The sequence below is a fragment of the Pinus tabuliformis genome, chromosome 8 (genome assembly GCF_031772625.1).
Source record: "Pinus tabuliformis cultivar Carrire ecotype Pingquan chromosome 8, CPIR1, whole genome shotgun sequence".
NCBI classification, from domain to species: Eukaryota; Viridiplantae; Streptophyta; class Pinopsida; order Pinales; family Pinaceae; genus Pinus; species Pinus tabuliformis.
In genome coordinates this window covers 514,207,167-514,279,255 of record NC_142294.1, presented here as the reverse complement: position 1 = coordinate 514,279,255, position 72,089 = coordinate 514,207,167, and the positions used below count along the sequence as shown (strand labels likewise).

The 72,089-nt window shown below is 37.9% G+C and overlaps 3 protein-coding genes across 3 annotated transcripts; all 3 read left to right on the top strand.

Annotated features, from left to right (window-relative positions):
• Nucleotides 1-49,194: 49,194 nt before the first annotated feature.
• LOC149236383 (uncharacterized) lies at nt 49,195-51,194 on the top strand. The gene is made up of 3 exons (XM_089368881.1): nt 49,195-49,308; nt 49,959-50,292; nt 50,389-51,194. The coding sequence occupies exons 1-3, from the start codon at nt 49,195-49,197 to the stop codon at nt 50,421-50,423; spliced, it is 483 nt and encodes a 160-aa protein (XP_089225007.1). The 3' UTR covers nt 50,424-51,194.
• A 2,524-nt stretch (nt 51,195-53,718) lies between these two features.
• Nucleotides 53,719-56,623, top strand: LOC149236382 (uncharacterized). The gene is made up of 5 exons (XM_089461555.1): nt 53,719-54,597; nt 54,745-54,998; nt 55,030-55,241; nt 55,442-55,709; nt 56,177-56,623. The coding sequence occupies exons 1-5, from the start codon at nt 54,504-54,506 to the stop codon at nt 56,444-56,446; spliced, it is 1,098 nt and encodes a 365-aa protein (XP_089317681.1). The 5' UTR covers nt 53,719-54,503; the 3' UTR covers nt 56,447-56,623.
• Nucleotides 56,624-59,022: 2,399 nt separating this feature from the next.
• LOC149236381 (expansin-A2-like) lies at nt 59,023-60,480 on the top strand. The gene is made up of 3 exons (XM_089461554.1): nt 59,023-59,198; nt 59,352-59,670; nt 59,788-60,480. Exons 1-3 carry the CDS (start codon nt 59,069-59,071, stop codon nt 60,089-60,091), a joined length of 753 nt encoding a protein of 250 aa, XP_089317680.1. The 5' UTR covers nt 59,023-59,068; the 3' UTR covers nt 60,092-60,480.
• Nucleotides 60,481-72,089: the final 11,609 nt, after the last annotated feature.

The window sequence follows — 72,089 nt, the reverse complement described above, 5'->3', positions numbered from 1 at the left end:
CACAGAACGTGATGGGTTGAAAGGTTGCATCTATGTTCACGAGCCCAAATGGCGTTCTTCTATATGCGAACATACCCCACTTGGTACAAAATGTAGTTTTTAGTTGATCACATTCCACTACCAGAACTTGGTGATGTCATGAAAACTCGTTCAGTAAGGAAAACAACTCTATCCCAGATACTATCTGTAAAATATGCACCATAGATAGAACAGGGTAGTTGTATTTTTCCGAGGCACTATTCAGGTTTCGGAAATCAACACATAAGCAGATATCCCAGTACTTCTTACGTACATGAACAAGGTTGGAAACCCACGTGGAATGATGAACTCTATAAATGATATGTGCATCCAATAGCTTGGTCAACTCTTTTTGTATGAGGGGTTCAAGTGATGGATGTACTTTTCTCAGCTTTTGCTTAAATGACTTGACCCCTTCTTTAATTGGAATCACATGTTGGATTATTCACATGACATATGTTTTCAGATCATCATATGTCCACATGAAAACATCTTGGTAATTTTTGAACAAGCGGACAAAGGGTTTTTGCTCCTGATGTGTGCAACATGTACCGAGATTGACGAACTTTGGATCTTGTTATGTTCCCAAGTTTATCTATTTGTGCATTAAGGCGGAACTATGGGATTTGCTAATCCTTTGCCCTAGAAAGTAGTTCTACAAGTCATTGAGCTTTTCTAGAGATACCACACCCTTGGGGAAGATGTCTCCTTTCTTGTCATCAGTTGTGGCTTACAAAGACTGCTCGTGCTCATCTTCATCAATCGTTGTATCTTTGAAGATATCAACATTGGCCATGAAGTGAAGTATCTATTGATCGCCATCAAAAATGTGTAGATTGGTTATGTTATCAAGGATAGAAGGCTTATACAAATTTTCAACAGTAAATCTATCCCTAAGTGGTGACATCCTAGAAGTTGTGTTTGCTAAAGCATTGGAAGATGCATTATGCGTTCTTGGCACAAAAATGATATTGAATGCTTAGAAGTTAGATATTAGTGACCATACCTCTTGCTGGTAACTTTTGAGAAGAGTTGATAAACAGTGTATGGTGTTATGTACCTTCCGTATCATGATTTCGGACTCACCTACCACTTTGAGTGCAACAATGTTGAGGCTAATGGCCTTGTGCAAGCCCAACATGAGTGCTTTGTATTCAACAATGTTGTTCATGAACTCAAACTCCAAGTGACTTGAGATCAAATTTTTCCTGTGCTTTGGGTCAGTCAAGAAACACTCGGCTCCAAATCCATCCTATGTCTTTAATCTGTCAAAATACATGGTCCAAAACTCATTTGTACACGGATTGTTTTATGTGCTTGTACTACTACTACTGTTACTAGTGTTACAATGCACTGTACACATTTCATTTCCATCAGTTGGACAAGGAAGGAGACCCAACTACATGTCTAGTGGTGTTGGGGCTAACTGTGCGAGATAACACCCTAGTGGTGTTTCCAAGGGGTAGATGCCTAACATGATCTTCGCAATAGCCAACGGTTCATTCTCACCATTAATGGGAGTGATATTGTGTCTCATGTATCTCTTGGATAACACCCAAACCTGATTTCTTTTGCCCTAGTACAAAATTCACAAGTGTGACAAGTCTATAGAAAAGTACCCATTCAACTTTCTGGACCAGTCCCGACTAAGTAATAAGCCATATGCTTCCGGTATGTCCACAATGACAATGTTGATGCATTGGTGAACTCGGCCATCATGAGATAATCATATGATCACATCCTAAAGCTCACCAATGGTTGGTGTGCATGTCTGATCAAGTTGGATGATCTGCGTAGATGTCTTTCTCCATTGGGAATTACTCTTTTTGGCAATGGAGAGGCATGAGATTGGTTGATGTGCTAGAATCAACCAAACAGTTGTGAACATTGCAATTACATATTTCAAATGAAAGAAAGAATAGAGGGAAAACAGAGTTTACTTCTTCCATCTGGAGTGTGTTAAGCATAGTTGTGAGTGATCCGGGAGATGTGCTTGCTCCCTTGCTAGTGGAGGTTGCACTGTCTGCGGATGTTTGCCTGAGTTCGTGCAACATAATATCCCACTGAATTTGAATCTTAGCTAACTATAAAAAAGAGATGTTTGCGTGAGTTTTCTTCCTATCCTCCACAATGTTATAATTAAGAGTGAGTAGACTCATCGAGATGTTCGAGGTTGGACTCATGTTTGTACTATCTCGTGGAGTGTTCTACAGTTTGCTACTCATGGAGGTACTCTTGTTCACAACTGTCTTCCTAGGCTTGCTTTGTGTTTTTTTCTTTTGGATGGCTAGTGGACCAACCTTCCTCAAAATTTTAAGATTTTCTCGCATCTCCCCAATCATAGGGGGAGCCCCTTGACTTCTGAGATTTTATCGACCATTTTTATTTTGGGGCTACTTCTCGATGTTTGTTTTCTACGCTGATTGCAAGCACTGATACATGTTGATCACCTACCCAGTGCTGGGTGCCTCATCAGATGTAGCATCTTCATCATCGTCTATGTCTCTCGACTAGCACTGCACATTGTTTACTATGTTTAGTGCGTGGCTACATACTAAGTCTACAACTTGTTTCCATTCCGAACAAGTCCCTTTCGGGTGAATGTCGTCATGGAATGAGAAAAAATTGTCATTTTCATGCAGTTCCTTCTGGAACACTGAGTTGGAGCTCTCTTCAGTTTATTCAGGAAGCAGTTCTTTCCCGTTGACATGCTTCCTTTCTATTGTCTGGGAGGCTGGCTTCTCACAAATGTGTCGATCTTTCATTATTTCATCTTAGACACCTTTGTTGTTAAATTATTGACAAGGCGAGTAAGTGTTTCAATGTTACATGTTTCCTTGTCTTTACCCTTCTTCGTTGCAGCCCGGGGATTCCTGCTCGCATCTCTAGAGTCTTCGCAGGTTCATAATCCTTGATGACGCCAATCATGCGTAGCTATTTCTCCACAGTTATCACCTCTTCCCAATTTTATAGTAACATTGACTTCGTAGGATGCTTGATGAACTATGCAATATTGGTTGGCAGTGGAAACATATAGTAGTCTACAGTGATGGAGTGATGAGGTTTCTTGTCTACTTCAAACTTGTTCAATATGTTAAAAGACCTTTGATTGAAATATTTTACCTTTTCTTTCAACTCCATATTCAAACTACTAGCTCTTTAAGTAACATGGATGGGTTCTTTTCATCAGTAATTTTTTCTAAAAACATCGTTTTGAACATACCCCGGTTCTAGATGGAGTTGACAGGAAGGTTGTGATACCATACTACTGCACGAACATCAAAGGTACACGGAAACAATCCACATCCAACATCATCGTAACATACCTTCAGTGTCCCCATATGTAGGTAGAAGTTGTTCAAGTGGTCTTCTGCCTTCATTGTTCTATCAAGGTCATACTTTGTCGACATCCTCTCCGAATGCTTAGGGATCCTGTGCAAAGCACCCGGGAGAGCCAATTGTCCCTGAATCATTCATTCTAGGTTTTTGTTACCCATGTATTCTTCTTCTTCATCATCATCTTCCTCTTCCTCATAGTCTGATGGTTCCATCTCTGTCTCTGTTGGTTCGTCTCCACCTCCGCCTCCTCCTTTGGCTTCCCCTCCACGCCCTGTACCGAGTCTGAGCCCAAGAGCACAAGGGTGTTATGTTCTCCTTGTTGGAAGATTAGAGGATCCTCTCTGTTCTCAACAACTTCTTCCAGACCTTCGAGTGCAGCCAGAGCTACTTCTTCCACCTATGATACAACAACTCCTATAGGAGTGGTCTTTCGCTTCTTTGATGCGTATCGAAGATCTTGTATTCCTAGGATCAATCCCACTGCTTTGGAAAACTAACGGGTGATGGGATGGGCAGAGCAAAGGTTTTGATATGAAATTCTGTGTTCATGTTTGGGAGGTGAGGATTAACCAAATTCAGAGTTGTGCCTAGGTGAGAGGGAGCATGAGTTACATCCTTGATCAGATGATTGATGAGTGGGGGTGAGAGGAAATTGAACCATAAACAACTGAGAACCCTCTTTCTAGAGCTAGAGATGTTGATGGTATTAGACCCACCAACATTTAGGAGATCTCCTCGATATGAAGTCCCAACTAGACCTCACACTGTTTGGTGTAGGAGTCCCATCCGGTATCATGGCTAGGTTTCCATTGTCTTAAATGTTTTCCTTAGCTCTAGAAAAGCTGCTATGCAAATAATAAAATCGTTTGCACCTTCAAACTCTTGTTGAAATTTGGGTTCATTTGAGTATAAACTTGGAATGGTTCTGACAGCTTAAAAAAACAACCCCTAAGGAATCTAAAAGATTCCCTTTAGATTGTCTATAGAATATTTTGAAAGTGTTTCGGCAGAATATTCCCCTGGTATCATTCTTGAAATTCGGGCCTAGTCAAGCTTACCCTAGGTGCAATTTCAGTGGCATGGTTCCACACGTACTATTCCCAAGCTCTGTTCCACATTAATTCCCTCTGCTCTTCATTCCGTTGTCCCCTAGAATGAACATATAATGTTTAAATAAGGTGTCGACAACAGAATTACCAATGTATTGGGCCATGGAAAGTTGGTTGGCTCTTGATGTAATTGTGATACTTGTTGGGTCATGATCAGGGACAAATCCCATGGTTGCTTATTATCTTATACATAAAGTATGGTTGTCGTTCACCATTATAATTAACCCACCTATTGGGCCACCAAAATTAACATTCACTTTCACTCTATTTTTCAAATTTATCCTCATTTTTCCACCTCATTCCATCACATTATCATTACATAAACCCACATTATCATCACTTCATGAGTTTATATTTACATTTTTCAAAGTTATTAATTTTACGTATTTAGAGTGAATTTATGATTAACAGTTAGAGAAATGATCCAGATTTAAATAGGGACACAATAAATTGTAGAGATAATCATAAATACATATATGTAGCGGAAATAATAATTCATTTCATTCCTGTAAAATACTGAAATATGCTTACAAATAGTAATGGAAATAAACCAGCTAGGGCAATGGTAGCTTATCTCTGAGAAGAGATGTGGTGGCTCATGCCTATGAACTGTGTTACAATGAGGCTCGAAGGCTTATTTATTGTTGAGAAACAATGGAAAACCCTAAACATCCAAAAACCTAACCCTGGGAGATGAAAGGCCAAACTATGGGCCCCACTTGGGTAAATTGGTACATCAACTTCCTGGTGTCATAACTTTAGCATACAATCTTCGTTTGACGCGCAAAATATCTCGTTAGAAATATCTATCCGACGACTATAACTTTGGGAAGAGAAACATTGGGCTACAACCCATGTTTCTCCCAACTTTCCCAAAAAACGTTGTTTAGGGCCTCAAAACAGCTCCCGAAGTTTAGGACCCAAAAAACTACTAAAAATAGTAAATTATGCTACAATTAAGGAAACTGAAAAACTGAAAGAGATAGTTGTGGGGGTCCAAGCGGGATAGGTTGGTGGCCACCAACATCCACCTAGATCATTCCTCCCCCCTTAGGAAGCAATGGTCCCCATTGCATTGAGTTTGTCCATCTGCTGAACTTGGTCCCTGGTGAGCTATTCTGCAATCTTTGATATGTCCAGTATTGGTGGGAAGCATGGTAGAGGGTGGTCCACACTGAACACTCGGTGCAAGCGAAGGAGTGGGGCAATGTTGTGCTCCAAAGCATTGTTCCCAACAACCTTGGTACTAGTGTAAGGACCATGTCATTTCTTGTACTTCTCATTTTTCATAATGGAGCGGTGATATATGGGCCCGTTGGGTATAGGTGCTCTAGGAGTCAGATCGAATGAATTCTTGAACTGATAGTGCAATGGTGTCCTTGTGGGTGAGGAGAAGATGTTCTTGTCTGATTTCATGTCCGTATCCATCTGCTGCTACTACTGTGTGGAGGATGCCTTCCCGGGGGTTATGGATTTGACGATGATCTTCCTCTTACTTTGGGAGTGAACCAGATATAAAATGAATTTCCTAGTCTGGGAGATGAGCTTGTTGCCTTTCTTAGCAGTGATCAAGGAGGTGGCAGTAGGTGGGGCTACCTTTGGTATCATGTATAATGAATTACCCAAATAAATAATGACAGCACGAGGTCTTGACTCATACACAACATGTCGCCTCCACAAGTATGGTTGGCCTAATAATAGATCACAAACATCAAGAGGTGCAACATCACACAATACCTCATATGTGAAGGGATTGATGTTGTAGGGAAGGAGGCACTGTTGGTGGACTCAGAGATCTCGTCCTTGATGAAACCACCCAATACTGTACATTTGCGAGTGTGGTTTAGTCGATAGGCCCAACCGCTTCGTGACCTTTACTAAAATGAGGTTCTTCTGGCTCCCACTGTCAACAATGAATTGTAGCAGGGAGCCCTTCACCCACATTTGTGAGAGGAAAATACGCTCCCCCTCCTGTGGATCTTCAGGCTCATTCTTCTTGATCTTGGCAGTGGCAACAGTCGCGCTAGGCTCTGCATTAATGATCTGCTTCCCTTTGCCATTCCCCTTGTTGGGTTCTCACTCAGGGTCAGAATATGTATATGATTCTGAAGCCTTCAACTCAATCACCAGCAACTGCTTGGTCCGACACTCACTTGTGTTGTGAGTGGGGCTCTTATGGAACTCACATCACTTTCCTGTGTCCTTATTTGACTTCGTGGTGTTGTTATTTTCTTGTGGCTTCGACGGGTTGTCTTGGGTTTCCCCATCTTGGTTTTGTCCTTATTTTTGCAGTTTGGGGAAGCCTTTCCCTTGCTTCGGATTCACAGATCCAAAGTCTTGCTTCTTCTTTATCAACTTTTACTTGATCTTAATGGTGTATCAGTATGTCGTGCTGAGCGAAGAGATGTTCAAGAACTCCATCTCTTCATGGATGTACCTGTGTAGGCAGTCATAGTATTTAAGTACCAAATGCAGCTCAGAATCCTTAATATCCAACTATGTACAAAGGCTATGAAAAATGTTTGTGAACTCCAGCACATCTTGGTCCCATCTCTGTCGCAGAGTGGTCCACTTTATGAATTTTTCCTCATAGCTTTTGACAGTGTAGTATTGCTCCTTGATGGCATCCCGCAATGAATTCCAAGTGGGTGTGGCTAAAAATAGTGATTCCGTACTTTCATCCTTCTACTCGCAATAGGTTTCCCACCTGTCCTTGATTTGGGGGCTTGCTTTGAGAAGAGCGAAAATAATATTTTCCCGACTGGAAAAATCATGAACAGAAAAATAATCTTCTAGCAAATTTAACCATTTAATTACGTCATTTGCATCTATTTGACCCTTAGATATCGGGATTTCAAAACTAACTTGTACGTTAAATGGTGTGGGGTTTCTAGAGTAGCTGTTGGAAGCTGATGCATCGCCCCTGGGTAGCCGTTGAAGGATCTGGGCAAAACTGTCCATCATTGCATTGCTTTATCGCTCGAGGGCTTCTTCGTGTAATATTTTGATAGGATCTCCTGCCCCCTCATATTTTTTTTCATCTTCCATACGAGGCTGTTGGGATTTGAGAGGTTGTTCTTGCAAAGGTTCAACCAGTTCAAGCCCTAACTCCTTATATCATGACCACGTTGGGGACATGCAAAGAAAAACAGAGTAAAAGTAGACCCCTCTAATACCACTGATCCGCATTTAATCAGGAACACAATAAATTGCAAAGATACTCATAAATACAGATATGCAACAGAAATAATACTTCAATTAATTACTGTAAAATACTGAAATCTGCTTACGAATAGAAATGGAAATAAACCAGCTAGGGCAATGGTAGCTTATCTTTGAGAAGAGATGTGGTGGTTACATGCCTTTGAATTGTGTTACAATGAGGCTCGAAGGCCTATTTGTTATTGAAAAACAATGGAAAACCCTAAACATCCAAAAACCTAACCCTAGGAGATGAAACACCAAACTGTGGGCCCCATTTGGGTAAATTGGTACGTCAACTTCTCGAGGCTGTAACTTTGGCATACGATCTTAGTTTGACATGCACAATAACTCACTAGAGAGATCTATCCGAGGACTATAACTTTGGGAGGAGAAATATAGGTCCATGACCCATGTTGCTCCCAACGTTCCCAAAAAATGTCGTTTAGGGCCTCAAAATGGCTCCGGAAGTTCACAACCCGAAAAACTGCTAAAAATAGTAAATTGTGCTACAATTAAGGAAACTGAAAAACTGAAAGAGATAGTTGTGGGGGTCCAAGTGGGATAGGTGGGTGGCCACCAACATCCACCTGGATCAAGAAATAACATGTATCTTCTTATACCTAAAAGTGGCTTGAGTTTGATGACATGTGTAGATCATTTGGAAGCTTCCAAGGCACCCTTATGTGGCCTCCCAAGATCAAATTCGAATTTCAATTCAAGAGGTGGACCATATTTCAAGGATAAAGATCGTGGAGATCTTGATGTGTCATGGGATTTGTATCTAGTATTTAGGGATAAGTTGAGACAGGTATGGATCTAGTACATATTTAAGGGATCTACATTTATTGAGTAGATATCCCAAATTCATGTATAAATAAGAGGAGCATCCTTCAAAGGAAAAGAATAGTTATCAGTGATTCATTAGCATCAGATTTATGATTGGTCATTCAACATGAATAATATCATTTTTGGGACACCAGGTCTATAGGAATAAAACACATGCTGATAGCTATCTACATGCTGACTCATACCATCATCCATGCCAAAAATCTAGCGTCTTAAACACTATGGTTGTTAGGGCTCTCATAATTTCTGACCCTGATCACCTAAATGAAGAAATTGAACACTTAGCATCTATCTTCAAAAACCTAGGATACAAAGGGTTTAGTATTAGGAAAGCTATAAGAAGAGCTCAAGATAAGGTCCTCTCTAAGGGTCCTCTGGAAAATAGGAATGAAAATTGTGGGAAAGTATACCTTCCATTCATCCAAGGGATTACAGATAATATTGCAAAAATTTTAAGAAAGAAGAACATAAACACTCGGTTTACAACATGTGGAACAATAAGACAAATGATGAGGTCAATCAAGGATAACATAGATCATCAACAACTCAAGGGTGTGTACAAGATTGATTCCTCTTGTGGCAAGAGTTATATTGGGGAAACAGGACGGTTTGTGAAATAAAACCTAAAGAGCAGGGAGATGATATAAAGAATGGGAGATCCCGTACATCAGCCCTTGCAAAACACTCATCCAAAACCAAACATCATGTGTGTTTAGAAGACGCTAAAATAATTGCAAGAGAGGATCATTATCAAAAGAGAAAAATCAAAGAGGCCATCGAAATTATGAAATTTCCTCAGAACCTCAACGGGGACAATGGGAGTGAGATTAGTGGAACTAACTTCCCCTGATTAGACAAATAAATCCCTCCAAACCTTTAGAAGCATAGTATCATGGGTTCCCCAAAATCAATAAAATTATTTAATTAAATAATTAATTTTAATTAAATTAATTAAATTAAATTAATCAATTAAATTAATTTTAATTAAATTAATTAATTTAATTTAATTTAATCAATTAAAATTAATAATTAATTGAAAATTGAAAATTAATTAATAATAACCAAAATCAACATTTGATAAAAGAAAATTATTAAATTTATTAAATTTATAAAATAATTAAATTAATTAATTAATTGATTAATTAATCAAATAAATTAAAATAATTTACTTATTTATCAATTAGACACTTAGGGTTAAATAAAATTAACATGGGAGATAAATTGAAAAAATAGAAATAATAAATTATAAAAAAAGAAATTATGAAACAATTAAATTAAATTAAATTAATTAATCAATTAAATTTAAGTTAATTAATTGAATCAGTTAAATAATTAAATAGTATTTCTTTATTAAATATTTAGGATTAATTAACCTAACAAAAGAAATTAAATTATTTTTAGACACTTAGGTTAAATAAAAATAATTAAATTACCCGGATGCGGGTGCTTCCTCCAGGTTACAATGACTTGCCGCACTGAACCGACAGCTGGCTTCATCGCTGGCAGCAGGGCGTACTGTTTGGTACAGGAGGCAGTTATGATTTATAGGCTCAAGGTGGTAGCATTAAGTATGGAGCTCTCTCGAAATTGGTTAGTGTTAAACCCAAGCATGGCAACCAGGATGGCGCATGGGCTCTGGGTACTGCAACCGAGTCACAGCATTTATGGTCCAGCGATCTTTAATACCATGCCGGGTCTGCCTTGGAGCATAGTCATTTGTGTTTGGAACGGGAGACGTCGGAAGGTTCACAGAGCTCCCTCTGTTCTGGTTCATTGGCACTCCATTTGCCTTCAGCCTTTTTCTGCGCCCGCTTGTAAAATGCGAAGGCGTGGCATTCCTCGGCGGGGTAGCAACTATGGTAATAGGGGGGGTCGTGCTCATCCTGCACCCCCGATAGTCAATCCTATTTCTTCAATTCCGCCATCTCCTCTGTCACTTGATTCTGAGAGGGCTCGTCCGAATAGTTCGTTTCAGACTTCTAGTTTTTCTTTTCAGAGTGAGGTCAACAAGCCTATTATTACTGTCAATTTCACTATTTCGGTTGCTGAAGTAAAAGGCAGTCCCTCCAGCTCTGTTCCCTCTGAGAATGAACCTTCTCAAGATGAAGGCATACTGCTTGGGGATTTAGCCGGGCAAGTTTATCGCGCGGACCGTCAGCACGTTGATCCTGACCGTCAGCATGATGCTCCTGAACAAACTCGGCCTATGAATCCAGTTCAGGAAGGCGCTCAGCATCAGAGTCTGAACTCAACTCCAGCTCAGGTTAATGCTCCTCCTTGTGGTCCCTCTCGTAGACACTCTAGTTTCCTGCACTTGATCACCCATCCCAACAGTGACCCAGTCCTGGATGAAGAAGACTATGTCACCTGGGTAGCATCCCCCAGTCCGGAAAGGGAGGAAGTGCCACCGTCCCTGAATCATGCCGGTTCGGCTGAGTAATTTCTGGTCAGGTGGCCATCCTTCTCTTATTTTTTGTCTTTTTGCTCTTACGACCCTAGATAGGAAGTTAAAAGTTGATGACTGGTTCACTCTGTCATTTGATTTTGTCAATATCGAAGATTTTTTGCTTTGGGTTGTTATAGTAGGTCCAGATATCCATAAGCATGCTACATCTTGTCTGCAGGACCTCTATGTATTTTTGTCTGAAAGGATCTATTGCAAAATCCATGCTTTTACAGATGAGGATTCGCTGAGGCCTCCTCTCGAATTGTAACCTCTATGTACATATTTTTACTTTTTGAATAGAATTAGCTTTTACCGAGAAAAAAAAAATTAAAATAAAAATAATTAAATTAATTAAAACAATAAAACTAACCTATAATCAATGGAATAATTAATATTAATAAAAATCTACATCTCTATTAATTAAATACTTAAGGTTCATAGCTTAATCAACTAATTAAGTAATTTCGTAATAAATAAAATTAATTTTAATTAAGATAAAATAAAATAAATTAAAATAAAACTAATTATAAAAATAATAAAATTACATTACATTATAAAAATAAACTTACAATTAGTATCTATTAAGGATTATGAATTTATTTATTTATTTACTTATTTAACATATAATTAAAATCTAGCCCCAAGGGTTAGCTCAGTTGGTCAAAATCAGTGCCTCACCGTCAGGAGGTCAAAGGGTTGATTCTCCCCAAAGCCCTTGGGGTTAGGCCCAGCTAGTGGGCTGCAGGGCTAGATTTCCTTCAAGGTCGAACAACCCAGATTTTTCTGTGGACATAGCACCACCCATTGACCAGGGTGTCCGTGAACCGCAACAAAAAAAAAAAACATATAATTAAAACCAAATAATTAAAACAATTAAAATAATTAAAGCTAGAATAATCAATATTAAAATAATTAAACTAAAATTATTATAATAAATTAAAAATAAAAATAAAAGAATTCATATATGTAAGGGTCGACTTCTATAAAAAATTATCAATTTCTAGGTTTATATATACTCTGGTCGGAAGATTCTTCTCTCAAGGAACTATCATTCATATTCTATCAATTTTGGTCCTGATGATGGACCCCCTTTGGGGTTTGAAACGTCGACAGAATGAACATAATACTGTGGATAATTCGGATCATGCTACTCCAAATATCATTTTCTCCAAATCATGAGTTATGAGTGTTGTTTGATTCTTAAGGTGTGATAGTTGTTCATGTGTGCTCATTGATGAATGGAAGTATCCCCATGCCAAGATAAGTACACTTTGTTCTAGAATAATGTTCATAGTTGTGAATATACTAGTTTTAATTCTAGATGTTCATCTTATTTCTTTACTGTATATATTTATAGATAAGTTCAGTATGAATTCATGTGATGGCCATGTTTTGTTGTGTGGAGATTGATTTCCTTTAGGTAGCAAGTTTTTATGTGAGAAGGACAACCAAGAACTCCTAAGTTAGGAGCCTCTTCTCGATGAGCTAGACTGAACTGAAACAATATTTACTTTCTTATATGTTTTTCTAGATTACATTTATGTGAAGATTCATTTCCTTTCAGTAGCTAGTTTTTATGTGAGAAGGACAACCAGGTCCTCTTAAGTTACGAGACTCTTCTCCATAAGCTAAAAACTGAACTGAAAACAATATTTACTTGCTTTCATTTATATTCTTTCTTTCTTGATTTCTTAGATGTTTGACAATGTTATTATGGAAGGATTGTAGAAGGAAAACCAGGACTCTTGAGCAAGATACTCTTCTCTATCTTCTAAAGTAAACTAATTCCATTAATGAAACATTTTTATGCTTTCATAAAATAGATCTAATAATTTTCTTTTCAAAATAGTTTAGATTTGTAATATGGATTTCCGTTCTAATCAAAATCCCTACACCAGTTTCATCTTAGGTCACATATATTTTGGTTTTCTTCTAAGTTTATGAAACCCCTAGGTTGACAAATTAAATGACAGGGATTTAGCATACAATTAAATTGCCCTACATTTTGGCACCATTGCAGAGGAAGAAAACCTAGATGTAAGCTAGTTAGGAGAAGTATTGAGGAAGCATTTTCATCTAGGATCATTTTTATTTAAGGTTAATTGCATTTAGGTATTTTCATTTAAGTTTATTCTCATATTGAAAAGATACACAAACTAAAAAACCCCATTCACTCAAAAAGAAAAAATAGCAATAAAAATCCATATGTTTATATGGAAGAATGATGAGTATAAGTTTGGAACAACTCACTCAGATCCTAGCAAGAGTTAGGATCTCGTCTTCTTGCGAAGAAGAGATCTTGACAACAGCCAAAAGCTTAACTACTCCTCTAGAAGAAAACAATGAATTAACATTCGAAGAATCTTGTACATCTAATGAGCATCAATTATTCGAAGAGGAGATTGAGGAGGACAAAAGGAAGTTGCAGCATGATATGAATCAGAGTGGAAATCACGCCTACGAAAGCCTTATCGAAAGGTGGTTTCAATGGTTTCAATCATGTACGAGGTTAGATCAATTTCATTTTTGTTCTTATTTCATTAAATCACACTCAGAAGAACTAGATTCGATCATGCTTGCATATTTTCATTTTAAAATTGTGAAATTGAAAATGAATATAATTTTACTACTATTACGTGAATGATTACATTGGAAATCTAATTACACATAATAGTTTGTAATTACAAATTAGCATAGAGTAGGTAGGATAATATTTTATCTTTCAAATAAGTATGCTCTCCTCCCGCGCCTTTGGATGATCTCGAGGATCAGAAAGTAGGATATCTATAAATTTTTTCATGGTTTGCAATATTCTTGTCTCCATTTGCTAAAAAAATCATCCTAAATCAATAAAAAAATTTAGATTTGTTTTAAAGGGTTAGAATAAAATTTAAATTATTTTTGAAAGATTTTGATTTAAAAAAAAAAAAAAATTAGAATAAAATTAATTTCTTTTTAAAAGATTTTAATTTAAAAAAAAAACAACATAAAATTAAAAAAATTAAGCATAAGATTTAATTTATTTGTTGTAGTTTTTTATACCATACAAAATAAAACAATTTTATTTAAAAAAATAGTTTAAAAAAAGTAATAATAAAAAAAATGCATTTGCTAACTACCACAGCTTAATCGAAGGTGAACTCTAGTGTGAGCAAGTCCAATCTGTTGTTGAGGTTTACCAAGAACAAGTTCATCGCTTACGAGAAACGAGTTCATCTTGGAGTCCAAATCCACCAAAATCCCATACCTGACTAATCAACAACAGATCACACTTCACCTTTTCCTTTGGCTTTTCTTCTTCTTAACAAACTGCATTTTTGGTTTCTTCCTCTTCACTGCTCCCTTGTTATTGCATTCAAGATTTTTCTGGCAAGCCTAGTGGGACTTGAACCCACAATCGCCTGATTAGAAGTCAGAGCTTACTCCTGTGGAATGAGGCTGCCCAAAAAGGACTTACCCTTGATTCTAGTCCTGATGTACTTTATCCAACCAAAACTGAAATCTATAAAACTATAAGGCAAGAGAGGAAAAATTATTTGGAGGAATTTAAATTGAAGCTGTAGAATGTACTTAAAGAAAAATTAGATCTTTTCAATTTTGATGCAATAGAAGGGGATAAGGTTAAACTAGTAGAGCCTGTTGGGAATTTTTCTGGTAAAATTCCAAAAACAAAATCACAGAACAGAGAACAATGCTTTGTTTTGAAATACACACAGGATCTTAACACAGCAGAAACAAAAAAAATTGTTTTGTGAGCAGAACAGAGTTTCACACATGAAAACAAACTTTGCATTCATCAATAAAATAACTGTTGTTACAAACTTCTTCCTTTCTCAAAGGGATTGCACAGGAACACTGCAGTTCCACACAAAAATTACTCTGTCTCATTTTTTGAAACTTTACACTGCTTTGTGTAAAAATGTCTTACATTTACTACCAAAGAAAAACATTCTTGTTTCATTCACACTGCTGCATTAAAAAATAAAACTCTGTGTCTCAAAGATTCAATGGTGTGTAAATTTTTCATTTACGCTGCTGCGTTCTTTTTTCCTTTTTCATCGCACTGTTGTGCATTTCATTGCTTCCATTACATACACAGAACCACCTTAAAAAAATGACTTTTCATATTGTTTTTACTTATGCCCTAAGACAAAACTCCCATGAATAAAAAACTATAAAGTTAAAATCTTTACCAAAACTTACCAACCCACAGTAAATTACATTTACTATTTTACTGACAAAACTGGCGGTAAAAGAAACTTTTACTTCACGTCAAATTCATTTTGCAGGCCTGTACTTCAACCTTTAAAATATGCGATTTGCGATTTGATCGCATCGCGAAATCGCATTTGGCGGAACGAAAAAAAATGGAGCACAAACATATGGTGCGATCTGTGATATGCGATCGGATCGCATCGCACCATCGCAATCGGAGAAATCAAGTGAACAGACGGAGGCTCCAAGCATGCATGCGATTTGCAATCTGTGATCTCATCGCATCGCAAAGGTAAAGAAAAGCAGTTTGTTGCAGTTGAAATTATATTTGAACACTCCCCTTTAATTTCAACTGCTGGGTTATCAATCATACCTAGACATTTCCTCAAATACTCAAAACTTTTATGCCCCAAGGGTTTGGTCAAAATGTCCGCAACCTGTTCTTGAGTGCTGCAATGTTGTAAAATGATTTCTCCATTGTTCACCAATTCTCTGATGTAATGGAACCTTGTATCAATTTGTTTCGTTCGTTTGTGAAACACATAATTCTTGGACAACACAATAGCTGAACTATTGTCGCAAAAAATCACCGTTGTTGTTGCTTGCTCTTGGCATAAACTTCTTAATAGTCTCCTCATCCAAACCGCATGACACGTTGCTGTTGTAGCTGCTACGTACTCTGCTTCTGTTGTAGACAACGCCACAATTGGTTGTTTCTTGGAAGCCCATGAAATGGCTCCTGAACCCATGTGAAAGAGATAACCGGATGTGTTTTTACGATCATCTATACTTCCAGCCCAATCACTATCGGTGTAACCAACTAAATCTGAACTTTCTGAAAAAGTATATAAAATCCCAAATCTTTTTGTCCCTTTAACGTACCTCAGAATTCTTTTTGTTGCCTGCCAATGTGCTTCTTTTGGCCTCTCCATGAATCTGGAAATTAAGCTAACAGCAAACATTATGTCCGGCCTTGTTGCAGTTAAATACATAAGGCTACCAACTATGCTCTTGTACACGCTAGGATCAAAATCCTTGTTGCTATCCTCTTTGCTGAGTTTTAATCCCATTACTGTGGGAGTGATTGCTGCCTTGCTGTCCTGCATGTTAAATCTGCCCAACACTTCGTTTACATATTTTGCCTGCAAAATAAAAATTCCATTTTTATTTTGATCTACTTCTATTCCTAAGAAGTATTTTAGCAAACCCATGTCAGTCATCTCAAATTCTTCTTTCATGAGCGATTTGAAATTTTTAACGAGCTATTCATCATTGCCTGTAAAAATCACATCATCAACATACAACACTACAATTAAAATTTTACCATCATTTTCTTTGATGTAAATGGTGGGTTCTCCCTCACACTTCGCAAATTCCTTTTCCAGTAGATAGGTATCTATCCTACTGTACCATGCTCTTGGTGCTTGCTTTCTTCAATCTGCATACTGTGTGCTCTTGGCCCTTCTTTTCATAGCCTGGAGGTTGTTCAATGTAAACCTCTTCCTTTAACACTCCAGTTAGGAATGCTGACTTCACGTCCATTTGGTAAACTTTCCACTTGTTTTGTGCTACTATGGACAGCATTGTTCTTACGGTTTCCATTCTAGCAACCGGTACGAAAGTCTCCTCATAGTCTCTTCCATACTGTTGCTTGTATCCCTTGACAACAAGTCTTGCCTTGTGCCTTTATATCTTTCCTTTAGCATTACTCTTGGTATTATACAACCATTTAACTCCAATGACTTCTTTACCTTTTGGTAGCTCAACCAAATCCCATGTCTTGTTTCCTTCTATGGCATTCATCTCCTCATCCGTAGCTTCTATCCATTTCTTATCTTTAATTGCATCTTCGAAATGAATAGGGTCATCAACATGACAATACAAAGCAAACAAGGAATTCATTCCTTCATCATAAATATCACTTAGATTTCTGAATTTCTTACCTCTTTCATTTGGTGTGCAAGTGCTTGAGGACGCACGTGAATTTCCTCCTTGTGGTGTGCTTGGAGAAGCACTCTCATTTCTCCTCAAGGGTGTCTCTTGCTGTCCTTGTGTTGGCACTGCTGTTTGGGGATGTGTTTCAACCAACTCTTCATCATTTTCATCATGAGACAAACAGTTTTTAACATTAACTGTTTTCTCTATGCTTCCATCCCAAGCTTCCTCCTCAATGAATTGAACATCTCTGCTTACGAAAAACTTCTTGGTAGATGGGATATACAACCTGTAAGCTTTGGATTCCTCACTGTATCCAATGAAGATACATTTCTCCCCTTTGCTGTCCAACTTTCTCCTTAGCTGATCTAGAATGTGTGCATAAGCCACACACCCAAAAACTTTCATGTGGGTGACTCCTTACTTTCTCCCACTCCATGCTTCTTCCAGCTCTTTGTTCATCACTGCTTTTGTAGGACACCTATTCAAAATATATACTGCACAGTGTACATCTTCAGCCCAATAATCATTTGGCAAATGCTTTGCCTTTAGCATACTCCTCGCCATATCCATGATGGTCCTATTCTTCCTCTCAGCAACTCCATTTTGATGTGGGGTGTACCTAGTTGTAAACTGTTTATGGATTCTATTTTCTCTACAAAAACGCAGAAATTCTTTGGAGATATACTCACCTCCTCTGTCAGTTCTCAAAACTTTGATGCGCAGCCCACTTGATTTTCCACAAGTGCTTTGAAATTTCGAAATTTTTCAAACACTTCACTTTTATTCTTTAGAAAATAAACCCAAGTTTTTCTAGTAAAATAATCAATGAATGTTAGAAAATATTGGCTGCCTGCTAGTGATGGAGTTTGCATCGGTCCACATAAGTCTGAGTGGATAATCTCTAAGGGTTTCTTTGCCCTTATGCTTTTCCCTGATGGAAAAATTTCTCTATTGTGTTTCCCCAAGATACAACCTTCACAAAGGTTGTCTGGTTTCTCTATCAATGGTAATCCTCTTACCATTCCTTTTCTGCTCAGCAAGTTAAGACCTCCAAAGTTGAGATGTCCAAATCTCAAGTGCCGCAACCAATTTTCATCCTTTGGTACACTTTGGAAAGCCTCTTGGGTCACTGCTGCAATTTCTTTATATTTCAAACCTGCCCTTATTCTGAGAGGGAACATCCTGTTCCTCGTCATCTTCACTTCAACAATGCATCTTTTGCTGGGTGCTTTATCCATGATGGTGCATACATCATTCACAAAGAAAACATTGTAACCCTTTTGAACAAGCTGTCCAATACTCAAGAGGTTACACTTCATTCCAGTAATATAATAGACATCTGCTATGGTTTTCTTTTCACCTTTCTTTGTAAATATTTTAACTTCTCCTTTACCCATAATAGAAATTTTGCTACCAGTCCCAAGTTTGACTTGTGACTGCACACTTTGATCTAAGACAGAAAACAAGGCTATGTTTCCTGTCATATGGTTACTACAACCAGAATCTAGAAACCATATGTCTTCACTGTTTGTTTCATCCATATTACAAGCTAACAGTACATTATCTTGGCTGATATTTTCTCTAGTGATATTTTCACTAGATCTATTGTTCATATCATGATGTTTCTTCTTACATTCATTTGCATAATGCCCATATTTTTTACAATAATAAGATTGGACATTGGATTTTTCATACCTTTGTCCTTGAGCATGATGATTTCCACTTTGTTGGCTGCTGCCTTGGCCTTGGTTTTGATTTGGATTGCTGCCTCTTCGTTGAGCATTTGCTGCACTATTCCTTCCACCTCTGTTTTGGCTTCTGCCTCTTCCTCTCTTGATTCCTCTACCTTGACCTCTTCCTCTTCCAAAGGACATCTGGGTCTTAAAGGCTTGCTCTAGAGATGAGTTTTCATTTCTACTCAACCTCTGCTCATGTGTTATCAGTGATGCATGAAGTTCATCAACTGAAAAGTTTGAGAGATCCTTTGTCTCTTCTATGGTGGTGACAATCACATGGAACTTTGAGGGTAGGCTCCTCAATAGTTTTTCCACAATCCTCCTTTCTTCAAGAACTTCTCCATGAGTCCTTATTTGTGTGACCAGACCAATCACATGTGTGAAGAATGAATCAATATTGTCTGACTCCTTCATGAACAGGTTCTCAAAATCTCTCCTCAGCAACTATAGTTTTGTTGTCTTCACTTTATCCATGCCTTGATAGGCTGTCTTGAGGGTTTTCCATGCTTCTTTGGATGCCTTAGCTGCTGCTATCCTTGGAAACACACTCTCATGCACTGCTCGATATAAAAATACGAGGGATTTTGAATCCTTCTTCTTATAGCTCTTCAACAGATCTTTCTCTTCCTGAGTTAGATTATTAAACTCATTTTCATCTGCTAGTTATTTAAAACCATCTTCAACTATTTCCCATAAGTCTTGTGAGGCAAACAGGGCTCTCATGGTTATTGCCCAATAGTCATAGTTTTTCCCATTAAACTGTGGGAGCTGAGTATTAAAAATATCCATGCTAGTGTTGGTACTGGTGCTGGCCATTCTTGCACTATAAACTATGCTTCAAATATACAGTCAAGTATTTAAATAACTGGCTTGAGGAATACCTTGGATTCTTTTGCCTGAGTCTTCACACTGCTAGAGAAGTTGCTGCAACAAAAGGAACCTTCCTTCAGCTTCTTTGACACCTTCAAAAAGCCTAGACAAGCTCTGATACCACTGTTGGGAATTTTTCTGGTAAAATTCCATAAACAAAATCACAGAACAGAGAACAATGCTCTGTTTTGAAACACACACAGGATCTTAACAGAGCGAAAAAAAAATGTTTTGAAGATCACTCACTATTCCCCACTTCCTTCTTGACTGGAAGTCAAAGAATAGTTGATTTAATCCCAAGGGAGAAAGATCAAGTAAATATTCTCATTTAAGGATGGATGTAAGGAAAGGATTGAAAGAAGGTTATATGTGCATGAACGTATTCAATTCCTTCTAGGTGGGCATGCCCTTGCATACGAGCTCTCCAGATGGACCCACAAAGGAACCAAGGTTTGTTTATGTCATTATTTCCATTCCTAACACAGTCAGGTGCATCATTGTGCTATTAGTTGCACCAACCATATTTCTAAGTTAGTCGGGTACCAAAGCCAAACCTTTGTACCTAACAATATTGTTAGTTTTTAGTTTGGTTGTGTTGTAAGTGGTTTCTTTTCTTTATTTAGGTATAATGTGTAGTACAAAATCCACATGAAAATGTTGTCAATAAAATTCTTCAGGAATGCTAGGAACTTTCTTATGAAAAACATTAATTCTTCATCTAACTTATAGTGAAATTAAATTTAGCTATAATTCTTTGCATTTTTATCTCCATTACTAATTTCTTGTATAATATGACGAAAGTGACTACTGTTGGAGTACAGTGGAGGTGTGGACAAGTTTCACTACAAAAACTTGAAAGGCCAACGTTGAAGCTATTGGTTCTATGATGAAGTATGAAATATTTGTATCCTTCAAGTATCACATCCGCATAATTCTTTTATACATTAGTAGTTTTACTTACCTTTCCTCTTGTAGGAGTGATGCCAAGGAAAATCAACTTCTTGTGGATAGCTTTATGTAAGCTGCAACTTCCACCATTGAATTTGTTAATACTAGAAATGGCAACTTGTCATCCATTGACAGTAACTTCTTACACCTTACATTCAAATTGATTTAATTCGGCACCACCTATACATTGAAGCACATCAAAATTATCATACATATGATGCAGGTTCACTGAAACACGACCATGATGTGTGCATAAATATACACTCCATAGTAACCCCAAATATCTTTGAATTTATAGAGATATGAAGGAATCACTATGGAGAGGTAGTAGCTAGAATCATCTAAGAAGAATAATATCTACGAGATGAATGCATGTGAGAGCACATCTTTTCGTTTCCAACTTTTAATATAAGCTGGTGGTGAAAGTGAAAATTCACGTTCTTTACTTGACTCTTGAAATATTCATTTGTGATAGTTAGGTAGATCTTTCTTTTTGTGTAATGCCAAGGAGAAGGCCTAATAGTCTATTAAGTATGGATTCTATAGACCAGTTGTGAACCCCTCTTTTTGATGGATTATTGCAAATGTTTTAGGATATCAAATTAGAAAATCGATTAAAAAAAGGAAGCTGAGAGATAAATAATCTCATAGTGTCTAAAATCTCATCCTTGAGAGACTCCATAATACCTCCTATAGCCAAAAATTAGTTGCATACCTTTTCATAGTAATACTACAATTTTTTTAATACGGGTTATTCAAAACTAGCATTCGGTTTGGTTGGGTTTGTTTTGTTTTGTAAGATATGTACAACATATATAGGAACAAGAAATAGAGATGTGTAGCATCAAACATTTATGAATTGGTTCATTTATGTTTTTCCCTGTTTTATTCACTGGTTACCCTCTTACAGATAGGAAGGAGAAAACATTTCATTTTAGATTGAAAGTCATCAAAGGTGTAAGCATGTCCACAATTGAACTATTTAACAATGCAAGACCTACTTGTATTTATGGTTATTATGTTCTATGTCATATGTAGAAATCACTATAAATGTTTTGAGTTATGAATTTCGGGCCATACATTAAAGAACATATTAAAGTGTATTCTTTTATTGGTTTTTGACTCTTTGGAATCTCCATTTCTACGTCTAAGTGTAATATATTCAATAGCATGAGGAACTTATACAGTAACATTGTATGAAAATTTAATATTTATAATACTTATGTTGCTACAGGGGGGTTCTAAACCAGCTCAGTTTTTGAGCCAATGCTAAATGTATTGCATCCATCAATGGGTGCGTTAATAAACCCATAGTTTGTAAGGCACCGTGCCCAAGATACCAAGATCATACTTATAAGTTTCATTAGTGAAATATGTAGAATAATAATGCCTGAAGAATCATACGATGATGATTTAAGGAGAAAATATTCGAATTGATTGTCAAAGACTTTTAGAGGTTAGTTTGGAAGGAGAGTAAGAGCTTTACAAATTGTTGATAGAGTCTACTTATGCATTGTAATATTAGATCTCAGGTGTGATGATCTCAAATTTGAAATACTTCAACATTTTTTTTCTACTACCAATGAGAGTCATGCTAAATTTTATCTACTTTGATGTTTATGATCATGACCTTGATCTTCAATGAAAGTGAAGATGTATGAAAATAATTATTATCTAATTTTATAATTGAGTTAAGAAGAGAAAAAAGAAAAATTTTACTAGTTCCCTGTGCTATTTTTGTAAATATTGTTCATTAATGTGTAGAACTATGATCAAGCATGGTCACCATGACAAAACTATGTGCAACCACAAGCATCTATGGTAATCATGGTCTACCACAACCAACCTAGTCAGCCATGTCCAATCATAACCTCTCATAGTCAATTATAGTTAAATATGTCCCACCATGGTTAGCATGGTCAACATGATAAAATGTATTCATCTGTGGTTGACCATATTTAACGTGCTCAACCATGGTGACTCTAGTCAAACCATGGTAGACAACTAGCTAACCATGGAATTAGAGAAATTTCGAGGTAAAAAATGGGCCTAAAAACAAAATTGTATAACAAAAAACAACTTTATAAGTATTAAGAATCAATAGGATTGAAGATGATGACTTTAACCAGGGGGAATGATTCACCATTTCTCGAGTAAAAAATAAAAAAGATAAAAAAATAAAAAATAAAAAATAAAAAACTACTTTTTCAAGTCGTAGTTTAAACTTATCTCCCTAGGGTTCTACTCAAATTTCAAGTGGGAGATGTTGTTGCATCCAGAATTAAATTCCTCATCCAAGGAAGACCCTTTTAGTGGACCCTACTACATGAAAAATGAGAAATCCATGAAAAAACATGATTGCTACAAGAAAAATGAGAAATACATGAAAAACATGATTGCAATCACGTTTTTTCTTGTATTCTCATTTTTCATGTAGCAAGGCCAAACAAAAGCATTTCACATGGGTAATCCTTTGATGAGGAATTAAATTTTTGATGGAAATACTGGGGGGGTGAATCAATATTTCTTTTCAATTATTATTTTTACCAATTAAAACATTTATAATTGGAACACAAAAATAGATAATAGGAATAGATGCTTTTATTAATGTGATCTTTGCAATAAATCAAGTACTATATATATATATATATATATATATATATATATATATATATATAGATGGTTTCAATCAGTTTCCAAGCACCAACTTGGACTCTTACTGAGGATCCAACCTCCAGAGCACCAACTATGTCTTGTTAAGGCACCAACCTTAAGGGCTCCAACCCTCTGCTGTAAACTATCTGGCTCTGTTTGGTTGTAATTATCTACTCCCAACCCTGTTGGGCATATGACTTACTTATATCCTCATGTTCCTTCCATTTCTCCCAGATCTTCAGCTTCCTTTATTTTCTTACATTTTGCCAGTGCTCCTAAACTTTCCTTATTCTCTGTTTATATTCCTGATACCCCTAACCTTTGGCTTCCTCTCTCCGCTGGCTCTACGGCTTCCTCAATGCTCACTAGATCTTTCAGCTTCCTCTGTGCTCACTCTTCAACTTCCTTTGTCTCTTCAAGTCCATCAAATACACACAGGACACGTTAATGTGGAAGAGAGGTCGAATTACAATAGTGTTGAATATTAAAAAATATCAGAGAGGCCCCTTTCAATACTCATAAAATATACATTAATTTTTCACGGAAACCACATAAGAGATACTATAGCCATATAGAGGTCCCCACATGCCACATCATCCTTTTATCGCAATCGTTGCTTTTGAAGGTCCGCACATAACATAGCCGATTCATAACTACTGATGGAGTTGATGTGATATGGTATTAAACAGTTATTAATAAGTACGTCAGCTCCATACCCTTATAGCAATCCTGAGATTGACATTCCCATTGTACATTGCGATTACCGTTGATGCGACATTTGATTAAGCCATTCTATAATGGTGTAGTCGTGTCGGTAATTATATCGCAATCGGTGGATTTCAATGTGGCAAAAAACTTTAACAAGGCTTGCGATATTGTGATGGATGCGATATTACAATAGGGCATGTTATAACATTGCAGTGGGTCCACATACTTATCGCAATCAGCATTTTAATGTGGCAAGGCTTTAAAGATTCTTGTGATATGGCAGATGCGATGTAACTTTAAAGTGTATCACAATGGAAACCTTTGGCCCATGTATTGTATCGCATCTATATAATATATATATACTCTTGCGTTCTTAACTTTGGTTAATGCGAACTTAAGTCATAACCCTTTATCCCCTTTAATTCTATTATAACCCTCGTATAATGGGAATATACACAAACACACAGGAACTTGCATTTTCTGCCTTTCCATATCCTTGGCGCATTTATTGATGCTTACCTTTATCAAGCTCATTCTCCACTGTAGATTAACTCACGCTAGATCCAACGGATATCAAAGATTTTGGGTGGACAAATAGCACGGAGAATACCTGCCCGTTAAAGCGGTTTTCTCTCTCCACCCTCGTGCTACGTGTCACTCAGTTAATGGAATTAGGCACTCTCCTCTAAATACCACTTACCGCCTAGTGTCCGCTCAAAAACCACTACCACTATTACAAACCCGCCTTTTGGAATATAACCACAAGCATTCACTCTTCAACCATCTTCTTGATTTCTACTGATATTATATACTCCTCCGCTCTTTTGGCTCCTCTGTTAACTTCTTTGGCATATATTAGATGCAATATTACCGATATGGCTCCTCCTCAATCTCCCACTCTTACACTTACTTGGCTTTCTTATGGCTTCCGATACTGCTCCAATACCCCTTCTTTGCTTTGATAGCTCTACTCTGATAGCTCCTATGACTTCTGATATTCTCTCCAATGGCTTGACTGTCTTGGATTTCATATGGTTTCTCCTCATAGATTCTTGCTCCTGTTTCTTCACGGATCTTCTCTACTTTCCTTGGCCTCACATCATTGTTTACTAATCCAGAATATTTCCATATTGACATCAATGGCAATCTAGGTCAACAATCTCCCCCTTTGTTATTGATGGCAATATTCTTCTTCTCTCCCCCTTTGACATCAATGGCAAAGAAGCGCTCAGGGACTCCCCCTATTGAACTACTCCCCCTATCCTGCAACATATTTATGAATCAACTTAAATGATGCTAAAGAGATAACTCCCATATTTTGACAAAGATGTTCAAATTCTTCTCGAGCAAGAGGTTTTGTGAAAATATCAACTATCTGCTCCTTAGTATTGATATATTCCAAGATGATGTTTTTTTTAGCTACTTGTTCACGAAGGAAATGATACTTGATTGGTATATGTTTTGTCTTTGAGTGCATCACTGGATTTTTTCTGAGGTTGATCGCAGTTGCGTTATCACAATAGATGGTAGTTGGTTGATTTGTACCTATGTTGACATCTTTTAGAGCTTCCTTCATCCATAGTATTTGAGTACAACAATCTACGACAACTATATACTCAGCTTCAGCTGTAGACAGTTATATGGAAGTCTATTTTTTGCTGAGCCAAGATACTAAATATTCTCCTAGGAAGAATGCATTTCAAGTAGTACCTTTCTGATCATCGACACTTCCGGCCCAATCAGCATCAGTGTATATAGTCAAAGTAAGAGTTGAGCTCTTAGGGTACCAAAGACCAAAATCAGGAGTTCCTTTCAAGTAGCTAAGAATTCTTTTCACAGCCAACAAATGGGATTATTTAGGAGTTGATTGAAATCTTCCCACCATTCCTATTGCTTGCATAATGTCGGGTCTTGTAGAAGTTAAGTACAAAAGGGCTCCAATTATTGACCTGTAATGAGTTGCATCTACCGGAGGGGGGTCATTATTTTTTCTGAATTTGTAGCTTCTGGTCATAGGTGTGCTCATGGGTGCACAGTATTCCATTCCATATCTTTTAAGCATGTCTTTAAGATATTTGGCTTGAGATATAAACATACCTATCGTGGTTTGAGATACTTGTAGTCCAAGGAAGTGAGATAACTCTCCTATCATTGATATCTCAAACTCTTTTGACATATTTTGAGAAAACTCATGGCTCATCTCATCATTATTACTAGCAAAAATTAGATCATCAACATAAACAAGTGTGACTAGTAACTTATCCTCATCTGTCTTTATGTAGAGATTACTTCCTGCCACCCCCTTCTTGAAGCCTTGTTGTTGTAGATAGTGATCCAATCCCTCGTACCAAGCTCTAGGAGCTTGTTTCAACCCATATAATGCCTTTTTCAACTTACAAACAAAGTCTTTTCCTTCGGTTAGATTAAACCCTTCTGGTTGCTCCATGTAGACTTCTTCCTTGAGTTCCCCATTCAGAAATGTTGATTTTACGTCCATTTGATAGATTTTGAATCCTTTTGAGAAAGAAAATGGCAAGAACATCCTGATAGCTTGCACACGAGCTATTGGTGCAAATGTTTCTTCAAAGTCAATTCCTTCAATTTGTGAATAGCATTTACAAACAAGCCTTGCCTTGTTTCTGATGATTTGTCCATCTTCATTCATTTTGTTCTTAAACACCCACTTGGTTCCTATTATGTTTTTTTTCTTTGGACGAGGTATGAGCTCCCATGTCTCATTCTTCTCAATTTGAGACATTTCTTCTTCCGTGGCTTTTACCCAATGAGGATCCTTACTTGCTTGAGTAAATGTTTCTGGTTCTATCATGGATAGAAGAGAAATATCATTTTTCTTTCGTGTATTTGTCATGCTTCTTCTGGTTTGCATCCCTTCATCTATATTGCCAATAATCTGCTCTTCTGGGTGATATTTCTGGACAAGTTTCATCTTTGAAGGAGTTTGAGATGGTTCTTTTTCCTTGGGTATTTCTTGATTTTTTCCTTCTTCTTTAGGTTCTTCTTCTTTAATGAGAGGATCAAATTCATGTTCTTCAATTTCTTTCTCTCGAAGGTCTTTGTCAATCTTCACATAAATGCTTTCCACTATTTTCCGTAGTCAGTTATTGTAGCACTTGTAGGCTTTACTCCATGTAGAATATCCAAAGAAGATCCCTTCGTCATCCGAGAATCAAACTTTCTTGGTGAGCCATCATTGAATTCTATGAAGCACTTGCTTCCAAAAATCTTAAAATATTTTACTAAAGCAGGTCTTCCTTTCCATAAATCATAGGGAGTCTTTTCATTATTTGGTCATAATTGAGTTCGATTTAGGGTATAGATGGTTGTCCCGACTGCTTCTCTCCAGAATTTTGGCTATAAGTTAGTTGTTATTAACATTGTTCTAGCCATTTCTTGAAATGTTCGGTTTCTTATTTCAACTATCCCATTTTTCTTGGGTGTTCGGGCAACAAAGAGTTCTCTTTTAATTCCATGTATTCTACATAATTCATTAAATTCTTTTGATGTGAATTCTCCCCCTCTATCTATTCTGAGGCACTTAATCTTTGAATCCTTCTCATTTTCTACAAGAGATTTAAGATTCTTAAAACACTCAAATGCTTTGGATTTATATTTTATAAAATATATCCACATCATTCTATTATAGTCATCAACAAATAAAGCAAAGTACCTTTCTCCTTGGAATGTCGGTGTTCTAGTTGGTCCAAATAAATCAGCATGGATGATCTCCAAAGGCTTTGATTTAGAAAACTCCTTGGTCTTGTGGCTAGTTCTGGTTTGTTTTCCATGTTGAATCAACCACATATTCCTTGTTTTGGTTTGAATAACTTTGGAATGTCTCGTACTGCTTTAATATTGCTGATATTGATCAAGTTATCAAAGCTTGTATGTCCAAGTCACTTGTTCCATGACCAACTTTCATCTGTTTGACTTAAGTAGCATTTGCCTTCTTGAATCTTGTTCAGAATGTAGATGTTGTCTGGTGTTCTAACCCCTTTCGCCTCAAGTTCCCCTGAGGAAGAGTTCCTTATTTCACAGTCTTTGGTGCTAAAGACAACATTATGTCCTTGATTGTAGATTTAGCTAACACTCAGGAGGTTGTGCTTGAGCCCGTTTACTAGCAAATCATTTTCCTTTTCTATTAATAAGAGTAATAGTTCCTTTTTCCAGCAATTTTGGCAGATCCACTTCCAAAGGATACATTTCCTTTCTTTTTGTTCAATGAGACAAACTTCCTTTTGTCCCCTGTCATGTGTCTAGAGCACCCACTATCCACAAACCAATAGTTTTCATCATTTTGAGCACATAGAGCTAGGCCACATTTATTTGTGTTGGGATTATCACTTCTTGCTTTTTCTCTTTTGAGTGGGCAATTTTGTTCATTGTGTCCATTATTGTTACATAATGAGCAAATCAGATCACATTTTCCCAAGAGATCAAAAGAATTGTAGGCTTTGATTTGTCCTTTCCCTTTAGGGCCAAATGGTTTGTTTATTTGATCCTTCAATTTTGATGTGTCATTCTTACGAGCCATGGAATGTCTAGCATGATGAACAAAATTTTCACAATGAAAACAATGCCCAAAAAAGATAGTTTTGTACCTATTGTAATAGCCATGATTTGAATCAACATTCTTCCTTGGAGTTAGTCCCGCTTTATTCTTTGGATTTGAGATGGGCCTTTAATGAGATACTATTTTGTATATGTTGTAACATCCATGATTCAAATCAACATTCTTCCTTGGAGTTACTCTCTCTTCATTCTTTGGATCTGGGATGAGCCTTTAATGAAATAATCTTTCTTCTTTTGGGTTGCTGGAAAGTACGTCGTCATAGCTTTTCACATTATTCTTAACACTTGATGATTCTCCTTTAAAACCTATTCCAGATTTGCCATGTTGAGGTTTCTTATTATTTAGGATAGTGTCAAGTATTTGAGAGTTTTTCCAACCCCTTTTAACTTGCTCCAATTCCTTCCTTAGAGATACTATTTCGGCTTCACGTTCTTCACAAGCTTCTTCTTTTTCTTTTAGCTTACTTTTCAAGAGATCTTCCCTTATATTTATTTGATCGTTTTCTACCTTTAGAGAAATGATTTTATTCCATAATTTCTCATTTTCTTCAATGGAACTTATTAACAATTCATCTACATTTCCATCTAGGCCTAAGTCATCATCATTTGTGAATGCCATGAATGATACTTCTTGGCTTTCAGCATGATCATTTTCTTCATCTGATTCTTCATTACCTCCTTTGCGGTGAGGGAACTGATTAGTTGGTTTCTTTTTTATGACTACAAATTCATCTTCAACAGACTCATCTTGCTTGGAGAGGGAATTCTTCTTATTGAACCCTTTCTTTTTGTATACCATCCTTTTATAATTTTCTTCATCATCACTATCATTCTTATGAGGACATTTTGTAGCATAATGACCTATTTTTCCACATTTGAAACAAATAAGAGGGTATTTACCTTTTAGCTTAGATCCCTTCTTCAGTCTTCATACAAATTGCACCAATTCAGATTCAACATCGGAGTCATCACTACTAACATTACTTTCTTACCCCTTTTTTTTATTTTTAGGCCTTGAATGCTGCATCTTTGGAACTTGGGCAACCTTTTCTCATCTTATAGGCAATGAGGATTCCATGGAGTTCATCCATCTTGAGAGTATCTAGATCCTTCACTTCTTCTATGGAACTTACTTTGGAGTCAATTTGTCAAGGAGAGATCTTAAGACCTTTTGAACAATGATGCCTTATTCAATGTTTTCATCCAATCCTTTAAGAGAGTTGACCACTTCAGCTACTCAGAGAAAGTATGATGCAATATCTTCTCCATAATCCATTTTCAGACTTTCAAATTTCCTTCTATGAATTTGAAGCTTTGCCTTCTTAACTTTGTAGTCCCCGTCGTATAAGCTAATTAGCTTATCCCATACTCCTTTAGCAAAGTTACAATTCATGACTTTTGCAAATTCAGAATTAGTGATTCCACTAGTGATGGAGTTTAAGGATTTTGCATTTGCAACGTAGACTTTCCTCTGGTCTTGATCTGTTGGAAGAGTGGAATGAGCTATATACTCATTTAAGACCGAATGCCAAACTTTAGGTTGAAGGGACATTAAGTAGTAGAACATTCTCTTTTTCCAGAAACCAAAATTTGGGTCATCGAATAGAGGAGGTCTTCTTGACACTTCTTGATTTTTCATCATGACTAAGAATCCTTCTTCAAGCTGGTAGGCTAATATGAAGAAGCCTTCTCTGATATCAGTTGTTGTAAATACTGAAAGGGGGGGTGAATCAGTATTTCTTTTCAATTATTATTTTTATCAATTAAAACATTTATAATTGGAACACAGAAATAGATAACAGGAATAGATGCTTTTATTAATGTGATCTTTGCAATAAATCAAGTACAATATATATATATATATATATATATATATATATATATATATATATATATATATATGGTTTCAATTATTTTCCAAGCACCAACTTGGACTCTTTGTGGGGTTCCAACCTCCAAAGCACCAACTCTCTCTTTTCAAGGAACCAACCTTTAATTTAGGAGCACCAACTCCTAGGACACCAATCATTTCAGTTCTAGGCACCAACCTCAAGGGCTCCAAACCTCTGCTGTAAACTATCTAGATGTGTTTGTCTGTAATTCTCTGCTTCCAACCCTACTGGGCCTTTGACTTACTTTTCTCCTCCTATTCCTTCCATTTATACTAGAGCTTCAGCTTCCTTTATTTTCTTATAGTTTTCCAGTGCTCCTACACTTTCCTTATTCTTTGTTTTATATTCCTGATACCCTTGAACTTTAGCTTCCTTTCTCCGCTAGCTCTTTGGCTTCCTCAACGCTCACTTGATCTTTCAGCTTCCTCTGCACTCACTCTTCGGCTTCCTTTGTCTCTTCAAATCCATCAATACACACAGGACACGTTAATGTGGAAGAGAGGTCGAATTACAATAGTGTTGAATAATAAAAAATATCAGAGAGGCCCTTTTTAATTTTCATACAATATACATTAATTGTTCATGGAAACCATATAAGAGAGACTATAGCCATATAGAGGTCCCACATTCCACATTATCCTTTTATCGCAATCGCCACTTCTGGAGGTTCACACGTAACATAGTCGATTCCCAACTTCTGATGGAGTAGATGCGATATGGTAGTAAACAGTTATTAATAAGTTCATGGGGTCCATACCCTTATCGCAATGGCGAGATTAACATTCCTTTGTACATTGCGATTACCACACATGTGACATTTGATTAAGCCATGCTATAATGGTGTAGTCGGGTTTGTAATTATATCATAATCGGTGGATTTCAATGTGGCAAAATACTTTAACAAGGCTTGTGATATTGCAATGGATACGATATTACAATAGGGCATGTTATAATGTTGCAGCAGGTCTGCATACGTATCACAATTGGCATTTTAATGTGGTAAGGCTTTAAAGAGGCTTGCGATATGGCGGATGCGATGTAACTTTTAAGTGTATTGCAATGGAATCCTCACGCCCATGTATTGTATCACATCTATATAATATATATATACTCCTCCATTCTTAACTTTGGTCAATGCAGACTTAACTCATAACCCTTTATCCCCTTTAATTCTATTATAACCCTCGTATAATGGGAATATATAAAAACACACGGGAACTTGCATTTTCCAACTTTCCATAGCCTTCACACATTTATCGATGCTTACCTTTATCAGGCTCATTCTCCACCATAGATTAACTCGCAATCAAACTCGCACTAAATCCAACGGCTATCAGAGATTTCAGGTGGACAAATAGCACGGAGAATACCCGCCCGCTAAAATGGTTTTCTCTTTCCACGCTCATGCTATGTGTCACTCGTTTAATGGAATCGGGTGATCTCCTATAAATACCACTTACTGCCTATCATCCACCTGAAAATCACTGCCACTATTACAAACCCACCTTTTGGAATATAACCACGTGCATTCAGTTTTCATTTATCTTATTGATTTTTGCCGATATTATATACTCCTACGCTCTCTTGGTTCCTCCTCTGCTCTTTTGGCTCCTCCTCTGCTCTTTTGGCTTGTCCGTTAACTTCTTTGGCATATATTACATGCGATACTACCGATATGGCTCCTCCTCAATCTCCCGCTCTTACACTTACTTGGCTTTCCTGTGGCTTTCGATACCACTCCAACACCTCTTCTCTGCTTTGATAGCTCTGCTCTGATAGCTCCTATGGCTTCTGATATTCTCTCCAATGGCTTGACTGTCTTGGCTTTCCTCTAGTTTCTCCTCATTGCTTCTTACTCCTGTTTCTTCACGAATCTGCTCTACTTTTCCTTGGCCTCACATCATTGTTTACTCATCCAGAATATTTCCATATTGACATCAATGACAATCTAGGTCAACAATTTTTCATCCAAGGACTGCTCCCACTCAAAATTTGAGTAGATCCATAGGGAAATAAGTTGAAAAAGTAGTTTTTTCTTTTTCCCTCTAAAATTTGATGATCTAGTCTAATATTATTTGATTATCTACACCATTATTTTATAATATTCCTTAAGGGGCCCATTTTTTACCTCAAAATTTCTCTAATGCAAATTAAGGTTGACCATGGTTAACCATGGCCATCTATTGTCAACATTATGAAAACCTAGTCTAACATATGGAATAGGGTCAACCATGTTCAACCATGATCAATCATAATCCTTAATGGAAAATCATAGTTAAATATGGATAGTTATGGAAACTATAGTCAAGCATTTGTTTACCATAATAAACCTTTGTAATATTTCATGGCCAACAATAATATTTTATAGTTTACCATACTCAACTATGGTCAACCCATATTCCACCATTTTTTTCATAATAGACAAGCATGGGTTGGGGGACATGCACAAGGAGGATGTGTCGAAGAACCCTTAAATTTTAGCAGAATTCAAGGAGTATGAGGGAGCATCAGATTCCTTAAAAAAGGTGTATCTTCTCTAAAATTATAAAAATCACAATTACATTGATAAGATGATGAAAATAACAACTAATTGCATTCAAATTCATCATTGTGCAATCCAGTTTACTTTTACTTTAAGAATTTAAGTTTACAAATAATAACCAAAGTCCTAGACTCCTTAAAGCTCCATCTCTTATTGAACTTTATATCTTAAAGTGTTGATAGAAAAAAAAAATTTAGGGGAGCACCCAAGCGTTCCCCTTTTGGGGAAATACATTCCTCACACTCGGGAAACATTTCCAAAAGTTTCACCGAAAAGGGGACATGGGGAAATGTTTCTCCAAGAGTCTCCTTGTACTTAGGGTTTGAGAAATGTGCTAGTGTGACTCCCACCATGGGAAATACATTCCTATGGAACATTACGGTCAACCACAATTGACCATAGTCACCATGGTTAATAATTGTTAACCACATTGCTAACCATGGTTGACCATGGCTCACCATGTTGATAACCATGGTTGGACATGGCTCACCATGTTACACCATGATAATCATAGCCAAACATGTACAAAAATGGTCAACCATATTTTACATGGTCAATTATCGTAAAATAAAGCTGACCATCGACAACCCTATTTAACATGGTCAAACATGGTGTATCATAGATAATATGGTCAACCATAGTCATCGTGGTTGACCATGGACAAACATGATCAACCCTTATCAATCATGGTTAACTGTAACATGTACATCCATGGTCAACCATGATTGACCATATTTGACATGGTTGATGGGTAATGACATTCAACATAGTCAACCATGATCTTCCATGATTAGCAAGGTTGATCATGTCTACCATAATATGGTTGACTATTGTCCAATATGGTAAACAATTGTGAATGATAGTTGGTGAGCTCCAGTATTGTAGCAATAATGCTACAACTCCTGGAGCTTCCTATCTCTAATTTTATCAACCCGGTAGTTCGTACAAACTTGGAAGCGACGGTGCTGTATGCACAAGTACTAGCTCTTGTCGTAGCTGTCACTTGGTCAGCTGGCACAAGTCCGCTAGGGCTCAAGCCAACTTCTATAGGCTCACAGAAGAAGCTTGTTAAATGATGGACGAAAGCTAGCTCAAAGAAGACTAATCTAGTTGGCGAAAATGAACTGAAAGCAAATCAAAACATGGAAACCATAGGAAACCCTAATTTAACTAGTCTAACCTCTATGATGCAAAGAATGTGAAGGAAACTTCTACCAATGATGCCATTACTTCTAATAAGTGAAAATGCATGAATCTAATCTACTTGCATTTTAAAAGACATGTTTTTATATTTTTTCTTTAAGTGGATGGAGTGATTGTGATTTTGTGCTTATTAGGGTTTGGTTGTGCAGATGTGATGCGGAAGGAAGGAAAGCTTGGGAAAGGTTGGGGAGGCTAGGAGAGGTCCCCAGAGATCCTTAGCATCAGCCCACAGAGGTTCCTCACGTTCAGAGGCTCAGCAACCGAGTGAGTGGCCTCCTACAAGATGTCTGCAGGGGATTCTACAGGAAACGCAGGGGTTTGTACAGGAAGTCTACAAATTGCTACATGATGACCTACCGTGGGTGTTTGAAGTGATGGTGGAGTGATGGAATGGTAGGGGGAGATGTGCAAGGTAGGAATAAAGCTGGTGATGGCTCAGGAGTGGAGAAGTAGGATGGAGAACGAGTGTATGAAGTGGGTTGATGGATGGAAGGTTATAACAACGAAATGTCTAAAGAATGAAGTTACGTGAGGAGTGGAGGAGTTTGGGAGATAACAGAGAGGAGCAGAGGTCAGGGATGTGGTTGTATGCATGATCAAGACGAAGAAGGAGGTAATAGAATGATGAAAAGTAGTGTAAATAAAACAAATGGCTTATGAACTCAATGAACAGCAATATAAAGCGTGTAGAGGAATGTGCATGAAGCGGTGATGAAGGTGTATCGAAAGATCTATCATAAACGAGACTATGTTGTAGCATGTATAAAGTGAAGAACTGCGTATTTTTGTGGTTGGTATAGGCTGCACTCCAATCTCCAAACAGAGAGATGGCAGTGAGCCTTTACAACCTTTTTGCTGGAGCTCCAAGAGATTATATCTATCCTCCTATCAAACTTAAGCAACTGAAAGCAAATCACCATAAACTAGTCCTATCTATGCTCATGAAAACGACTAAATTACCAAACTGTGAATTTGAATTGCATGTGAAAATAAACAAACTCAAAGTGCTGGAACGAAATGCAAACACATTACAACACTGAGGAGATCTATTGCTCTCAGGTTGGGCCCTAACCTGAGAGCTATAGCTCCTTGGGAAAACTCAGAACTAGATCAAAATCTGCCTTCTTTATTCATAATCTGATGTCATGCCAAATTGGCTTACAAAAAGGAACAAAGACTGAGCTCTAGCTCGTACTTTTCAATTACAAGAGTAATGCCAAGGTTCAAAAAGCTTCTCTGCAAGGCTACGGCCTCAGTATTTATGCAAAAACGATCATCCAACAGATGTCCTTGATTTTAGGAGCTCGGCTGTCCAACTAAAGTTTAACTGCTGATCCTGTAGGACTGTCATAACTATTGTTCCTGTAGAACAGCTGGCTGCTTCTAAGCTTGGTGGGGAGATGGATTGGAGCTCGGAGTTCTTGGTGGGAATCACGAGGAAGGTCCCCAAGACCGTGGACATCCTCTCCTAAAAACCAGCAGTGCCACCTCATTGTCTCCTTGTCTCCTTTTTCGTTGTCTTTTTCTCCCTTTTAATGCCAAAAACCTGAAAGCATCATGCATTAGTCACGTAGATAAAATGTCTACCCTTCTTCCTACAAACAACACGAATAAACTAAGAAATGCATGCATAAGCAGTAAAAAGTGAATGGTTTGAGCAAAGCAAGTAGGCCAAATGAGCCCAAATTATACCAAAAATTGGGGCTCATCATCACCCCCCAGCTAAACTATTTGCTCATCCTTGAGCAACTTTGCCCTGGCTCCTCGTCTTTGGCCGAGAACTAGAGGGTGGCGCTTCTTCCTTTCCCGTTTTTGGCGGCCCTGCCTTTGCTGCCCCTGGTGGTGACGAAGGTGATGCTTCCTTCCCCTTTCCTATTTCCTTGAGCCGGGCTTCGGAAGGCAACTGGCCTATTTTTCGTGTCCAGGAAGTTATTTTTGGGCTCCCCTTTTCGGGGGTGGCTGATGTTTTAGAGGGGGTTCTTGCACTCGGTGAAGTAGGGACGTCCCCTGAAGTGGTTTGGCTGCTGGGTGGAGGTTGTGGCTTGCCCGTGGTCATCCTCTTGCTTCTCCTAGCTTTAGATGGTAGAGGGGTCTCCCTCTCCCTTTTCTCCTTCAGTTTTGGAGGTGTGCTGAGGGTAGCCAGTGCCGCTGCTGCCTCCTTTTCGAGAATGCCAGCCTTCTCTTTCTTGCGTTTTGCTCTCTCAGAGCTCCTTGTAGAGGGCCCCTCCTTTTCAGATTTCGGGCTTCCTGTGGAAGACCCTGCTTTGCCCACTTCCGGACCTCCGATAGAGGATTCTTTCTTTCCCGCCGTTGGGCTTCCTGAAGAAGGCCCTCTCTCTGCCTTCAGACTCTCTGTAGGAGGCTGTTTCTCAATGACTTTCGGGCCTCTTGTAGAAGCCCCTTTTTCCAATTTCGGGCTTCCTGTAGAAGCCCTTGTCTCTGTCTTCGGGCTTCCTGTAGAAGCCTGTGTTTGCACTTTCGGGCTTCCTGTAGAAGCCTTTGTCTCCGTTTTTGGGCTTCCTGTAGAAGCCTGTTCTCCAACGATTTTCGCGCTTCCTGTAGAAGCCTTGGTCTTTGCTTTTGGGCTTCCTGTAGAAGCCTATTTCTCACTGATCTTCGGGCTTCCTGTAGAAGCCTTTGTCTTTGTTTTCGGGCTTCCTGTAGAAGCCTGTTTTTCAATGATTTTTGGGCTTCCTGTAGAAGCCTGAGTTTGTGTTTTCGGGCTTCCTGTAGAAGCCTGTTTTTGCTTTCCTGTAGACACAGGTGTCTCCACTTCCACTTGCTTGCCTGCTTGAGTTTTGCTTTTTGCTTTGGGTGCAGGTGCTGTTGAGGTACTTGGGCTGACGTGGGCCACCTCTGCTTTGTCCATTCTGCTCTTCATTCTCTTTTCCCTTGCTGACAGGATAGGTGTGCCACCTTTTCTTGGTCCTTCTTTTCCTCATGCTTCTTCCTTTGTTCTTCGGCCACTGCTTCGTGTTCCTCACTGCTAGAGGAACCCGTTTCTTCAATCAACATTTTAATATCCCCATCTTTGGTCAAATTGCGGAAGGATTCCCATGAGAGGGGGACCTTATATGAGTGCAATGCATCTTCGACAAGCAGTTTTATTAACCCATGGTGGGCTATCTGATCAGGTATGCCCTCTCTTAGCTTTGTAGCACACTCCATTAGGGACTGCAGGAGATAATAAGGGATGCTCAGTTTTTGCTCTACAGGAAGGTCAATTCGGTGCCTCAACTCAGTGAGTAGCCGAAAGTGATATGAATACACGATGCTGAACCGGCCTTCACAAGTAATATATTTCATGATCTGCAAACTGACTTCATTCCAAGGTGGTGATAGACTCGTTCTTCTCACCCCGTTTTTATCCTCCGAGAATTCTTCCTCAGGTGGAAAGAATTCCTTCTTTGCCTGCTGACTCAGCTTTCTCTCTTCTTTATCCCACGGCAGACCCATAGGAAGTTCTGTGATCCGACTGATATGTTCTGGGGTGAGTTTGAGGCTTAGACCTCTGAAGTTTACTGTGGCCAGTGTCTGGGATTTAGGCTTCAAAGCCTGCAAGAATTCCTCAGCTACTTCATCATCGTAGCCCTGCAGCTTATCACAAAAAGGCATCCATTGTGCTCTGGTGAAGAGCTCTACCACTGCCAGGTTTCTCCTTAAGTTAATTGAATCAGTGGGCTCTCGTCTTATAAACCCACTCGGCATGATGAACACGGTCGTTTTAACAAAAGGTGGCAGATGCAAAAGAGATTTGGTCTATGAAGACAGAGCATGCACATACAAAATTTCAACACAGACTACTTATACCAACATCCTGTAGAATGGTAGCAACGGCATAGCAAACAACAATTCCACCAATATCTTTATAACCCGACCGTGGACGATGGTCTTGCCACTTCTAATAACTAGTTACATTAAGAGTTCAGGGTTACCTCCTTCATTGGCCACCTTTTTTTTCGCGAGGCACCCGCTTTCCTGTAGATGACTGTGTTCCTGTAGACTGCGTTCCTGTAGAACTGCGTTCCTGTAGAACTGCGTTCCTGTAGAAGCCGCACACAATTCTCGGGGAGGACTGTAGTTGGCCGCGCTCGCGGTGTGCTTGACCAGCGTTCTGGTAGCCAACAACTCGGCGTATCAAAGTGTAGAGGAGATCAGAATAGTTATCCGAGTTGAAGTGTTGGCTGATAAATGCATGCGCACGATTTAGCCGATTGGATTTTGAATCGGCGCAATCCGTGGCGCGGGGGATGAGCTGTCCCCGCCGGACCGTTGGGCGACGTCATCCATCCTCCGCCTGCGTATTCACTTGCTGCTTCATTCATTCCCACAGATTTGTCGTCGCCTTTCCTGTTAAACTCATGCTTCTAACGAGAGTGTTCCCACGTGCATGCCGTTCATTCTCTTTGTCGTGGCCGCCACCCAAACATCCAGTTACACTTTAACTAGCCGACGTGGCCAGTCAACTGGCCATACGGCCGCTCAACCATTCAATTTTACGCTTTGCAAACAATTTCAAAGTTAGATTCATGCGATTTGATGGAAGGAAGGGTGGAGACACTTACCTGCGCGGCTGCACACAATTTTTCCAGTTCTCGGACGATGGTGAGCGGATCTACCTGCCGCGTGCAACTTACACAGACCCGGAAGCTCGTGGGTACAGGCTGCCAACGCTGGAGTGGGTGGTTTTTCTTACATGCGCCCGCGTTTCATTTCGGATGGCGGTGCTGTGAATGGTATGCACTCAAGCAGGTTGAACTGTTACAGGATCCCCGCGAGGGGTCTCGTAACAGTCCTTTCTCCTTGGGTGCATGCTGCACGATGGCGGTTCTGGCTTCTCGATCACAATCCCGGAGCTCTTGATGCATGTGGTATGAGATTCCATCATTTGTTAACTTTGGAAATGGCTTTCCCGCGAGAACTCATCGATTTTCTTTGTTTGTGCAGGGACTTGGCCGCATGTCGACACGGGTGGTGGAGCATGGTGACAGCAACGTGCAAGGATGCCAACAAAGGCTGGCGTGCATCCAAACCAATCCATGGTCGCGAAATCTCTTTTTAAGATGAACTCTCGCCGTCCAAAAACTCCTACAGGAAGTTTCCTGTAGACACAGAGCTTCCTGTAGAAAGTTCGGCCTTCCTGTAGAAAGTCTGCACTTTCCTGTAGAAAATCCGCGCCTTCCTGTAGAAAGACTGCGCCCTCCTGTAGAAAGACTGCGCCTTCCTGTAGAAAGACAGCAGCTTCCTGTAGAAGATTCAAACCATGATAAAATTGCACATACCTTGAAAAACATGGGTGCTCTTGGAGGAGGTACTGATGAGGTTCCTTGACAGCATGATAAGGACCCTTGGCTGTGAGTTGAAGGGCTTCCTCTTCTCCATAGAGCATCTGCAACCTGCAATTTTTACCATATTTTGCTTATTGTGTTTTCTTTTTTCTCTTTTTTTTTTTTTTTTTTTTTTTTTTTTTTTGAAAGATAACAGGGGCGCCTCAAGGAGGTTTTCACCCGTGCCATCTGCCCTGAGCGCCTCAGAGAGGTTTTCACTCAAGGATCTTTTTCAACCTTTTCTCTTTTTTCTTTTTTCTTTTTTTTTCGAAAAGCAATAGGAGCGCCTCAATGAGGTTTTCACCCAAGGATCTTTATTTCTTTTTTCTTTTTTTCTCTTTTTTTTTTTTTTTTCTTTTTTTTTTTTCCAGATCTTCTTTCAGGGTGTGCCAGAGGCAGAGGCAGAACCCTTCTCTATGACCAATACAGATTTCTCCATAGTTTTGACAAACTCTTGTCTTGAGAGAGGTCTCCTGTAGATCTTCAATCGATGCCCATTGACAAGCATGGGAATGGCTTCCTCATCAATGGTTCGAATGAGGACAGATCCATTATCATGGCATTTCTCCACTGTATATGGTCCTAGCCATCTGGTTCTCAACTTCCCCTTGAAATCTTTGTATCTGGAATCATACAACAAAGCCCAATCTCCCAGCTGAAATTGCTTGTCATGGAGATGTTGGTCATGCCACACCTTCCTCTGAAGTTGAACCACTTCTGAGTGAAGGAGGGCCTGCATGCGATGCTCGTCCAAGCCATTCAGCTGCAGCAGCCTCTCTTGTTGTGCATGGCTGAGATCTAGGTCCAGCTGAGCTGCCATCCTCAAGGTGTTGTATTCAAACTCAATGGACAACAAAGCTTTCTTCCCATAGACCAGCTCATATGGTGTGAAACCGGTGGTGGTCTTCCAAGTGGTGTTGTAGGCCCATGTGGCTTCTACCAGGCGATCTGCCCAGTCCTTTCTGCTGCTGCTCACCACTTTAGTCAAGATCCCTTCTAATGCTCTAATGGTGACTTCCACCTGCCCATTTGCTTGAGGGTGATAAGGGGTGGAAGTCCTGTGCTTGATCTTGTGATGAGCTAGGAGATCTTCAACCAGGTTGGAGGTGAACTGGCTCCCTTGATCGGTGAACAGCTCTCTTGGATAGCCAAACTTATAGAAGATGTTCTCTCTTAGGAACTCGGCCACCTTTTCGTCTGTTGCTGCTTTGATTGCTTTGGTCTCTGCCCACTTTGTCAAATAGTCAGTACACACAATGATGTAAGTCCTTTGCCTCGAAGAGGGGTTGATTGGGCCCACAAAGTCCATGCCCCACTTCTCAAATGGCTCAAGAGTCACTTGAGGTTGGAGAGGCATCTCATCCCTTTGGGTCGGTTTCCCCATTCTTTGGCATTGGTCACACTGACTGACATATCTTCTGACATCTTGATGAAGTGTGGGCCAATAGTAGCCTGCCTGCAGGATCTTGAAGGCAGTTCTCTTTGCTGCAAAATGCCCTCCACAAGGCCCATCATGACAAGTGAGGAGGATATCAAAGAATTCCTCCTCCCTTACACAACGCCTTAAGATCTGATCGGGGCCAAGCTTGAACAGATTGCCCCCGATCCAAGTGAATGAGGCACTTTTTCTGATGATTCTACTCTTCTCTCTAGAAGATAGGTGTGGAGGGAACTGTGCTGAAACAAGATAGTTTGCTATATCAGCAAACCATGGAGAGAGTACTGAAATAGCAAACAGATGTTCATCAGGCATCTGATCGTCCACTGTTCCATCCTCATCTGCAGACAAATCCAATCTAGATAAAAAGTCAGCAACAACATTTTCTCTACCTGGTTTATCAACAATGGTTAGATCAAACTGCTGCAATAAAAGTAACCATCTAATAATACGAGCATTCACATCTGGTTTATTCATCAAATATCTAATAGCAGCATGGTCAGTATGTACAAAGGTCTGGTAACCAGTAATATAATGTCGGAACTTGTTCAATGCATGGACCACAACCAAGAATTCTTTCTCGGTTACAGTGTAATTCAGCTCAGCTTTGGACAAGTTTTTGCTAACAAGGTAAATGGCATATGGAAGTTTCTGCTCAACTTGTCCTAAAGCTGCACCTATGGCTTTGTTCGAGGCATCAGTGTGGATGTGGAAAGGTAGGGCCCAGTTTGGACCTCTCAGGATTGGGGCTGACACCAACTTGTCCTTCAATTCATTTAAAGCCCTCTGACAATCGTCAGTCCATTTAAACTCCACATCTTTTGCCAACAGACCAAACAATGGCGAGGCTAGCTTGCTGAAATCTTTAATGAATCTCCGGTAATATCCTGCTAATCCCAAGAAACTCCGGACATCCCTTACCTTTTGAGGAGGTGGAACCCTCTTGATGAGAGCAATTTTCTTAGGATCCACCTGCAATCCTTGGGAAGAAATGGTATGGCCTAGCATGGTCCCCTCAGTCATTAGGAATTCACATTTTTCAGGACTAAGGGACAAGTTCATCTCGGTGCATTTGGTTAGGACTTTCCCCAGGTTGGACAATGCTTCCTGGAAGTTGGCCCCATAAGGAGTAAAGTCATCCATGTATATTTCCACTGCATCATGGACCAGCTCCGAGAAGATGCTCAAGACAGCTCTCTGAAAGGTAGCAGGAGCATTGCATAGCCCAAAGGGAAGGACTCGATAGGCAAAGGTACCCCAAGGACAAGTGAAGGTGGTCTTATCTTGGTCTTCCGGGCTGATTTGGATTTGATTGTACCCGCTAAACCCATCCAGGAAAGAGAAGAACTTCTTTCCTGCCAGTCCATCCAACACTTGATCTATGAAAGGTAGAGGGAAATGGTCCTTCTTGGTAGCTTTGTTCAGTTCTCGGTAGTCCACACAAATTCTCCATTTCCCATTTTTCTTGGGAACCAACACTAGAGGGGACACCCATTCACTATCTGAGATGGGGTAGATGAATCCGGCATCCAACAATTTCTGCAATTCTTCCTTGACAATGTCTTTAAGGGCTGGATTCATTCTCCTCTGAGGTTGCCTAACCGGTTTACAATCCTCTTTGATGTATATATGATGGGTACAGACCGAAGGATGGACTCCTTTCATTTCCTTATAGCTCCAAGCAAAAGCATCTAGGTGGTTGGCCAACAGACTACACAGCTCCTTTTCCTGGGAAGGAGATAGGGAGGAGCTGATCTTCAATGCTTTCTCAGGGCCGAACTCCACATTCTTGACTCTCGGAGTAACAGGGTTGGTTGTACAGAGATCCACTAAGGTGCTAGCTTGGGCAACCTCCACCAATTCCTCTAAGGGTAGTGCACTGGAAGGTAGATTCTGGATCAAGGTCTCGATCAAGTCATCCTCGGTTGGGGGGTCTTTTCTAGTGGTATCTAAGGTGCACAAAGGTGCTGAGTACACCTCGTCTTCTTCTCCTTCTTCCAACCAGAGTGGTAAATCATGCTCTAAAGAAGGTTGGGCAGGAGGGTATAGGACTAGCTGCTTGGACATGGGACCATTTTTGATGGTCATGTTTCCTGCCTGACAACTTATGTAAGCATCTGCAGTAGCTAACCAAGGCCTTCCCAAAATGGGAGGATATCCAACGAGCTTGGCCTTTGGTTGCAGAACCAGGAAGTCTGCAGGGTATTCCCAAGAATCAATGGAGACCATGACATCCTCCACAATCCCTTTGGGAGTCACGGTGGAGCGATCTGCTAATTGCAGTACTGTCGAGGTCTTCCTCAAGGAACCCTGAAGATTGAGTTTAAGCATGGTATCCCTGGTCATCACATTGATGGCCGCCCCCAGATCAATCAAGGTGTGGGGGATAATGGTGCCATTGATGTGAACATCTACTACAGGACTTCCAGGATCTAGGTACTTTGGGCAGATGACTTGTCCTAGCATAAGGTCAGACAGTTGTCCTATGACATTGATAGTTGAGGCATCTTTCTTCCGTCTGCCTGGGTGTTTGAAACACTTCTCCTTAACCAGCTTGTTATATATTGGCACATCTTTGATGGCTTGGAGAAGTGGGATTTTTACACACAACTGCTTGAGCTCACCCAAAAGCTCATCTTCTTCTGGGTTAGGTTGTGTGGTGGCTGTTAGTCTCTCAGGAAAGGGTGGAATAACCTTTGGTTCACTTTCCTGTTTATCTTCCTCATCCTCTGGGGGAGGAGGTTGGCGATCTGGTAGAGTTTTTCCAGATCGAAGGTTGATCTCCTGGATCTCCACAGCATAGGTAGGGCATGAGGTTTCCCTAGTGTATACCTGCTGGGCCTGTCTATTGTTGGGGTTCGGGTTCGGTTGAGCAGGCATTTGAGGTTGCCTTGGAGGAGCAGGAGGTAATGGTTGAGGTTGAACTGGTGGTGGAGGCAAAATGGCAGGAGGAGTGTTGTATTGGGGCCTCCACCCCGACTGAGGTGCATTCCATTGAGGTTGTGGCTGGGTATGTGAGTGATATGGATGAGAAGTAGGTTGAGTGGGGTACTGAGGTGGATAAGACCATGGAGGAGGCATGGACCATGAAGGATGAGCAGGGGGACCCCAGGAAAGCATAGGAGTTGACTGGTTGGGGTTGTAATAAGCTTGAGATGCCCTTTGCATCCCCTGCTGATAAGGTCTAGATCCTTGTGGCCTCCTTTGGTTGAGGTAATAGAGAGGCTCTGTGGGAGCTTCGGTCCCTTGGTACATGGCTTTAAACCCAGGTAAGGTTGGACACTGATTTGTGGGATGGTCCTCCTCACAAACGAAACACACTTCAACCGAATGCAATGGACATTCGTTCTTAGGGTGCCTCCTTGTGCACCTAGGACAGAAGATAGCCAAGGCTCTCTCAGCCTCTTCTTTCTTTTGCTGAATCCTGGATGTATCAAGCTGCATGGCAATGGTTTGTCTCACCTCACTCTTAAGATCTTCTAATTGGTTTGCAAGCTCATGTTTGGAGAAAGGGACACTAGTTGAGAGGTGGTTTCCTCTACCTCGTTTCCGAGCTGCCCTGGAGTGGTTTCTAAACACAGTCTTGATGTCCTCATAAGGCAGTTGGTAAATGTCCCCCCCAGCTAACATGCAAAGGGCATCTAAGAGGTCTTCAGGGACTCCCCGGAGTAGGACCAACTTGAGGGATTCAGGGTCAAGTGTGCACCTGCCCCGCTTATAGCTTAGTTGGAACCTCTCCTCATAATCCTCTAAGGACTCATCATTTCCCATGGACATCCGAAAGATTTCCCCCTTTGTTTCCTTGGACCTACAGTAATCCCGGTACTTGGTGTTGAAAGCTTGCTGCATCTGAGCCCAAGTAGTGATACTATTCCCAGGTAAACCCATGAACCAGCGTAGCGCTGCATCCTTGAGAGTGGAAGGGAAAAGTTTCAACTTTTGCTCATCTTCAGTATAGTCATAGGTTCTACAAAGGACATCAAACTCAAACAGGAAGGTATCTGGATCTTCAGTGGTCAACCCATGGAAGTGAGGTAAGGCGGAGGGGCTAATGTTTTTCATTTTCATCTCTCCATTGGTCTCTCGGATGGGGAAGGCACCTTCTATTCTCTCATCTTCTCTTCTATTATCAGCCATAGCTTCAAATGGAGTAGTCTCTAACTCTTCTTCTACTATAGGATCTTTAGATATCTCAGGATGTTCACCTATAGGTTCTTCTGGGTCACTGTCACCAAAGAGGAGAGAAGGGTGACTCAGTGATATGGTGGGGGTGTTTGGTAGGAATTTGCCTGATCTATCTCGGTTCCTACGAGGCATGAAATGGAAAAGACTCTCTTTTTTCTCTTTGATTGCTTTTGCTTTGATTTTCTTTTGGTACCTGCAAAACTGAGACAGATTGATCTACAACTATCTATGAAAGATGCAAAATTAACTGAAAGCAGGAAATGACTAATCTACTTTGCTCAAATGAAATTGTAGGAATGGAAATGCTAGTCTACGCTTGCAGAAAGGAAATGCTAATCTATGAAAGCAGGAAATGCTATGCTACTTTTGCAGAATGGAAATGAAGTAAACTACTTAGCAGAAGGTAAGAGTAAGAAAGTAGAAGAAAAGCAACAATTGCTAATACTCTGACGCTTCCCCTGCAACGGCGCCAAAAAGATGGTGAGCTCTAGTATTGTAGCAATAATGCTACAACTCCTGGAGCTTCCTATCTCTAATTTTATCAACCCGGTAGTTCGTACAAACTTGGAAGCGACGGTGCTGTATGCACAAGTACTAGCTCTTGTCGCAGGTGTCACTTGGTCAGCTGGCACAAGTCCGCTAGGGCTCAAGCCAACTTCTATAGGCTCACAGAAGAAGCTTGTTAAATGATGGACGAAAGCTAGCTCAAAGAAGACTAATCTAGTTGGCGAAAATGAACTGAAAGCAAATCAAAACATGGAAACCCTAGGAAACCCTAATTTAACTAGTCTAACCTCTATGATGCAAAGAATGTGAAGGAAACTTCTACCAATGATGCCATTACTTCTAATAAGTGAAAATGCATGAATCTAATCTACTTGCATCTTAAAAGACATGTTTTTATATTTTTTCTTTAAGTGGATGGAGTGATTGTGATTTTGTGCTTATTAGGGTTTGGTTGTGCAGATGTGATGCGGAAGGAAGGAAAGCTTGGGAAAGGTTGGGGAGGCTAGGAGAGGTCCCCAGAGATCCTTAGCATTAGCCCACAGAGGTTCCTCACGTTCAGAGGCTCAGCAACCGAGTGAGTGGCCTCCTACAGGATGTCTGCAGGGGATTCTACAGGAAACGCAGGGGTTTCTACAGGAAGTCTACAAATTACTACAGGATGACCTACCGTGGGTGTTTGAAGTGATGGTGGAGTGATGGAATGGTAGGGGGAGATGTGCAAGGTAGGAATAAAGCTGGTGATGGCTCAGGAGTGGAGAAGTAGGATGGAGAACGAGTGTATGAAGTGGGTTGATGGATGGAAGGTTATAACAATGAAATGTCTAAAGAATGAAGTTACGTGAGGAGTGGAGGAGTTTGGGAGATAACAGAGCGGAGCAGAGGTCAAGGATGTGGTTGTATGCGTGATCAAGACGAAGAAGGAGGTAATAGAACGATGAAAAGCAGTGTAAATAAAACAAATGGCTTATGAACTCAATGAACAGCAATATAAAGCGTGTAGAGGAATGTGCATGAAGCGGTGATGAAGGTGTATGGAAAGATCTATCATAAACGAGACTATGTTGCAGCATGTATAAAGTGAAGAACTGCGTATTTTTATGGTTGGTATAGGCTGCACTCCAATCTCCAAACATAGAGATGGCAGTGAGCCTTTACAACCTTTTTGCTGGAGCTCCAAGAGATTATATCTATCCTCCTATCAAACTTAAGCAACTGAAAGCAAATCACCATAAACTAGTCCTATCTATGCTTATGAAAACGACTAAATTACCAAACTGTGAATTCGAATTGCATGTGAAAATAAACAAACTCAAAGTGCTGGAACGAAATGCAAACACATTACAACACTGAGGAGATCTATTGCTCTCAGGTTGGGCCCTAACTTGAGAGCTATAGCTCCTTGGGAAAACTCAGAACTAGATCAAAATCTGCCTTCTTTATTCATAATCTGATGTCATGCCAAATTGGCTTACAAAAAGGAACAAAGACTGAGCTCTAGCTCGTACTTTTCAATTACAAAAGTAATGCCAAGGTTCAAAAAGCTTCTCTGCAAGGCTACAGCCTCAGTATTTATGCAAAAACGATCATCCAACAAATGTCCTTGATTTTAGGAGCTCGGCTGTCCAACTAAAGTTTAACTGCTGATCCTGTAGGACTGTCATAACTGTTGTTCCTGTAGAACAGTTATAACTGTTGTTCCTGTAGAACAGCTGGCTGCTTCTAAGCTCGGTGGGGAGATGGATTGGAGCTCGGAGTTCTTGGTGGGAATCACGAGGAAGGTCCCCAAGACCGTGGACATCCTCTCCTAAAAACCAGCAGTGTCACCTCATTGTCTCCTTGTCTCCTTTTTCGTTGTCTTTTTCTCCCTTTTAATGCCAAAAACCTGAAAGCATCATGCATTAGTCACGTAGATAAAATGTCTACCCTTCTTCCTACAAACAACACGAATAAACTAAGAAATGCATGCATAAGCAGTAAAAAGTGAATGGTTTGAGCAAAGCAAGTAGGCCAAATGAGCCCAAATTATACCAAAAATTGGGGCTCATCAATAGTCACCTTGCTTGACCATGAATAAATATTTTCAACCATGTTCCACCGTGATCTCCATGGTAAAATATGTCCATCCATGGTAGGTCATATTCGACATGGTCAACTATAGTCATCCATTGTAAACATGACCAAACATGATCTACCATATGTAATATGTTCAAGCATGGTCAACCATAATCTTTCATGGTAAACCATAGTTACACATCCATAACCATAGTCACCTCTAATAAACTATATATTGACCATAATAAACCTTCATAAACCAAAATTTAAACATATTTAACAATAATAAATGATACTATACTAATCTTCCCGTAATCAATCATGATATACTAATCCTCCCATACATGTCTTAACTACAACAATCAAATTAAAAGTGATTTATATAAGTCTATATAAACTATTTTCAAAATAAAAAATAGCATTGATAAACCTATAATAATCATTTTTAACATAATTATGCTAATAATAACTTAATATTTACACCAATAATAGCAAATATATATATTCAAACCTCATCAATCATTCATTATAAGAATTGATAACCCATCTAAAATAATTTCTTTCCTTTATTAGAATTAATAAGCAATCTAAAAAATCTTCTTCCCTTAATGTTGATGCCTGTATTTGCTTATGATTCACGATTCAATGAGTATTGAGCATATTCCGATTACCCTTGGTTCTGCTGGAATGTAATGGTGAAATGTGTACCATTGAAATTGTATGAATAATAAAATCAAGTGATTCTCCCAATCAACGACAATGCCTTTAATTGCTTATGATTCATTGAGTATAGAGCATATTCCAATTGACATTGGTTCTTCTGGAATGTTATGATGAAATGTGTAGCATAAAATTTGCACGATTAATAAAATCAAGCGATTCTACCAATCAACGACAATGCCATTTATCTGTTTATGACTCGTTGAATTTTGAGCATATTCCAATTGCCTTTGGTTCCTCTTGGTATAATGGTAAAATGTGTACCATGGTAAAATGTGTACCAGAAAAATCGTATGAATGTTGAAATCAAGTGATTCTCGCAATTATTAAAGAATTAGAAAAGCCTGGTCTTTGATTAAAGATTATGCTAGAAAGTTATTTAGGAGAACTAAAAATAGTAATATGTGACAAGGCCATCAAAAAATAGCACCAATTTAAAATTGTATTGACGAACAAAGCCCACTCCAAAGCAAACAAGTCGCTGTCAAATATTAATGCAAAACTTCAATGGTGGCTACACGCATACATGACAATACGGCAAAACAGGCTAAATACGAAATCGAAAAATTATTTTTCATATTTTAAAGGAACCCCATGGGCAAAGCATCCACCGAATCGCTCTCTACGAAATTGGGAAAAAATATTTTTTATCCTTTTATCTACGAAGTAAGTTTGCGTGATATTTTTTTTACAAGTTTTCATGTCGATGGAACGTAAATATCTGGATATGAAGGGCCATTTATTCATTAAAAAGTTTCATGGCCGTCAAATTCCAGTAAACGGTACCACAGGTCCTATGGGTAAACGCCTGCTCGCCGCCGTTATAATGAAAGGATTAAGCACCTTGGCCTGCTTCTCCCGTGGACGATATTAGGTCTTGTCCGGCATCGGTCATTGAGGGCGCTGAGGAAAAGAAAGAAAACAAGAAAAGTAAACACAACGACCTCCTCCTCCGGCCGTTTGCACGTCTGGTGCAGCAACTAGGGCCGTTAAAACAGTTGATCGGGACTGGCACTTATCCACATTCTCCACATTTCTATTATTTCTGTTTCATTCCCTTGGAAAAAACAAATATGTTACGTTTTTGATGTTTTTCTAATAGTTTTATCCGTATAATATATTCAAAACACTCCGAATTTCCAGCGCAGATACCAATTAAAATGGCTTTCATTGTCAATTAATTTTTATACGTTATAGGTTTGGTAGCGTAACCGTAACCTGAAATGACTTTCAGCCCCCAGGGTCGGTTATAATAACGACACGGTAGACTGATAGGGATCATTATCGCAATATTTTAGAGACCCCAATTCCATGTGTAGATGGCCCAATTCGCGGGATGAGATGCTGCTACGGTTAGTTTGAAGGTGCGTTGCATGTAGAAGTTATTAGGCCGATAGGCCTTCCTTTGGAACAGACTTTCGTCGTTCCTTTCACTCTCGTGCTGACACGTGGCATCTTTTTTCTGAATAGCCCCTTCGCTCCTCATACCGACACGTGGCATCGGATTCTGCAGGAGTTTTCCAGTCTCGTGCAGGTAGAAAACCAGAAGTTTTTCAGCGGGACGGTTCTGCGAGGGAGTGGCGGAACAGTTCTGAGGGAGTGGCGTGGTGGATATTTATGTTCTGCGAGGAAATGGCGGCGGCGTTTAACTGTTCTGGGGTTCCTATGGAGGTTAGAACACAACCTCATTCACGGTTTATTTTCCAGTTTCTTCGACAGCCTGACGCCCTGAAGACAGAAGACAGTCCTCACATTTTGCAAGCGCAAGGAAAAGATCATCAGCGCATTTTTACCTGTGACAGAGGTGATCGCTATTTCTGTGTTTATTTTCTTTTCATTCATTCTATCCATCGGTCTGTTGAATGCAACTATTGTTGCTGCGTCTTTTTTGGTCATGAAGAGAGGCGCCTTTCTCCACTACAGCTACGGTTTTGACCCCTGCTGCCAACTCGCTGCAGGTAGCTTTCATCACGTGGTCAATTTTTACCCTAATCCCTGACGCCTTGAAGACAGTCCTCCTATTTTTACCTGCAAGTTTAGCCGTGACAGAGGTGATCGCTCCAGGCAAGTTTGTTCATGGTTTCTTTCTTAGTCTTTGGATGTTTATTTATATATGAAATTTTTTTGTTCCACAATAATGCCTTAACCACCTATCTTCTCTGTGGTTATGGACTGTTATCTTATTCCTTCTTTATAATCTCTTATTTATTTATTTATCTTCATTATAGTTAGACCAGTCATCAGCAGAGGTTCTGCTGTAAAAACTTAATTTGACAGTCTGTTCAAATCTCGTTTACAGCAAAATCTCTAACTCGTGTATACGCACATGACGTCAATTCCCTTAGTTTGTGCATTGGACAGAGATAGAAATCCCTAGACTCAAGCAGATGATTCCTTAAAATTCTGGCCTATACTGCCCTCCTTTTTATGATGAACTGTGCACATGCATCTCATATGGCCTCCGTGTTTTGTTGGTAAATGGCTCTTTCTTAGGGAAATGGACTCAACCTTTGGCTTAGATTGCCCAACAACAGAGGCTGTTCTGTTAAATATGTCGAGTATTCCTATCCTTATGTCAATACCTGTTCTCAATGTCTAATCGATTCTTAATGTATACCTCCTGGTCAGCGTATTACTGAAGTTGTGGTTGCTGAAGTGCAGTAACGTGGGGCCTGTATAGGTTTTATTCATGGACTGCTAAATGAAACCAGGTTCCTCTTATCCTTGTTCTGTGTAATCTTTCAATGGTTCTCTCAATGAATGATCACGCCTCTTATGTTATTTGTCAAATTACTGATTCGATGCTAGCGCCAATCTGTTGTTAAAAGTGTGTTTAGAAAGCCCTTTTCTTTATTTGTCAGCTGTTGGGGTATTATTTGGGTACTTGTTGTTCACTGTTCATATACATTTAAACCCAAACATCAAATGACATCTATAGCAGTATACTACTAATCTGTTTGACGAAAATCTTCACTGATAAACTCATCAATACTCAGAAAACACAGTGATATTTGGGGTGATTTCCAAGCGAGAGTCTTACATTAATGGTGCCTCCCCATGCAATGAGGGCGGCCAAGAAAAAATATAGGAAACCCTAAGTGCAAAACAAAAAGCCTAATCGCCAGAGCCAAATTTTGTAAACATATCGAAAGAAAGCTTTTCAAACAGATGATCCTTTCGATTGCAAGTCGCATCTTGCATCGCAAAAGCCACTTTTACTACTGGTATTGCAATGTTCATACGGCCGGGTCAGCTTAGGAAGGTGAATGTTTCTTTGGTTTTAACAACAAAATTTCCCTTTTCTTGATAATTTTGTTTTTGTGCGGCAAGTTTGAATGAATGGGTTCTGTTCATGAATTTTAAGTCGGTAGCTACAATTTTGTTTTTCATGCTGCATATTTGAATGAATGGGTTGTGTCCATGAATTTAAATATTTGTTTTTTCTGCAGTCATCTAAGATATGATCCTTTTGCTTGCGAATTGCATCTTGCATTGCACAATCCACTTTTACTACTGATTCGGAAAGGTTTAAACTTTAGACTTCATATGGTTGGTCTGCAAGGACTTGGAGTTACGAAGGTGAATGTCTGTTTGCTTTTTAACAACACAAGTTTTCTTTTCTTGAGCATTTTGTTTTTATGTTGCATGTTTGAATGAATGGCTCCTGTTGATGAATGTTAGGTAGTAGCTACAAATTTGGATTTAGCTGTGCTTACTTTGGTGATTGGTTTGTTATTCAGCTTAATGGTAAACTCAAAACAACAAATTTTCTCAAAAGAGTCCAAAAAGTTGTGTCGAGTCTGCACTTGCTCATTGAGACAAGTGGACAATGTCGAACACATTCACCCTAGCCAAATTACCAGCCAACACATAAGTAATTCATGTGCAGGGACTGGTTATGATGCAAGTAGTTTTCTGGTATAAGAATGTTCTGCATAAGGACTTGGGATTGATTTGGAGCTGCTAGATATACCACATTCACCACTATCATGGACATGTAGACGTGCCTTACAAAGATGTTATGAGTCATGACCTGCTTACATGCTTCTGCTGAAAAGGTCCTTAACATCATCAATAATCAATGATGGTAATAACTTATCAAATTATCAGTTACAGTACATGGACGGTGAATATTAATATGTATGAGAATTCTCTTTTTTGGTTATGGTTAGAACATGTAATTCTACTCTTGTGATTCGTGAATGGCTTTGAATCTTGACTTTGTTCTTTTATTTTATTAAAAAAACATTTTTATGTCCTTTTTACTTGTCATTTCCATGCCATATTTCGATCCTGGCTTTTCATAAATCTGGTGGATCTCCATCTGGATCTGTATCGATATTCTGGTAACTTAGCTAAAAAAACATAAAATGTTAATTATTTTAATGGAGATTTTAAACAATCAAACTGGCTGGTTGGGCCCTGGTCAAATTGATTAAACCAGCAGATTGAACAGGTTGAACCTGTTCACAACTCAGTTTGAGGTCCCCAAGGAGTGAACTGGACAAACTGCAAATTACTATTTCTCGTAGTCATGTGTCATTGTAGAAAACAATTTTAGTTGCTCATGTTTAGCTCTGATTCTGTGTTCTTGGTGGCTGTCCCAGTGATATCACTGTAACAGGGAAGCACATTTGTCTTGATTGAGTTTTCTTGTCTGTTGGTAAAAATGTGGTGATGCCCAAGAAAATATTGGTTTGAATCAAACTACATTCAGAAGCCTAGATTGATGGTGAGGAGATCGAATATTTGGGGCTTTTGATGCTGAGCATTCACTTTGAAAGTCCACTTACCCATTTTGGAGGATACATAGAGATTGTACTTATATCTGGCATGTTTAGTTATATCTTAATAGAACTGTTCTCTGTTGTATGAACAAAGAGTATTCAAGTACATGGCCCACTGCTCCTTGTTTTGGGTTTTATGATTCAACCAACAACTTTTTTTATAAACTTTGAAACAGAAACTATGGTTTTCCTTCAGAAATAACACACGTCCAGCACCACAAATCCCTGGAATTTAAGGCAATTTTATGTCTCATGCATTTCAGATTCATATTTGCAATTAAAATAGTAGATGAGGATAGTTCTTGACAGTAGAGGTTTTTTCTTTATAATGAACTATTTCATTTATTCTGGGCTCTTCACATGCTTGGTGATGCATCTTAAAGTGCCAAGTATTCTGAGTTAAGTCAAACAACGGAACAATTACAGAAGTCCTAATGTGCTTGCTAGGCTGCAATCAGCCCACTGTACAAGAAAAAGGAACAGCTGTGCTATGGGGCTCTATGATAATCTCATTTGAATGCAGGCACCATCCTACTCCCTTGTAAATGAAGATCCCCTGCATAATTTTGAGTATTTTAGTCCAGAATGCCAAAATCTTGGAAAAGCCTTAACATAATTTCAACCCATATGTTGGCGTTATGTTTTTGGAAAAGCTATATGCGATGGGATTCTGCTCTGTTTCAACCTCATTTATAGCTCCAACTTCATCATATTGCATGCCTGAACCCAGAACCGAGATGGAGGTAAGTGTTGTGATAATTGCAATTGGAGATTCGTTTCTGTAGGTAAGTTTTGTGATAATTGCTATTGGACATTCATAAACCAGAAAAGGGGCTTCTGCATGATATTGCATGTGACATTTTTGGGTTTTTCTGAATTGGGCTTGCCTAGATTTCTCTGATTTGCTTCTTGGTGTTTGGATTTTAACATGTACAGTACAGTTGATTCACATTTTGGCCTAACCGGGGGGAATTCTATCCTTAGATAGGAGCATGCATAGAATTTTGTTTAAGGATAAAGAAATTGAGGAGGATCTCAGCTGTTGAATTTATTGGCAGGGAAAATCCTGACAGGAAGCATAGTGAATGCCCTGTTTTTGCATTTGGGTATTTTTCATATGCATTGAGCCCTCTTGGTGTGGTCGATTTTATTGGAAGGCTGCCGAGATAAGCGCCTTTTCTTTCTCTTTATTTTAGTTTTCTGGGAGGCATAGTATATTTTATAGAATATGGCTGCTGGGAACCGAAAAGTTTCGGCTGCAGCTGCCCGAGCCCATACCAGAACGGGCAAGTCGGACAAAAGATCTGATGCATTGAGTGGAGGTAAGTTAGTTTAACCTAAAATTGTTTTCTGCTCTTTCTGATCATTAATGGCAATTTTGTTGTAGTTTTGAATGCCTTCCCTATTTTATGAGCTAACATACTCAAATACTCAAAGTGTTAAGCAAAGGTAACAACATAGCATTTCAGGTATATTGAGAAAATTAGCCATTGTTTTAATGGTGGGGTTCCTTGCATGGGCATCCAAGTCCATCCAGCCGCCCCCTTCTGCTATCTGTGGATCTCTGAATGGCCCTCCAGTTATTGCCCCTCGAATTCGGCTTCAAGATGGAAGACATTTGGCCTACAGGGAAAGTGGAGTTCCCAGAGAGAGAGCAAAGTATAAGATCATTATGGCACATGGTTTTACAGGATCCAGAAATGATACCTTTCCAGCTTCTGAGGTAATTGCAGAATGGCATTCAGGTTTTGCAGGAAATTGTGAAAGAGCTGGGAGTGTACATTGTAACCTTCGACAGGCCTGGGTACGGAGAAAGCGATCCTCATCCTAAGCGATCTGTAAGAAGTGCGGCTTTAGATATTGAACAGCTTGCAGACCAACTTGATCTTGGTCCCAAATTTTATGTGATGAGCTTCTCCCTTGGGGGATACACGATATGGGGATCCCTCAAATATATACCACACAGGTTCTCATCTTTTTTTTTCCCAACTTAGCATCTATTGTCTATGATATTAGTTGATATAATACTAAATAGGGTGCACACAGAGAACTTTGCAGTCTCTGTGACTATAGTTAAGAAACACAACGGTTGTGTTAGATCCTTTTCTAAGAAATTTTGGGATTCTGCACTTTAATAACATTGAAATATGAATGATGGTAACACAGGTTAGCGGGTGCTGCACTCTTAGCACCTGTAATAAACTACAGGTGGCCTGGTTTCCCAGTTAATTTATCTAAAGAAGCTTATTATCAGCGAGCCCGACAGGATCAATGGGCACTTCGTGTTGCTTATTATACCCCTTGGCTGACTTATTGGTGGAATACCCAAAAATGGTTTCCTTCTTCAAGCGTTATTCAAGGGACATGGAAACCTCTGAACAGGCATGTCCGCGAGCTAGGCCGCAAATTAGCTGCAAGTGGAAGATCTGCTGAAGTATTTATTTTTCCTTGATCTAGGCCTTATACCTCTCACTTCTTTTTGGAAAGTGAATTATAATTTCTTGTCTATTTATGTTATTTTACGTGGTTTGCAACTCAGACCTTCACCTCTGCTTTTCCTAGAAACGACCATTTTCAAATGGCAAGTCAGAATGCTATGTTTTTCAACTAAATTGAATTTCGAAATTTGCTTGAGGTTGACTGACTTTGGTTTCCATCTGAGACCTTGATCTCTCCTTTTCCTAGAAAAAACCATTTTCAAAAGTCAAATCAGAATGCTATGCTGTTCTTAATGAAATTGAATTGTCGAATTTGCTTGAGGTTGATTGACTTTTCTCTTTCTCAATAAACCAATGCTAAGATTAGACAAAGAATTCCAAATTAACAAGATACTGGTATTGTGCCTGATTCTGGATCCAAGATTTGTTTTCTCCTTATTTACTGATTCATTTGCCTCTGCAGCGTTTGAAGGCAGCATTGATGGTCATGTTTGGCAAGTGGGATTTTGATCCTTTGGAACTCAATAACCCATTTCCTAACAATGATGTTTCAGTTCATATATGGCAAGGGGATGAGGATGCATTAGTACCGGTGACTTTGCAGCGTTACATTGGTGAAAAGCTTTCTTGCATCCACTATCATAAGCTTCCTGGGGTTGGTCACTTATTCAACCTAATGGAAGGCATTCCTGATCGTATTTTGAAGTGTTTTTTGTTGGGAGAGCAATGTTAAAACAGGGTTAATTAGACCTGTATCTCAGTTACTCCATTTAGGACCAAGTGGTTTTCTTTTTTGCAATATATGGATATTAAACTTAGTGCTTTGCATCTCTGGAATTTTCTCCAATACCCCTTTTCACAGGCAGTTGTTGCAGAGCATGTACAAATGATTTGTTGCAGCTTTATGTACTTTCCATTGTAGCCATATCTGCTTCACTTTCCATTACTCTTTTCATGAAATTAAATGACATGGTCAAATGCTTAATATTATATGATAGCGAAAATCACATGGTCAAATGCTTTTGCTCTTGAAGTATGATTAGACTGTGGGTTATTGTTTTCTAAGGTTTTGTGCATGTGGGGTTAAATTAAGTTTACGTTTAATATGTTTCTTCAATTATTTGACATTAGTACTGATGAAATTGCTTGACAAATGAGATATGATTAGACTGTGGGTTGTTGTTTTCTAAGGTTTTGTGAATGTGCGGTTAAATTAAGTTTAATTTTAATATCTTTCTTAAATTATTTGACATTAGTACTGATGAAATTGGTTGACAGAGTGCCTTTTGAAGTTCTGGAATTTTTTTAAAGATACGATTAAATTAATTTTAATTTGGATAGACTTATAAAATTATTTTCCATGGTACTATAATATTGGCTGCAACCAACAAGCAGTAAATCAACTGCAACTCTGTCCAATGTGGTAAAATATCCAGTAGTTGAATCAAGAAAAATACCTGCAAGCTGACAGTTGTAATTTCCTCAAAGACTCAACAATGAAAATAAGAAAAATGCAGATGTGTCCGAGACTCAAAAGCTCACAAAGATTAGAACGTTGCGCACAAAATAGTGAAGACTCTTTGCCTTGCAAATGTTTCCATAGACATTAAGAACAAAAGATAAAATACATAATGGAGAATAGAGATGAACTGTGTACCAAAATTTTCCTTATATAAGGAAGTCGCAAGAGTTCATATGCATGTTCTTTGTATTCTTCAACGAGGATAGTGCATAGTGAAGCAACCTGATCCAACAATAAAAATTAAAAATTTTAATAAGAAAGCAGTATCCCCTAAAAAATACAGTTATAACGACTTTCTTCCAGTTAAGGAAAGATTAATTATAAACAATTTACCCTTCTTGGATTGAATCAAGAGGCTACATATTTACAAGTAAAAAGGAATTCACCTCATCTTCAAGCCATCTTGTCCAATAACCATAATGCTAAGTTGTCGAGCATGAACAATACTCTTAATCCAGCAGTACTTCATTCTCCATTGCACTCTATCCCTTCAGTATGAAACTTTTGCAGAGAGCATCAAAAAGTACAGCATTGTCTTTCAACAGGGACAGCTCTAGAACCAAAATGTTTGTCCAGTACTTTAATACAAATAAATTAAAAATAGCATGCATGTAAAGAGAAACAGGGTAGCAATAACTAATTTAAAACACATTAATAGAGGTCAGTAATACAGAACCTGCCATGACAAAGGCTCTGTGACTGATTCTGTTTAGCACAGTTATTGTTAGGAGGAACAATAACCCCCTGAACTTTCATACTCTACCCCTATTGCTATACTAAGAACCAGAGAAAACACCAAATTTCATCTCGGTAGCCATACATTAGAAAGTAACTTTAAATTGCAATGTTGCACAAAAAAGAAACATAGACTCAATTAAAATTTATGTCCACCTGTACGGACAATGGGTGTGGATTTACAACATCATCCTGGTAAAATATATATCCTGTCTCTGCCATTATTCTATTTATTTGAATATTATATGTCACTTGTCTTGTATAGTTAAATGCTTCATGCTATTATTCTATTCCTTTGAATATCATTTCTTCTTGTTGTGTATGGTATATGATTCATTGCCTGCTAAGAAATGTCCATAAATATGAGAAATACATAGTTTACATAGTGTTTTAAATGGTGGGTTTGCCAAAATGGAATCTAAAAACACTATATTTGAGGACTTAAGTATGTAAAACAAAATACTTTGAAAAATACAATACATGAATTTAAAATCGGTTTCAAAATTTTAATAATGTTAATGTTTTACTTCTACTGTCAACCAGTAATGTAAGTGATTTGTTTTAACATTTGCAAATAACAAATTTCTTCACTTTTCATTTACCATGTACAACAAAGCATGCTGCCAATAATCTATTGAACCTATTGAACTTTAAAAGTATGAACACGTTCTACACTTACTATATTAATATGAATGGTTTGGTTTTGGTTTTGTTCTTCTAATATCAAATGTACTGGTACAGGATGGTTATTAACTTCGTCACTACATACCTTTATATATGCTTCACTATCTATAAAACTTTCTTCCTTTCACTAATCCTATCGGCCTCTCTTTGTACCTTTTGGGCAATTGCTAGTTATAGTATTATCTTTCTCAAACTCTTCTTAATGTCTCCATATTCTTGTATTTACTGCCCTATAGAATCGGACATTTTTTATTGGAAGAAATCATAAGTCTCGTTAACCTCACATTCTATATAATTGAGATATGTTGGGTTCTGCAATCAGTATCAACTTAGATATCATTTCCGACTTCGTTTTCTAAGTAAGATAACTACGCGTTTATCGCTTTTCTTGGTATTTGAACGAGTTGCAAAGAAATGGCGCTTCTACAACTGGTGACCGTGTTTTGTTTCTGCTGGATAGCTGGTGTGGCTTATGCATTAGATAGCAGCTGGCAATCCGCGCATGCTACTTTTTATGGTGGCAGTGACGCGTCAGGCACAATGGGTAAGTCTACCTTGCCTGAAACCCGTTGAAAGTCCATAAGAATAGTTATAACCTCAAAAACATTCCATTGAATTAGGTGGTTACCCTGTTTTTATGAATGGTATTTGTAATACCATATATTAGCTAAGTAATTTCATGGTGTAATATTGACAGACGGTGCGTGCGGATACGGTAATTTGTATAGCCAAGGTTATGGTACGAGCACTACAGCTCTGAGCACGGCGCTTTTCAACAATGGAGCTACATGTGGAGCCTGCTACGAAATGAAATGCGACGACCAGTCTGACCCTCAGTGGTGTCTGCCCGGCAATGTGACAGTTACTGCTACTAACTTCTGCCCCCCGAACTCTTCTCTTCCCAATGACAATGGACGATGGTGCAATCCACCTCTCCGACACTTCGACATGGCTCAACCTGCTTTTGAAGAGATTGCCATTGACAAGGGTGGCATTGTTCCCATCATGTTCCGAAGGTAATTATTGTTTGCTCTTCTTCTATCAACGTTATTCTCTAAGTTTCGATTTTTTTACCAAGTTCACGGTAACTGGGATCGATGACTACGATTCAAAATTAATGTTAATGCGTGCAGAGTACCATGCGTGAGGACAGGAGGAATTCGATTCACAATCAGTGGGAACCCCTATTTCAATTTGGTGCTCATTACCAACGTAGGAGGCGCAGGGGACGTGGTGGCTGTTTCCATCAAAGGTTCCAACACTGGTTGGGAAGCAATGTCCCGCAACTGGGGACAGAATTGGCAGAGCAACACCTATTTGACTGGGCAGAGTCTCTCCTTCCAGGTCACCACCAGCGATGGATCAACGATCACTTCCTATAACGTCGCTGATGCAAATTGGCAATTCGGCCAGACCTTTGAAGGACTACCGATATAAGCTATGTAAAGCAGAAGCGACGAAGCTGATGCTGTGGAAAAATATGTAGTGGTTGCCACTCGCTTTTAAGTGTATACACCTCTCAGATTTTCTTCGAGTTGAACTTGGGATACAGAGTTTACCGCCCGCTTCTGATTGTTGCTGCTGTTTGTAATTTTCTTTTCCTCGCTAGCTATAGATCCGACTGGTAGGTCGTCCTATGTACAAGTTGCCTCTGTCGTAACATAACATCGGAACTACGGACCTCTTCTTTACAAGATTGGGTGTGGTACACTGCAACTATATTGAAGGGCTTTATCATGCTCTTAGCATGTAAGTCTGAATTAAACATCGATCTGCCCATTTATGCGCTAATTTGGGGTGGCCACATGTTGTATGAGTTGCACATTTCTCCGTTAATTAAATTGATGATCACATAGATGCTTTGTCCATATAGAGTAATTGAGTTGATTGACTTAGATAGCTGTACTGTATAGAATTTTATCGAGATCACTGTAGATTTAACTTGCAACTTGTATTTTTTAAGAGGAAATGGTAAAACGATGCCACATTTTACAGTCGGCCTTCCTAACACTAAACTTCTCTGCTTTCTCAAGATTGATCTCACTGTTAATTGCAGCTAAATAGGGAAAACAAAGGTTGTGATTGCTTTCTCTTTTTTCAACAGGAAAACACGTAACAGCTTCATTAATAAGTGTTTGATATAGCAAATAGCAGATATCAATCCTCTACAGATCGCAGACATATCCGTCAAACTATCAATCAAAAAACTTTACAAGAAAAGGCAGGATAACCAGCAATAACTTTCTCACAAGTGGATAAATCTCACATACACCATTAAGGATATTTTTAAGACAAAATAAATCTTTTGTGTTAAAACGTTACTTTTTATTTTAGTTAATTTACATTAAAATTTAATATCAATTGAATTATGTTAAATAGTAGCACAACCACATTAAGAAATGTGGTTGATAAAAACCTATCTATCCATATCAAATACGCATATCAATTATTAATAATATTAAGAATTAATGTAATTGAGGTAACTCTTCAAATTAGATTATGTTTATTCATTTAGGTTGTTCATAGTTATATACATGAGGGAGTGACTGGTGAGTTTCATCTCCTCATGAGTCTCAACTTTCTCTTATTATTTATTTATACTATTTATAGTTCTTCACCCAATCCTTATGATTAGGTGTCAACATCCCCCCCCTTAATCTGAAAGGATGTTGGTGAGTCCAAGCATCATTCTGAATCTTTCAAGCATGTTGGTGAGTCCAGGCATCATTTTGAATCTTTCAATCTTTTCTCTCCCAAGCGCTTTGGTGAAGATATCTGCAATCTGCTCATTAGTGGAACAATGGCAAAGATGGATTGTTTTGGCCTCAACATGATGTCGAATCAAATGACATTTTGTATTGATGTGCTTCGTTTGATCATGGAACTTTGGGTTCTTGGCCAACTTTATTGCCGAGGTATTGTCAGTTATGAGTGGAGTCGAATGTACTTGTTTTACCTGCAAATATTCCAGAATTTTCTTGAGCCACAATTTCTTTTGTTGCCTGAGCTGTTGCCACATATTCTGTCTTTTTTGTGGAATCTGCTCGAACTGATTTTTTGCATGATCTCTAGGAGACAACTCCTAATCCGAGACTCATAGCATAACTAGAAGTAGATATGCCAGTTTCTTTGTCTCCATCGAAGTCTGAATCAAAGTATCCAATCAAGCTCAAGTCACCCACCTGTTTATACTTGAGTCCAAAGTCTTGAGTTCCCTTCAAGTACTTTAGAACTCTTTTTGTAGCAGACCAATGTCTCTCACAAGGCTCTTGCATAAACCTGGAGAGGATTCCAGGAACGAACGAAATGTCTGGTTTGGTACTGGTTAGGTAGTTGAAAATTCCTACAAGTTGTCTATACTTTGTTGCGTCCTCAGGTTCTTTTCCTCCAATGGATGTGAGCATTAAGTTTTGTTCCATTGGGTAATCGGAGTATTGCATTCATCGATGCCAAACCTGTTCAACAAATCTCCATTGTACTTCTTTTGAGAAAGGAATATGGACTTCGGATGTTAAGTTACTTTAATACCAAGATAGTAATGAACATAGCCCAAATCAGTCATTTCAAAACCTTTCCTCAATTCCTTCTTTATGGATGCAATGTAGCTCTCATTGTTCCCTGTCATCAAAAGATCAAATACATATACCACAAGATATACAATTGTTTTGCCAACTTTCTTGAAAAACAAAGTTGCATCATCAAGATCATAATGTTTAAAATTGAGTTTCAGAAGATGCTCAATTAGTTTTTAATACCAGGCTCGTGGTGCTTGTTTGAAGCCATATAAGGATTTCACACATTTACATACTTTATGTTCATGTCCTTTCACAACAAATCCTTCAGGCTCGGACATAAAAGCATTCTCTTTTAGACCTCCATTCAAGAAAGTAATTTTTACATCCATTTGATGGACTTTCCAACCATTCTGCGCTGCTAAGGCAAACAGTGTCTAGATGGTAGCCCATTTGATTGTGGGGGCAAAAGTCTCCTCATAATTAACCCCTTCCTTCTGTGCAAAACCTTTTGCCACAAGCTTGGTTGTGTGCTTGTCAAGTGAGCCATCAACTTTATACTTGTTCTTGTAGACCCACTTGCAGCCAATTGGTTTGGTTCCCAATGGAGGATGAACAAGCTTTTAAGTGCCATTCTTTATGGCATCATACTCCTTTTGCATTGCTTCTTTCCATTCATCATGAGAAGTGACTTTTCTGAAGGAATTTGGTTCAAAATCTATAGACAAATTCAATTCATGATCAGAAGAAACATCCATATGAACAAGTGAATTAGAGTCATCTACATCACCTCCATTTTTCTAGGTTGAATTTCTAGTTCCTGTATTTCCAACCTCATCAGGATGAACACTTTCAAGTGTCTTAGTGAGCCAGTTTGGGGGACCTTTCCAGAATGGTCTAGGCTACTCAGTTGATTGATTTGGGACTAAATCAAGATTGAGTCTCCAAATTCTGTCAATCACATCACTCAAAATATCATCCATTGTTGGAGTTTCATGTGGGGGAAAGAGTGTTTCAGAAGAAGATTCCACATGTTGATCTATTATAGGAATCCACTCTTCAAGATGTGGAATATGATTATCAAATTCATGAAATGATTCTGCATTTCTGAATCTATCCAAGCGATCAAGTTGCTTCTCAACAACATTATCATCTTTGGATGATTCAAGAAAGATTACATCTCTAAATAAAATAAACTTTTTATTGACTTCACCATAGAGATGATATGCTTTGGAGGTGTTTGAATACCGTAGGAAGATACACTTATGACTCGCTGCACCAAGTTTGTTTCTATGTACCTTTGGTACCAAGGCATAACATCTGGAACCAAAGACCCTGAGATGCTTTACCGAAAGAATGTACCCATACCATATTTCATAAGGAGTCTTATTTCTAATAGCATTAGATGGACATCTATTATTTACATATATAGCACATAGAGCTGCATCGACCCAAAACATCAATTTTACATTCTTGAAAAACATCATGGAGCACACCATATTTAACATTTTCATATTCATTGTTTTAGCTACTCCATTCTATTGGGGACTATAATGCACAATTGTTTGATGTTTGATCCCATGTTTGCGAAGATAGTTTTCAAATTCATTTGAAGTGTATTCTTTTCCATTATCAGTGTGAATGGAGCCAATATGAGATTGTGCATCATTTTGAATCCATGTATGAAAGTTCTTGAATGTTTGAAAAGCATCGAATTTGTTCTTCAATAAATAAACCCAACACATTCTGGTGTAGTCATCAAAAACTGTCATCATATATTTATTTCCATTTGCAGAAGGAACAACCATTGGACCACATAAATCTGAATGAATGAGTTCAAGTTTTCTATGTGCTCTGGAATGTGAATCATGAAAAGAATGTTTGCTATGATTTCCTAGAATGCAAGTATCACATTACTTAAGTTTCATAGGAATTGTAGGCAAACGAGTAACACCCTTTTTTTTCAAAAAGTAGAGGTTGTCATAGTTCAAGTGTCCAAATTTAGCATGTCATAATAAACTTGATGGAAATGTACCTTCTTCATAAGGAGAATTGCATGAGAATTTTTTTTCATGAGCAAAGGTACCTTACTGCTTGAGAAGCCTTTATTCTTCTATCCCTGTCATGATAAGTGATTGATTTGATGCTTTTCTCACCTCAACCTTGCCATCAAACATATGAATAGAGTGTCCTTGCTGGTGGATGTGGATGAATGATAACAAGTTTCTCCTTAGTTGTGGGAGATATAAAACATGATGCAGAAGAAAGTCTAGAAGACCAAGCAATTTAAGGCTAATTGGGCTAAGCCCTAATGGCTTGACTTTTGATTTTTCTGCAAAGTATACTACTCCATCAACATTGTCACTGAATTCTTCAAAAAAATCTCTTCGAAAGATCATGTGGCAAGCTGATCCTAAATCAAGCAACCAATCATTTTTCCAAGAAGCAAGTGAAGCATTAAATATGTCTTCATTTACTCCAATATTACAATGTGCCACAACATAGTGACCAGATTTAGGTGCTTTACCTTTCTCTTTGTCATTAATTTTACCTTTGGGTTGGTTTCTTTCTTGCTCAACTCTGTCCCAAGGAAACTTGCATGTGGATGCATCATATGATCCATCTCTTTTGCAATGCGTGCAATACAAATCTAACTTTTCTCCTTGAGAGTGTCTACCGCCCCTACCTCTAAAATTTCTTCTTCCTCTTCCTTTGCGACCACCTCTTTCTCCCGAAGACTATTGAGCAAGATTCTTCTCTCTATGTGCAAGACACATAGTCTCTTTAGAAGATTGAGGAGTTATATTCTTTCCAAAATCTTTCTCTCTTTCAGCAAATTTTTTCACAAGGGAGTCAAAGGTAATTTCTTTGAGGTTTCCATTTGCTTGCAATGACTCAAGATAATTTAAGTAAGTGGGATAAAGTGCCTTGAAAAAATCTATCAGAGGAATGTCCAGTTCAACATTAGTGACTTTGTTATCATGCATAATATATTTTACTTTTGATGCAAGAGCAAGATGATCATCATTTTGTAATTCAAGGCTAAACAATTTAATCATGAGTTGAACAACTTCAAGTGCAGAGTGTGAGTCATAGAGTTCCTTCGGTTTTTGTAATGCTTCGAAAGCATTTGAGAATGGTGAAATATGGAAACTCACCTCTTCATTTACTGATGCTGCAATCAAGGCAGAAGCCTTGTTGATCTTATTTTCCCAAATGGCGAATTCCTTGTCTGAGGTAGGCTGTTTTGGTTCTTTGTCTCCATCTCCAATGCACACTCCTTTCCACAGCTCATTAAAAATGAGAGTGTGTTTGATTTTTCGTGACCATTCTGGATAGTTATCCTTCCCGGTGAGAACCACTCCCATAATAGATATCAATGAATACATTTAAAAAAAATAAAATTGTGCACTGTAAAAAAAATGTACGTATGCTACCAATATATAAAATATTTTCACTTCTGGTGTTAAAGAAAAAAACTGCACTGCAATAAAAATATTCTGGAAAAAAATGCAATTCTGGTCAAGAATGCAGGTGTGGTAAAAAATGCAATATGGAGGGAGTAGCGTACCGGAGGGAGCGGCGTATTAGAGGGAGAAGCTTACTGGAGGGAGCAATGACAGCGTGGGAGGAAGAGCAGCAAAAGCTACCTCTATCAAGTTTTGTATTGATATTTGATTAGGTTTTAGTAACATCTGCAAAATATAATGGCGAGCATGCGAGTGATTACTGCTGATATAATTGCATTGATTGAGAAAAATATGGATATGACACTAGATGAAGCAACAAACATGTCAAAAAACTAGTCAAAAGGGAAGCAAGCAACAAACTTCGAATAAGAGCGAGCGTGCAATTGCAAACAGGTAGCAATGGTGGTGGGTATTACATAAAGCAACAACAATGCATTTATATGGATGTGCATCCTAATGAGGATAACAATGTAGAACATGAATAAAAAGTTGCAGATGAGCAGAAGGAAGACAAGAACAATGTTACTTCTACAAAGGATTCCAGTCCAGGAAAAAATCCTTATTTGCGGTCTTTCAAAGAGTAAGACTATAGCTGCAAGAATGCTTCTATGTGCCAGATAGCACACCAAGATCTGAGAGACGAAAGGGGAGGTACACCAAGCAATACACCAAATGTTACACTAGTTATCACATAGAGGTCAAAGAACTGAAGAATATGGCAGACTGCAAGACAAATTTCTGAAAAATGGTAGAAGGGAGTTACAATGGCAGACTGCAATGCCAAAAATGGACTTGGGTCTGAGACCATGTCAAGCCAGGAGGTAACTCCTCAAATGAGATTATGTTTATTCATTTAGGTTGTTCATAGTTATATACATGAGGGAGTGACTGTTGAGTTTCTTCTTCCGATGACTCTCCATTTTCTCTTATTATTTATTTACACTATTTACAGTTGTTTGCCCAATCCCTATGATTAGGTGTCAACAATAATTAATGTTATTATCAATAATATTATAATAATAATAATAATAATAATTTAATAAATAATAATAAAGTAATTATGAACAAACATTTAATAAAAATCAAACAACAATTTAAATGCAGTTGATACAAAATTCAACTTTAAACATTGCTTCAGAATATAGTTATTAAACACTAGCCTCTTCCAAAGTACATCAAGGCCCATGAAATAAGCTCCACCAATTCAAATCAACTAGAAAATTATCACGACCATTCACACTTTCTAACCAATCCCTTCTCCTATTGTCTTGCAATCTTGCATAATATTTAAAATAAAAAGGCGGTGAAATCTGCAGACCATCTATTGATCTCACTCGTGATATAGTTGTAAATGTCAGACCCTATCTCTCTCCGTCTCCAATATCTACACTCACTTATTGCAAGGGAATAATATTAGACCCAAGGGATAAATATTATAAAAACAAGGTATAAAAACCCTAAGATAAATATTATAAACCCTAAAATAAACATGGTTGAACATGATTTCCCATCACTAATTTTCATACTGAGACGATGTTTGTCACAATGTGACATTGGACCATGGTTGACCATGGTTGATTTTCATATTGAGACAACCTTTGGCACATTATGACATTTGACCATCATTGCCCATGGATGACAATGATTGTAAACCCAAGGGATTTATATTAAACCCTACAATTAATACTATAAATCCCATCAATAATATTATGCCCTTGGAATATGAACCAAATAAACCTAAGGGATTGGTATTATAAATCGATGGGAATAATAAACATCTGGGATTAATTCAAAAATAGAAAAATATTATAAACTCAAGGGAATAATATTAAACCCAAGGGATTAATATTGTAAATGCAAGGCTTATAAACCCTAAAGGGATTGCTATTATAAATCCAAGGGAATAATAAACCCAAGAGATTAATACTTAAAACCCAAGGGATTAAAAACCCAACATATTGATAATATAAACCCAATGAAATAATATTATGCCCAAAGGATTAATATTATAAAGCCAAGGTGTATAAACCGTAAGATAAATATTATAAACCCAAGGAATATAAACCCTATGATAAATATTATAAACCCCAAGACATATATTTGTCACAATACGATGTTGGAATATGGTTAACCATGATTGATTTTCATATTGAGACAATGTTTGTTACAATGTGATGTTGGATAATGGCTCGCCATCATTGACCATGGTTGATCTCCATATTGGGATAATCTTTGTCACAATGCACTGTTGGACTATGGTTGACCATGGATGGCTATGGTTGTGACAATGTACGTTGGACCAAAAGATAATCATTGTCACAATGAGACCATGGTTGACCATGATTGAACCCAATGGTATTATAAGCCCATGGGAAAAATACTAAATCTAAGGGATTAATATTATAAATGGAAGGTATATAAACCCTAAAGGGATTAATATTATAAACCCAAGGGAATAATAAACCCATGGGATTAAAAAACCAATGGGTTGATAATATAAACACTTGGGAATAGCATTAGACCCAAGAGATTAATATTATAAACTGAAGGTATATAAACCCTAAGATAAATATTATAAACCCATGTGAATAATAAACCAAAAGGATTATAAACACAAGGGAATAATATTAAACCCAATGGATAAATATCATAAACCCAAGGAATATAAACCCTAAGATAAATATTATAAACCCTAAGATAAATATTTCTCATAATGCGATGTTGGAATATGGTTGACCATGATTGATTTTCATATTGAGACAACATTTGTCGCAATGTGATGTTGGACAATGGCCTAACATCGTTGACCATGGTTGATCTCCATATTGAGACAATTTGGGTGACAATGTGATGTTGGATCATGGTTGGCCATGGATGACCATGGTTATGCCAATGTGACATTGGCCTAGGAGAGAGTCTTTGTCAAAATGTGACCATGGTTGACCATGGTTGATCATGGCTGACCATGACTGACCATGTTTGACTATGGTTGAGATAACCTTTGTCACAATGTGACATTGGAACATGGTTGACCATGGTTGATTTTCATACTGAAACAATGCTTGTCACAGTGCGACATTGGTAGGTTTTCATATTGAGAAAATATTTATCGCAATGTGATGTTATACCATGCTTGACCATGATTATATACCCAATAGATTTATATTAATCCCAAAGATTGATATTATAAACCCTATGAATAATATTATACCCTAGGAATATCAAGTCTTAGATTAATAATTCCTATAAATTATTATTTTATTTTTCTTCTAAGAAAAAAAAATCAAAATATAGTGCAAAATCTTAAAAACAAATGAGTAATAGATAATGAACTTTTCAAAAATAAATTCATATAAAATAAAAATTAAACGGAATAAGCATTTGTGAATTGATAAATTCATTTACTATAATTTCATTTGAATATATTAAATTTAAAAAAATATAACATGTGAAACATTATTGATGGAATTTTAAATCTATAAATTTACAATTCTTTAATATATGATATATTTCAAAAATTGATAATATATATATATATATATATATATATATATATATATATATATATATTACTTATAATAAATTTACAATATAATGCATTTCAATTTTTAAAAATAAAAATGCATTTCAAAACATCAACCATAATTTTTAATTTCCATAATTTATTAATCATGGAGGAAGCTATCATGGAACTTAATAATATAAACAATTTATTTCATAAGTAAAATAATTCAATTCCATATTAAGTAAAATATTTTAATGTCAACTAATATGTAAAATAAAATGCAATAAATGTTCAAAATTAAAATATTTTTAAGCATTTCATGTAATTTTATTATTTTATATTTGGGCTATATTTTTCTATCAGTTTTATCTTTGTGATGCAAACATTTACTTTCAAATTTTTCATTTTAAAATAATTTACAACTTGTAGCCCACAATCTTCGAGCTTGATATGATATTCCTCATATGATCTTCCAACACGTTGAGGGACATCTTAATACTATAATGGATGGAATTTATGGAATTTATTTGCACTGTAGTGAAGAAATAGAAAAATACTATGTTATATATTTCGTTATATATAAATGAATGTTATAAATAATAATGAGGAACTTATCATGGAGGAACTTATTAGAATTGGAATAATCTCAACATGGAGGAACCTATTAGAATTGGAATAATCTGAAATCCCTAGGAAATTGGTGGGTGGGAAGCCACATGGCACGAATCTAATTTTCTAAATTTATTAAAACTAATCGACCATTTGTGTGAATACAATTTTCTTATATATAAATCAATGTTATAAATAATAAGGAGGAACTTATTAGAATTGGAGTAATATCAAAATGAAATTATTAGAATTGGAATAACCTTAATTCCCTAGGAAATTGGTCTGTGGAAAGCCACATGGCACAAATATAATTTATTAAATTTATTAAAAGTAATGGACCATTTTGCTAAATAAAACTTGCTTATATATAAATCAATGTTATAAATAATAATGAGGAACTTATTGGAATTGGAATAATCTCAACATGGAGGAACATATTAGAATGGAATAAACTTAAATCCCTAGGAAATTGGTGGGTGGGGAGCCACATGATGATGACCTACTTTTTAATTAATTAAAAGTAAGGAACCATTTTGCTAAATACAATTTTCTTATGTATAAATGAATGATATAAATAATAAAGAGGAACTTATTAGAATTGTAATAATCTGAACATGGTGGAACTTATTAGAATTAAAATAATCTCAAATTCCAAGGAAATTGGTGGGTGGAGAGCCACGTGGCAATAATATAAATTTTTAAATTTATTAAAAGTAATGGACCATTTTGCTAAATAAAATTTTCTTCTATATAAATGAATGTCATAAATAATAATGAGGAAATTATTTGAATTTTAATAATATCAACATTAAGTAATAATGAGGGAATTATTAGAATCTGAATAATCTCAACATGGAGGAACTTATTAGAATTGGAATAATCTTAAATCCCTAGGAAATTGGTGGGTGGGAGGCAATTTTTTTTTTAATTTATTAGAAGTGATGGAGTATTTTCCTAGATAAATTAATGTTATGAATAATAATGAGGAACTTATTATAATTTAAATAATGTTAAAATGGAGGAACTTATTAGAAATCGAATAAACACAAACCCCTGAAAATTTGTGAGTGGTAGCCACATGGCATGAATATTATTTTTAAAATTTATTAAAAGTAATGGCCCATTTTTCAAAATAAAATTTTATTATATATAAATGAATGTTATAAATAATAATGAGAAACTTGTTAGAATTGGAATAATCTCAAATCCCTGGGAAATTGGTGGGTGGGGAGCTGCTTGGCACAAGTCTATTTTTTTAATTTATTTCAAGTCAATGCAAGATAATAAATTTTGTAATACACTAAAACCATCAATGAGCATTAAGAAGAAGCATATGCTCATCATATTCCCTTGAGAATCAGTCTACACATCAGTTAAGAAAAAAGAAAAGTAAAAAAAACTCCTTCCATCTAAAGTCCATATATACGAATAAAATTTAAGACAAAAATAGTTTGAGACAAAAATATTTTAAAACAAAACTTTAAACTTAAGACAAAAATAGTTTGAGACAAAATATTTTAAGACAAAATTTTATATATAAGATAAAAATGGTTTGAGACAAAAATATTTTAAGACAAAATTCTATATTTAAGAACAAAATAGTTTAGGACAAAATTATTTTAGACAAAATTTTATATTGAAGAAAAAAATATTTGAAGAGAACTTTATGTTTAATACAATGACCACTTAAGATGAAACCCATTTAATAAAATTAATGATTAACATAAAACATATCAATTCAAGACAATATTATCTAACAACTGCAAAATTGACTCTGACGCTACGCCATAGGTCCGCCAACTTAAGGCTACTATTTTCCCCTGCCTATACCGAGGATGATATTTCACTTACCATTCATGCTATCTTATATAAAGAAAACAAATTTTCCATCTCTTCATTTTGAGGGGGTAGACAACTCTGAAAATCATGACAATTTTTCCTCACAAGATTTTCGAGACATCAATTTGTCTTCTACCCCTTAGATCTTTATTGATACAATTAGAGGCAACTTTTATGTTGTTAGTTCATCACCACTATATGATTTTAAGACAATTTTTTCAGAATAAATAAATCTTTTGTCTTAAAATTAACTTTGTCTTAAAATTTTCAATACGAGGCACTTTTAAAATAGGGAAAGGTAAAGGATTATGGGTCCGTATTTATGCTATTGATGGGTTCTACAGGAAGTGGAGTGATGGAGACTGAAAAAAACTGATGGGATTTAGGGCGATGGAGGTTGATAATAGAGGTGTTCCTCGTGAGAGGAGAAATGGAGGAACTTTTGCTGAACATGGATAAACAATAACATAGTTGGAGTACTTTTCAGGGTCTCCATTGAT

What these genes read in the sequence shown, in the direction of transcription:
- LOC149236382 (XM_089461555.1), top strand. Translation starts at nt 54,504, where the DNA reads ATGGCTGCTGGGAACCGAAAAGTTTCGGCTGCAGCTGCCCGAGCCCAT. An exon ending in ATACCTTTCCAGCTTCTGAG is followed by an intron (nt 54,999 to 55,029) that starts GTAATTGCAGAA and finishes CAGGTTTTGCAG; the next exon opens with GAAATTGTGAAAGAGCTGGG. An exon ending in CTCAAATATATACCACACAG is followed by an intron (nt 55,242 to 55,441) that starts GTTCTCATCTTT and finishes ATGGTAACACAG; the next exon opens with GTTAGCGGGTGCTGCACTCT.
- LOC149236381 (XM_089461554.1), top strand. Translation starts at nt 59,069, where the DNA reads ATGGCGCTTCTACAACTGGTGACCGTGTTTTGTTTCTGCTGGATAGCT. An exon ending in TGACGCGTCAGGCACAATGG is followed by an intron (nt 59,199 to 59,351) that starts GTAAGTCTACCT and finishes TAATATTGACAG; the next exon opens with ACGGTGCGTGCGGATACGGT. An exon ending in GTTCCCATCATGTTCCGAAG is followed by an intron (nt 59,671 to 59,787) that starts GTAATTATTGTT and finishes TAATGCGTGCAG; the next exon opens with AGTACCATGCGTGAGGACAG.
- LOC149236383 (XM_089368881.1), top strand. Translation starts at nt 49,195, where the DNA reads ATGGAACGTAAATATCTGGATATGAAGGGCCATTTATTCATTAAAAAG. An exon ending in GTAAACGCCTGCTCGCCGCC is followed by an intron (nt 49,309 to 49,958) that starts GTTATAATGAAA and finishes TTTTCTGAATAG; the next exon opens with CCCCTTCGCTCCTCATACCG. An exon ending in CATTTTTACCTGTGACAGAG is followed by an intron (nt 50,293 to 50,388) that starts GTGATCGCTATT and finishes TTGGTCATGAAG; the next exon opens with AGAGGCGCCTTTCTCCACTA.